Source organism: Vigna unguiculata, chromosome 6 (assembly GCF_004118075.2).
Source record: "Vigna unguiculata cultivar IT97K-499-35 chromosome 6, ASM411807v1, whole genome shotgun sequence".
NCBI lineage: Eukaryota > Viridiplantae > Streptophyta > Magnoliopsida > Fabales > Fabaceae > Vigna > Vigna unguiculata.
The window spans coordinates 15,827,984-15,900,072 of NC_040284.1; the positions used below are offsets into that span (position 1 = coordinate 15,827,984).

Consider the following 72,089-nt stretch of genomic DNA (forward strand, 5'->3'; position numbering starts at 1 on the left):
ACGTCAACTTAACGGCATAGACAAAATTGAACCTTTTTAAAGAATTAGAAGAGCAAATTGAACCAAAAAATAATAAGAGGACCAAAATAAACCAAACTAACAAATTAGGGGAGCAAAATGATAATTAAGCCTATAATTTATTATTGCTTACCACGACTCAAAACTAATTGGTCCACAAAAATATTTATTCATACAATTCTTCAAAGATATGATTTGACAATGCACAATAGTTATATTTAGTTTAGAGAGTATGTTAAGAAATGATTTTTAAATCTACTTTAATCTTACAAAATTGATTTATAAGATGTGGTTTATATCTACTTATGGACTTTGAGGTATATACATCTCAAGCGTGAGTGAAACTAAACATTGATGAGTAATATGATAGCTGGTGACACGACCCAACAAATAACAACTCTCTCAATAACAAGTCACATAATAGGTCCAATAAATAAAAAATCTGACTAGAACAAACTTTAATCCATAACTTTGATACCATGTTAAAAAATGAATTTTAAACCTAATTCAATATCATAACAACTTGTAAAATAAGATTTGTACTCATTTATATACTATAAAATCATTTCATTTTTAGTCATCGTAAAATCTCCTACACATAGTTCATGTAAAAAGAACCTAAAGATAGAGAATTTTAAAATGAATTAAGTAATGAAAATCTAACTAGTGTATATAAGCCTTAAAATTAGTATCCATTCAGACGTGTTTGGATTGGGTTATTTATTGTTGGTGCAGATAGAAGTGAAATGAAAGTATGAAAACAAAATAAAAAAAAAAAATATTTGTCAAAAAAATTTCCACGTCGTGTAATAATTACATGAAAAAAACAGATACACTATAAATGTTTTTGTTCAAGTTTAACAAAAGTGATTTTTTTTCTTTCCTTATCTCGTATTTTCTTATCAATGTATACATGTATCGGGAGTGTTATTTTGTATATTTAATTGATTTATGATTTTATTTAAATGATTTATGCCGTATAAAAATGATTATTAAAAGTGATAAAAATTATATGAATTTGTGATATTTATTTAAGATGATATGTGAAGAACTATTTTATTTGTGTATTAAGTGTTCGACACCAATATTGTAACATAAATCTCCTTATTTTACTAATGGTTTAAGTCACATAGACATCTTAGATAATAACGAGTTGGAGGAAAATTTTTTGTACATTTGATACATGTGTAGATATTTGATTTATATCATTGAACTTACCATATTTATTGTATTTGGATTTATTATTGTAAATCTAAATCTTCAATTAGATCAATATTAGTCTCTGCTGGAACATATTAAACATAAATCTTTGGTATTATTTGATATTCTATTTGTTAAATATATTTTATATATAAATTCATGTGTAATCTTTACTGTTGTTGTCTGCTGGTATTTTAATGAACTTAAATTGTTGTAATTTGCTAATTAAAATCTCCTCTTTTATATACAAATTTTTTATGATGAAAAATTGTTTTAATAGGTCACTCTTATATCTATTGTTACATTGCGACTTATCATGATTGTATTATCCACACACTATATATATATATATATATATATATATATATATATATATATATATATATATATATATATATATATATATATATATATAAATAAATAACTAAAATAAATTTTAAAAGAATTAAATTTACATATTTTTAAATTAAATTGAACAAAAATTTCAAAAAAAAAATCAATTTTAATTAAATTTTTTTAAAGAATTATAAATATATTTAATTTATATATATTATTTAATTTATATTTTTAAAAAGATTATATAGGCATTTTATTATTATTATTATTATTATTATTATTATTATTATTATTCATTTTCTTATCTTTTTACTCTTACATATTTAATCTTTATCCTTGTCAGAAATCGCTGTAAAATATGGATCTTACATTTTTCAATGAATTAAAAATATATTGAGTTGAGTTCTGAACATTCATCCAATTAGAACACAAATTAAAACTCAATTTCTGCTTGATAACTTCACAACTTTTGCTCAACAAAATCAAATTTAAAGATGTATAGATCAGCTTATCATTATTTTATTTTAAATTAGAAATTTCATTTCAAACTGAGAAAGTACTTTTGGTTTCTAAACATTAAATTTGGAAAATTAAAGTATATTTTCAGAATTATTTTAATCTCTAAACAATAAATTTAAAAGTCTAATATCATATTATTTTAATTTGTTTTGTTTTTCAAATTATATGATTAATTGGGAGATTAAATATTAACTAAACTTACTACTTTTCTATTTTTTTTTTCATTTTAAAAGTACAAAAAGAAAACAATCCGATCACAGCATATAAATATTGGGGAAACTTAGTACAAACAAAGATGCTGTGATGATTCTAGGATTGGTGAGGAACAGAGCGCGAGCACACACAGTGACACTGTAGACTTTCCTCTCACAAACCACTTTTCTTTTTGTTACATGTTTTCCGTAAAAAACATAATGATTGATAGCAACTCCAAACCCCAAGGTTCTTAGCTTAGCTTCCTTGGCATGTAAGGATTAACAATTCGTCAAATCACAGTTTCAAAGACTCGCTTTTCTCACAAAAGAACAAAAAAAAAAAAAACAATGAAATTGCAATCTGATGTGTGAAGTGTGAGCTTTTCTCTCTGGTTTGTTCCTTTGTTTATTTATCACCAAAAGAAAAAGCACTAGCAAAAAAGAGTAGCAGCTGCATCACCCTCTGTTCCCTTCTTTTTCTTTATTTTGATAATTATTTATTTATTGTTTCCCTCCTTTTCCCTTGCTACCAGAGCAATCCCAAAACCTCTCTCTCAATCAAAGTATCAATCTTTTTGGTTCCTTCTTGTACCCCAGTACAAAAGATGGCAACTTTACCTTCCCTCACTCTTCAATCAAACCCCAATACCTGTGGTGCTTTCTGGGTGGTGAAGGAGAGAAAGAAGAAGAAAATTGAGGAAGAAATCTCGAACCTTGTTGCATTGGGTGTAGTGGTGTTGGAGGCAGGACCATGGCCAGCACCAGTGGCACAAAGGGTCCTTTTGAGATTGGAAGGCAGCCATCAAAGAGGATGGTGAGGGCTCCTACCAGAAATGTGGACTTGGGAAATGAGGAGGGTGTGGTGGACAGTGAGATTGTGCCTTCTTCACTTGCTGTGCTTGTGCCTATTCTCAGAGCAGCCCTTGAGATTGAGGAGGAGAATCCCAGAGTTGCTTATCTTTGTGAGTATTTCTTCATTGGGTTGTTTTGATGATTTATTTATTTTTTTCAGTTTTCGCTTGTTGTGTGCAAACAGTGAGGTGTTGTGCAAACAGGGATGGTTGGTGTTGTGTATGGAAGTAGAAGTATATAAGGCTGTGTGGATTTCCTTGGATGTTTTGGGCAATATGTCTTTTTCTTTTCTTCCTTTCTTAGAATGAAAGAATAATTTTTATCATGGAAGAGAAGAGTGCAAAACTTAATAAGGCTTGGGTATTCTAATCAAGAGTTGCAAATTGCCAAATTTAACAATAAAATACTAAAAATATAAGATTTGTATCCCATGTTATTGCACCGTTTGTTGGAGGGGATGTTAAAAGTAGTGTAAAAGATATGATTTGAGATATGTACGGCTTATAATTATAGATATTCTCCATTATTAGGTTTCCCTATATTATAGTTTGAGTGATTATAAATAAAGGGTTTACATGTGTGTTGTTTATAAGGGGTGAGAAAAAATGAGAACAGAAAATTTACCAGTTCATACTGAGAGGCCACATCCAACACTCACCTCATATGAAATGATCAGCATAAGGAATTGTCTATAAACAAGAAAGTAAGTGGTAGATTGCGTCCATGTTAAACCACACCACTGGATTTCCAACAGAGCTTTAGTGCTTATCTTGTTGAGTACTGCTATCCAAATGAAATACCAAATTTTGGGATGAGCTTCGGATTGGACACAGTGTTCTGCTAAACAAGATCTAGATATACAAGCCTAAATTAAAATAATATGATGATGTATAAGGGAACTAACCACCCTTCCATGTATAGAAGTGGTTGGTAACTGAGATGTTACCAGTGCACTGAATATAAGAAAGTAAGAGTCCATCACAAAGAAATGAAAAATTAGTTAAGAGGATCACTGGTTACCACTAATTATGTTTTCCAAAATCTAAAACATTCCTGTCCCTCTACTTTTATATTCTTCTCTCAACTCTATATATCATAAAGGTTATGCAGAGTGGTGGAGAGCCCACATGTTTTTGAAATGAAAGGATGTTTAGCCGGAATGCATTGTTTCTGACTGACCCCAGAAGAATGTAGTAGTAACTAGTGATGGGATTTTATGAAAGACTGGAAATAAATCCTCTTTGGGAAAAGGAAATGAACAATTAAAGTGGCCAAATAATCACTCAATGAAAATAATTTAGTGGACAAAAGAAAGTAAACTGTTGGCACTTCAAATGTTCATGAACTTGACGCACAACAGTATTGGATTTCTATTAAGCAATAATTATCAAGCTAAAACAGTCATTTTCATTAAGAAAAGTGATATTTTGACAATTAAATTTTGACAATTTTCTCTTACAATCTTAAATGATATCTTTGAAGTGGTTTTGAAATATAAAAAAATGAGAAAATGTAAAAAGGGAAGCCACTTAAAAGATGTCACCTCAGGTTGTAAGAGAAAGTTGTTAAAATTTAATTGTTAAAATATCATTTTCCTTTCAATTAATTGATTGTTTGAAACCCCTTACAGTGGATACTTATCTTTAGCATTGAATTTCACCACCAATTTAGTCCTTATGACCGCAGACCTGTCAAACACGTGCTAATATTTCTCCCTTTTACAATTTGGCTTTATTGTTTAGAATTTTTTGTAGAAAAAGTTTATTATTGTGTGTTTAGCTCAACTTATTTTGAAGAAAAAATTGCTTGTTTTTACAACAGCTTTCTGAGAATTCTTGAAAAGCAAATGGTTATTTTCTCAAATTAAAATAAACCAAGCATGTTTGTGAACACCAAAGCCTCTAGTAATTCTTCTGCTTGTCGTATCTCTTGACATGCAGTATTTAATGAAGAAAAAAATTAAAGTTGTCTTTATATGGTTTATATTACTATCAGCATTTCTGATTTGTGATACCATTGATTTAGAGATATTTCCTGTAAAAATGTGCAGATAGATCTTCTGCTAAATTGACATCCTTTCTTTTCCTTTTTGCTTCTTGAATTGATAACTACTCTGTAAAAAGATTTCATATATGTTTACTTCAAACCATGTTCTGGATTTTATATGCTATAAAAGATTTTGTTTATGAAAAATGGTGACTGCAGTTGTCACAACTCATAGAAAGATTTCAAAGTCTATGGGCAATTTTGACGAACCTAAATTTTTTATCTGTTTAACATAATCCAAATAGAACTCAGAAGAGGAACTATTAAAAATAAATTTTAGTAAAAAATCCCTTATTAGTTATTGCAAAGTGTCACATTGAAGCCTGATTCTACTTTTCGAATTGTTACTATGATGGTGAACACAAATTCAAAGCCAACACCTAAAAGAAAAGTGAAACAATATATAGAATGGAAGCGTTCCTTCAGTATATCAAAGGTGTTTTACCCACTATTCAGAGAAGAGTACATGGTACTGATGTTTGCTTGTTAAATTAGGTCGCTTCCATGCATTTGAGAAGGCCCACACAATGGATCCAACATCAAGTGGGCGTGGTGTTCGTCAGTTCAAGACTTACCTATTGCACAAACTTGAAAAGGTACACTGGCTATTTTTATTTTCTTACAGATCTTTTAGTTATAGGAGGTTCTGTTTTGTTTCCTCTGGTGTCTATATGCTGGTAATGATGGGTGTCCTGTTGATTTATATTCTATATATTACTCTCAGCCTGATAGGTTTTTCTCTTTTCATTTCAATATCAGGAAAAACATTATACAATGATTATATTGGTTGATCATTTACAAATAATTTCTTAATTGGTACTTGGAAAATGAGATTCAAGTAGTTGATGTATTAGACATTTTTAAAATTTCCTGGTTGCAGGAAGGGGAGCTTACAGAAAGACTTGTTCAAAGAAGTGATGCCAGGGAGCTGCAGACCTACTACCAACAGTTCTATGAGAAGAAAATCCGAGATGGAGAATTTAGCCAAAGACCGTAAGGCTTGATCTAAATCTTGTGCTTTCAAGTTTTGTGAATTGTAATTTGGTGTTTTATTGTTCTGATGTTACTCTTGAAGTGAGGAGATGGCTAAGAATGTTCAGATTGCCACCGTATTGTATGAAGTGCTGAAGACTATGGTAGCTCCACAAAATATTGAGGAGAAGGTTTGTTTTGCTTGATTAGGCTACCATGACTAAAATTTTAGAATTCTAGTAAGAATAGCTCAGACCTGGACTGAGGATGTTGTATTATTGCCAGACAAAAAGGTATGCTGAGGATGTTGAGCATAAGAGGGGACAATATGAACACTATAACATCCTTCCATTATATGCTGTCGGTGTTAAGCCAGCAATCATGGAACTTCCTGAGGTTTGTGTGTCTGGGATATATGCATTGTTTCTTTTACTTCTGCTAACACTATAATTTCTCTGAAATTTTAAAGTTTTAATCTGCTTTTTTTTTCTTGAAAATTAAAGATCAAAGCAGCAATTTCTGCATTATGCAAAGTGGACAATCTTCCAATGCCCATAATTCGTGCAAGACCTGATGCATCTAATGAGGATTCTACAATGCCTACCGAGAGGCTTAAAAAAGTGAATGATATACTTGATTGGATTGCCTCAGTGTTTGGGTTTCAGGTAATGGATGTTCTCTCTCCCTCACTCTTGTATTTCCTAATTTCACTTTGATTGGAGATTGTCCTTCTTACAAATGTGGGTGAATAAGGAGCTACATTTATTATTACCATAGGATCAAGGTTCTTGGTTTAAGTTGGTGGTGGATGAAGAGATCTAGATTGGACTAATGATTGGGCTCTAGAAGTTGTATTCATACGAGATCTGGAGTCAATTTTTTAGTTTTTACTATTTGATAAAAGGATTCCATTTTTTTATCACATGGGGCTAGTTTCAAAAGGGTGGATTGAATGTTTTTTTCTATGTTCTGATAAGCATATTTAAGAGAACTAATGATTTCTGTATTTTACCAAATTATTGAGAGCCTTTGAAAAATATTTTGTTTCTCCTCAAAAGTGTTACCAAATATGCCCTCAGTTGAACTTGTGTTAACATATGGCTAATTTGGAAGAAATAGGGTAATGATTAACGTCTAGAAATAGAAATGTTTCATAGGTATGATGAACCATAGTTTCAACTTTGGTTGGAATTTGAGAAGGGTTCTCAAAATATATTTTTCATTGTTCTCTGGTATTGAAAATATGTCTGAACAATGCTTAGAGCATAAGCATTTGCATGTTTGTCTTTTATGGCTGAAGCTAATGTCAGTGCTTTTCAATGGAGATATTCTCCTTGAACCTTTTATGACATTAGTTTTTTTCACTACAAACATGGCAAATGAACAATTTGATGAACTTTTATTAATAAATTATAAAGAGATTGAAGAGCTCAATTTAGCCGATCCTTCCTTATTTCATTTTGAATCTATCCTTGGTATGAAAGTTATGCTTCTCAATTTTTATTGCAATTAGCCATTGACAAATACAGGTGGGTATATTTGTCATGCACATTTTTTGTGAATGATCTGATATTCGTTTTCTTTTGGTATGTGAAGAAAGGAAATGTGGCAAATCAAAGGGAGCACCTTATATTATTACTTGCCAACTTGAATATAAGGGATAGGGTTGAATCATCTTCTCAGGTGAACTATTATTTCCCACATAAAACTTTTGTTTTCCTATCTTTTTCGTATTAAATGTGCAGGGTGATGCTTAACTTCAGAGTTGTAACTACATTTCCAGTTCTCATAGTAAAAGCTAACACAAAGCTTACTGCAGCTTCATGTGGAAACTGTAGAAAAGTTGATGGGAACAATTTTCAAAAATTATGAGTCATGGTGTCATTATGTGCGTTGTGAATCCAATCTTAGGTAATTGAATGTTTTACTTTTGGATAATAAAACCCGTAGATTTGTACCCTAAGAGTATGTTTGGAATGAGTAGTTGGAAAGGGAAAGGAAGTTTAAGTTTTCAATTTGAATTAACATATTTTGAATGATTTTTTAAATGAAAGGAAAAAAGGTTGAAGTGTTATCAAGTAACCTTCCAATCATCTATTATTTTGTTTTATATAAATGTTTTATAGCTATTGATCTAAAACGGTAAACTAGCCCTCCTTTCCCTTTCTCTCCAAACCCTTTCAAAAGATACTCTAAACTGTGCTTTATGCAGTGTTTATATACTAAGAAGTGCTCATTGATTCATTTTGGTCTTAATTTCTTAACACTAGGTTTCTAGAAGATTATGACTTGCAACAGATAGAGCTGATATATATTGCCCTTTATCTTCTAATATGGGGAGAAGCTTCGAATATCCGTTTTATGCCTGAATGTATTTGCTATATTTTCCATCATGTAAGCTCTCTCTGACCTAACTTTCATTCTTCTTCTGTGCCTGCACTGTGAGTCCATCATCTTAATCTCATGCTCTAATTATTCGTAACAAGCTTATGATAGCAAAATGTTTTTGTTACCTCTTAAATTATCATTTAGCCATCATTCTCATCTCCATCAATAACATAACAAATGTTATAGCTTTCATCTATAACCATACTTCTTATCAATATGTTTAATGTCTTGAATTATTCTTCTTAGACAGAATGACGGCATTGAAATTAAGTAGAAGATATTTCATGATTGTAGATTCTATTTTCAGATTAAGGAATTAATATCATTCTAATTTTTTACCAAAAGGCATTCTAATTAGACAAAACCTTATTGTGTACACTAACAAGATTCACTTTCTTATCCATAAATTAATGTTCTAGCTGAATGCCTTTTGAAAGGAAAAAAATTTCGTCAGGTTATCACTTCTCTCACGAAGTTCTAATCATACAAATTTCAAAAAAATATCGTCATGTGAAACCGCAAATGAAATGCAACAAATTGCATATTTATCAGAAAGTTTGTGGAATGGAGACGTTTCCCGGTTAATTTCCAAAACACCGCATGTGCCAGAATTAACTCTATATACATGATTTGGGAAGCTATGCAACATTTTCAAACACAAAAGTGTTTATATCCTAGCACTCAAGCATAAATAAATAATAGCATATCTATTATTAATCAATATCCAACATTCAAACGACTTACAAAGCAAAAGCCATATCAATATCAGACCTATCCTGAGCATGCCTCAAATTTTCACCTAATGACAGACCTACTTCCAGCATCATTCTTTCTATTCTAGTAGTAGGATAGAAACTCTATTACCTTTAGCGCTGATCCTGACCCTATAGCAAACATAGCAAACATGGGCTAGATGGTTTAATGCTAAGTTAATAATTCTCTTTTTCTCCTTTCAAAGATGTGCCATGAAGTCTATAGAATATTAGACAAGAATCCCTCACGTGTGACTGGGAGCACTGAGATAGTAGAAGGACGTGATGATGAATATTTTCTGAGGGAAGTTATTAGTCCTATATATCAAGTTTTAATGAAGGTCAGTGTGATGTGCAGCCGTTTTCAAATGTTATCTGGAACTTGTTTTGCTGTGTGTGTTCAAATGTTGCCTGAAACTTGTTTCTGTATTTGTTGAAAAAGGAAGCAAAGAGAAACAACAAAGGCAAGGCAAGTCATTCCAATTGGAGAAACTATGATGATCTTAATGAATACTTTTGGTAAACATTTCATTAGACTTTTACTTATCAAATATTGAACACTCTTGAAACAATGACATTTTTGTATGCATTTGGATAACACAAAGCTCAAACTTGTCCTTTTCCAGGTCTAAAAAATGTTTCGATGATCTAAAATGGCCATGGGATCCCAAAGCTGATTTCTTTAGGCATTCAGATGAGACACAAACAAGACATCGGGTCTGCCTATCTTCTCTTTCTCTCTCCTTTACATTCTGCATACGTTTGCTGTTTTCCAATTGTCAAATTCTCTCATGTATTGGATGTAGTTAGAATAAAAGAATATTTATTTGAGTATATCATTTACTTTATATTCTATTTGTTTGAATAATTTCTCATCTTATGTCAAGTGCCATATTTTTAAACTCTATTACAATGAGCCTAATACTATCCTATTTTGCCCCTTTGTTGAAGAATGTTTTTATTTATTAAGACATTTTCATTCCTAAGATATAAGAGCCACAACAACTAAGCCTTTTTTCCACAAGCTGGGATTGGTTACATAGTTCAAAAGATGCCATTATGTTTTGAAAGTTATAGTGAAACAAAGGGCTGTAACAATAATAATCTTATAACTACAGATATGAAGTTCCAATTGTCATAGAACCCGCATGAAGGTTCCTGCATCAGATATTTGGATTAGGATACATTTTTTTGGGTAAATATTATATTTTTATAGATATTTGAAGGACCATCTCTCCTAAAAGCTAAGTTGCTTGTTGGACGCATTTGAATGTTTTTATATTTCCCAATGTGCTTTGTGCAGAAAATCCACGTGGAAGAATCTTAGATTTGTAGGTTTAGGCATTACTCAACCTTAAAAAAATGGCTAGTGAGACGAGAGAGTTGTCTCATTTATTTATATACATTAATTTGACATCATCTCTGATTAATGTAAGATTTGAGTTTTTCCTAACATAGCCTCTCATGTTTAGCATTATTGGATTTGGTGTGTAAATATTATTATAGTTGATATTATATCTAGGACATGTCTTAAAACAATCTTAGATTTGTTGGTTTGATCCTAGCTCAACCTCACAAAACTAGCTTGTGAGGTGAGACTGTCCCCTCACTTTATTTTCATACTTTGACCTTTTTTATAGTCAATGTGAAACTTTTAGTTTTTTTCCAAAAAAGAATAGATGTATCATTGAGGTGATATGGATATTTAAAATAGATAAATAACTGGTTCACATAACAATCAATTATCTCCAAATTCACCAAAATAAGATTTAATTGCAAATCAGTTCATGACAATTTGTTTTTATCCAAGATAAAAACTCCTATACTAGTGGCTCTCTTTATCATATAAATTCTCTTCTTTTGACCCAAAAATAAAAGAAAGTAAATGTTGCCAGCAACTGTGGGATCTCAGTTCCAGTATTGGTAGAGGTGTGAGAATGATGGAGTCTGTATTGTAGAATGACTCCACACTTAATATAGTTTATTGGGTTGGATAGGGCATGTCTGCCTTTCTTGAATTAGAGACATATGTGTCACGTATGTATATAAAATATTGCTCAGGCTGAAATGGTTTTTCATGTATAGCTATTTATTTGTATGTTGATTTTTGTACTTGTTCTACTTCTTTTTCCTTGCACTTAGTGTGTTCATTAGATATATAAATGTAGCCTACTTGTATGTCCTTGCATACTAATAAATTGTTGCATTGATTATACGCAAGTTTATGTAAATACTCACCTGGTTAGATGAACTTGCATTTCTTTTGAAAGAGACTTTAATTGATGTACAAATTTTAATGACAGCGCCGCAGCCAAGCCAACACTGGAGTTGGTAAGAGGAAGCCCAAAACAAATTTTGTTGAAGTTCGTACATTTTTGCATCTGTATAGGAGTTTTGATCGAATGTGGATATTCTTTATATTGGCTTTACAGGTAATTGTAGTGCTTGGACCTGTGGAATGTCCTTTATGTTGACTCTAAGTAAATGTCTAGAGCTATGGTTACGTGTGTAAACTTCACCATGCAAAATATGTTTCAAATATGAGAGTATTTGTTTCAGGCAATGATTATCATAGGATGGAGTTCCTTGGGACCTGTTGGGGTGTTTTTTGAAGAAGATGTCTTCAGAAATGTTATGACTATATTCATTACATACGCTTTTCTCAATTTTCTTCAAGGTACTTGATTCCTGTGTTATTATTATTACTATTCTGTTGTGTCATGACTTTATTAATTTAGAATGAGTATATTCTTTATGTTGTTTTAATAGCACTTACTGACATCATTTATTAACTTTTTTTCTCATAACTTTTATTTGCAGTAACTCTTGATATCATTCTGACATGGAATGCATTGAAGAACATGAAATTTACTCAGTTGCTTCGATATTTTTTGAAATTTGTGGTAGCAGCTGTTTGGGTTGTTGTTTTGCCAGTCTGTTATTCCAGTTCACTAGTGAATCCATCTGGGCTTATAAAATTTGTCACTAGTTGGGCTGGGGATTGGGGGAATCAGTCCCTTTATACCTATGTTGTTGTATTATATATGCTTCCAAACATAGCGGCTACAATACTCTTTTTCCTTCCTCCTCTGCGGAGAAAATTGGAGCGCTCAAACATGCGAATCCTTACCTTTTTGATGTGGTGGGCTCAGGTCTGCAATACATTCATTTATTTGTTTATTTTATTGTGGAAATACCTAATGGATGCTTCTTGTATTAATTTCTTTCTATTTTCTAATTGAAATATGGTTTTGGTGTGCTTTGTCTAACATTGACCATGCTGCAGCCAAAGTTGTACGTAGGAAGAGGCATGCATGAGAACATGTTCTCACTGCTCAAGTGAGTGAGAATTTATTATCAATTTTTATTATCCTTTTCCTTTTTGAATCCAGTTCTTTTTGTGGGATGGAGGGGGAGGATTTCAAGGTGAAACCTTCGTTTTACTCCAACCAAGTTTTTTTTTTTATAATTGGCTTAGTTTGTGTTCCGCAAATCTTTTAGAAAGATGATATTCATAAAAATGACTGTACTATTCCAATTGTATTTTGTTATGTTAAACACGATTTGATTTATTAAATGCTTTTTAAGATATTGTACTTAGCATACAGGGAACCCTTTTTTTCAATGAAAATTATATTCTTCTATTCCTTAAAGCTTTTTCAAGAAGCTAAGAACAAATATTTTTACCCCAAAAAGCATACAGGGAATCCTAGTTAAAGACATACTGATGAATATATCTGTCAACTTCCTTTTAGTGTTTTCATCATATGTTTTACAGGACTATTTTGGCCCATATAGGGACAACAGATCAATTTTTTTATATTGTCTTAAAATTTGATCAGACTAATGATTGGGTATTTAATTCAATCATATGCACATATTTTCTGCTTCTATTATTAAGTATATTTTCAAATCTTTTGGCTTTGAAATATATTTTATTATGGCAGGTACACCCTCTTCTGGATCATGCTACTGATTAGCAAGTTAGCATTCAGCTACTATGTGGAGGTATTATTTATGTAATTGATTTTTTATTTAAATTTCTTCTAATTTCCATGGCTTGTTGACGATTGTTGGAAGTCCCACATCGACTAGAGATAAGACAATTTCATAGTATATAAGTGAGGTGCAAACCTCATCTTACAAGGTGGTTTTGTGGGGTTAAGTTAGGCTTAAAGCCCACTTCTAACATGGTGTACTATCGAGATAAGACAATTTCATAATTTATAGAAGTGAGGTCTAACAACGACAAAACACATGTAAGGGATAAAAAGCATATCTTGAATAATTAGTTTTTGGTTCCTAAACCTTGTATGACTTTTAGTCTCGATAAATTATTTTTTGAAGCTTTTGTACTTATTATTTTATTTTGGTCCCTATAAATATCTATTTTTCGTTTTGGTCCCTATAATATTTTGTTCATTTTGAATTAGTCTCTTCGAAAATATTTGAGGGGCTAGAAGCAAATAATCTACATATAACAAGAACTAAATCATATTAATAGATATTTACAAGGAGTAAAATAAAATAACAAGGACCAAAATAAAAAAATTACACGGACATGATGTTAAGCAAAATTTTTATAAAGATAAAAAAGTACAATAAACTATACTTCAAGAACAAAAAAACATATTTAACCCTTCATGTTATTGTGAGTGTATTAAAATATGTACAAAATATTTTAGAGGACAAGAATTATGAGTAATAGATTTCTATAAATAGGGTTAGGAGTTTGGTAATTAATTCCTACCATAAATAGGGCTGTTAGTGCATTGTCTTTGGCATCACATTCAAAAACATACCACCCAATATGATTTAAACAACCATATTGGGTGGAGCAAACTCATATTTTGTTATTAATAATTTTTTTTTTTTTAAATTATACATCTGTGTTTAAGTTCTATTTTTGTAAAATTCAACATCGATGCTATCACAGTCTCACATATACTTCAAATAGGCAAGCTTAACGCTAACAATTTTGAGCTTTAATATTATGTGTTAACTAGAAACAATTCCTAAACATGGTATATAAATATAGACAATTGTCACCTTACAAGACAGTTTTGTAGGGTTGAATTAGGTTTAAATCACTTACTAAAATGGTACCAAAGTTTTATTTTTTCTTCGGCAGCAGCCTTAGCCTCTGAGCACTTTTACTCTCAAGCAGCTGCTGCGTTCTCTAAGTATTTTTTTACTTGAAGAATTGTCGCACTTTTTGTTCACTTTTTTGCTCTCCTGCTGTGGTGTTTGACCTCTAACACAAGCTTGCAACTGAAAATTTGCTTCTCTAGAAACAGCTATGCTACACCTGCACCAAATTGATGCGTGAAACCTTGTCATTGTTAGCTCTAGCAACCAACAGTGACATATGTCTCTCAAGGGGCTAATGTTGATGACATTTGTAGCAAGCTTGACTCATATCATACACATGCTCCAGCTTCAGGGAGAATGTTAAAAAATATGATTTGATTACATTATATAGGGAAATATATATATGACTCGTGTATGCATAACACACACCTACAAGCAATCCTTTTCAAGATGGTTTCAGAACCTATCACAGATCCATTACAAAGGCCACTCACCATGTTATATAAGTACCAAACCCAGTAGTACTAGATGTGAGGGGGTGTATTGGGGAAAGCCCAACTCAACTAGAGATAGTGGCAAATATAATTGGAGGTAATCCTCATTTTACAAGATGGTCATTTAGGATTGAGCTAAGCTTAAATCATTTACCAAATCATGTAACTGTTAATCAGGAAATTACATTGATGATAATAGCACACGGTGTCAACATCTCAGGACTCTCCTTTTTCTCTTGTTCTCATTTTCTCTTCAATTAGACATTTGTGCAAAACTTTATAAAAGTAATGAAATCAATTCCCAGTATATGAACTATCAAATTCTTGCAATCATGTTTCATGTATTTTCTTTATTCCTCTTTATATCCATGTCAGGATTGTACGAAACTCAACAAATATTTTAAACTGTAATTCACTAAATTTGTTTCTGTTTCATTCTGAATTTATCTTTCCACAGATATTGCCCCTTATTGGACCCACAAAATTAATCATGGGGATGTCCATTGATAACTACCAGTGGCATGAGTTCTTTCCAGAAAATGGTAAAGATTTTTTGTCCTTTTCACATCTAGCTATCTTTGCTACTTGTTCTGTTGTCATAGCTAGCTTCAACTCACATTTTGTAACTGCTACAGAGACTCACAATATTTGTATTGTCATTGCAATATGGGCTCCAATTATCCTGGTAAGTATAGTAGGAAAGGAATTTTGGACTAACGAACTTCAATTTATTCTATTACTCTCCCTTCACATTGGTACATTAATTCATTCCATTGTAATATTTTATTAATATATAGGTTTATTTTATGGATACTCAAATATGGTATGCTATTTATGCCACACTGTTTGGTGGCATTATTGGAGCTTTCAGCCATTTGGGAGAGGTTAGTGGCATGCTTATTGCAAAATTTTATATTTGACCTTTGTGATCCCCCCTTATTATTTGAATTATTCTTTAATCCCACGAGAAAATGCATTATTTGTAAACTACAATTGTTTATAATTTTTTATTTATTTATTTGAAAATTTGCTTGGTATATATTAGTGATGTTATACTTTTCTGGTTATGATGCACATATACTTCAAATTTGGTGATGTAGACAAGTCAGATGCTGATATATGTTATACTGCTGCTTCTGTACCAAAAGCATGAATGCCTCGTCTTCAAACGAAATTGTTTTTGGATAACAATAATGATTCTATGTAAATTTGATTGCAGATATACTTTTTATAATGTTTTTCAAGATATTAAAGACAAACAATAATAGGATGGTGATGGAAAACCAATATAAATATCATATTATATATTTAAGAAAAATAAAGAAATCAAGAAAAATAAATCAATAACATATACACAATTTATAATCATTATATTTTAATATATAATGTACTTGTATCCTATGTTTTAAATTGTCATATTTATGTATTCTCTTATTTTAGCCAGTACTTGTACCCATTCCATGCAACATAGTTTGCTTTTTGTAATTTTCTCCTAATGTTTTGCATCCCTTAGATAAGGACGCTTGGAATGCTACGGTCTAGATTTCAGTCTGTTCCAGTAGCTTTCAGTCAGCGCTTTTGGACAGGAAGAGATAGAAAGACTAAACAGGAGGAATCGGTATTGCAGTTCATGTTTCAAACTTTAGTATTTATGTACAATAAAATTATATAACTACATAAAACTTGAATAAGTATCTGGTGTCTTATGAATGAATTTTCGGTGCCAGGATGAGACCTATGAACGGAATAATATTGCATACTTCTCTCAGGTTTGGAATGAGTTTATAAATTCTATGAGAGAGGAAGACCTCATCAGTAATAGGTTCTAACTACTGGCCTTATACATCTTGTATCGCATGCCTGGTCCTGAATTTCAAGCTTCTGATATATTTTTAATTCTGATTTCCAGGGATAGAGATTTGCTTCTTGTCCCATACAGTGCAAGTTATGTTTCTGTAATTCAGTGGCCTCCATTCTTGCTTGCTAGTAAGGTGTGTCATACGAGTGGTTCCCTATGGCAAGAAGTTTATTATGATTGAATGAATGTGTCTTTTGCTTCGTTCTAAATTTTTTCAATTTGATAGATTCCTATTGCTGTTGACATGGCAAAAGATTATAAGAAGGAGACTGATGATGATTTGTTCAGAAAGATAAAGAATGATGGGTATATGTATTCAGCAGTTGTTGAATGCTATGAGACTCTCAAGGACATCATATTGAACCTTCTGCTTGAAGAAGAAGATAGGCTGTAAGAGAGAAATACTTGTATAGCCTCTGTTCACCCATTTAATTTTCCTCTTATTGGAATCCTCATGAGTATTGGGTTTCTTCCATCTATGTACAGGGTTGTGAGCAGTATATGTGGTAAAGTAGAACAGTGTATACTTGATGAAACATTTGTCAAGGAATTCAATATGAGTGGCCTACCTTCTCTCAGTGAGAAGTTAGAGAAGTTCTTAACTCTACTGGTAGGTTTTCCCACTCATGCTACCTTTTCTTTCTCAGTATATTTCAGTTCCTTTTCGTAGACTTATTCATATATTGAAAATATTATTTTTCACCTATTGGCAGCGATCTGAAGATGGCAAACTTGAATCCCAAATAGTCAATGTCCTGCAAGATATTGTAGAAATTATCATACAGGATGTCATGGTTGATGGCCATTTGTATGTTTGAAACAGTGACTGGGACATTGGTTTATGACTTCTTTTTTTTTTTTTCCCTTAAACCCTATAGTAAGTACTGCTTTACAATATTGGTACTGTTCTGCCTTCTCCAGGTTTCTGCAAACTCCTCAGCAATATCATTTAGAGAGAGGGCAGAGGTTTGTCAGCATTGACACATCATTTACACACAATAGAGCAGTGATGGAGAAGGTACTCTTAATTATAGTTTAGGGAATCTATTACATTATTCTTTTTGAATGTGCTATTGCTTACAAGTTTCTCTTTTCTCTCTGTAGGTTATTAGGCTTCATTTGCTTTTAACAGTCAAGGAATCAGCCATAAATGTTCCCCAAAATATAGAAGCTCGCCGCCGAATTACATTCTTTGCAAACTCCTTATTTATGAATATGCCAAAGGCTCCCAAAGTTCGGGACATGTTGTCCTTCAGGTCAGTCATTGTGATACAATAATACATTGAAAAAAAGGGAAAAAAATAGAATGAGTATTGATTAAATTGAAGTACAAGCTCGTGAATGATTTTACATGTCCACCACCTCAAACAAGAGTGCTTTGAGATTAAAGCATGGACAAACACATTGGTATACTCTATTTTTTGTTGAAATTTATTGGATTAATGAGGGAAATAAAGATCAAACTTCTTAAGAAGTGGATTTTAAGCCTAACTCAATCTTAAAAAATCGGTTCATAAGGTAATGTTTGCATCTATTTATATATTATAAATTCTCCTTATTTTCACCAAGGTATATACATCTAGAATATGAGGCTAGACACTAATGGGTGGTAGGATAGGCCTAACAAACAACAAATTTCACTATGATAACCCATTTATATACTTAAATTTGTCTTATCTCCAGTCAATATGAGATTTCCAACAAAACTCTTGAAGACTTGGTTATGTAAACTCTTATACCATCTTATGAACAATTTTATATCAAACAAATAAATTTTGAAATGGACGGTTGGATTTTCCTTTGTGCACAATGTCTACCGAACCAATTTTTTTATTGGCTCAAAAGAGAAGAATGATTTAGATACTAATCAGATGTCCTTTTTCGTCACGATTTTCACTTTATTGTTTCTTTTTAAATCAAGATAAAAATGCTATTGCATCACTATACATGCTATAATCCTAATTAGGTTAGCAATATACGTTGACACCAAATTAATTGTGGCTGCATCCATGTATCTACGTGTTAACTTTATCAAATATATGGATTATTGTTTACTTTTTGCTGAGAGAATTATTGGGAGAAGTTTGTCACTAAACCTAACATGCTCTGTTATTTATTGGTTATTTTACCATTAATTATAGTGTACTATGGTGGCAAATTCACTAATATCTGGCCAAACTATCTGCAATTGATATTTCTAACGTAAAACATAATTACACTTCACAGCATATTGGAATAATGCTAAATTTTTAATATTAGTGTTAAGTTAAATTCCTAACAATTTTCCGAAACTACTACTGTGAAATGTAACTTATCTGAATATTGCTTCAGTGTTCTGACTCCCTATTTCAAAGAAGATGTTCTATATTCTGATGAAGAACTCAATAAGGAAAATGAAGATGGGATATCAATTTTGTTCTACCTAACCAAGATATATCCTGGCGAGTACTTTTATATGCTTACTTATATTTCTGTCCCTCTTGTCTATGTGCCCTCATTTACTAACTGAAACTGATGTACTGTAGATGAATGGGCCAATTTCCATGAGCGACTAAAAAGTGAAGATATTGAAGAAGACAAGGAGGAGTTAATGCGCCAGTGGGCATCTTACCGAGGGCAGACACTCTATAGAACAGGTCTTGATTGTAATGAACGGTATTTTCATTGCTATATTTTAGTATCCATTCCAATTTTAATGTTATTTTTCAACTTCTTGTTTTTGTTAGTGAGAGGAATGATGTACTATTGGCAAGCTTTGATCCTTCAGTGCTTCATAGAATCTGCTGGAGACAATGGTTATTTCTCTATTTGCACACTGTGTGCAAGTTAAAATTTGAGATATGCATTAGCGTTTCATTTATAAATGAAATATACGTCTTTTCTCTTGCAGCTCTATCTGAAGGTTTCCGGACAATGTATTCCTATGACACAAATAAGAAGCTTCTTGAAGATGCACAAGCTATGGCTGATTTAAAGTTCACCTATGTTGTTTCTTGTCAAGTGTATGGTTCTCAGAAGAAGTCCAAAAATACTAGAGACAGAAGCTGTTATAATAACATTCTCAATCTGATGTTAATGTGAGTCAATACAACCAGCGCTGAACTTTATTAGTTCTTGTATTTGTAAAACAGCAATGAGATTGAATGGAAAAATGGAACATTCCGTGCAGGTATTCAGCCCTTCGTGTTGCTTACATAGATGAAACAGAAGAAACAAAGGATGGAAAATCTCAGAAAGTATATTATTCTGTTCTTGTCAAGGGAGGGGACAAGTATGATGAGGTATGGACAAAACATCCTTGTTTTATGCTTTATTCCGAGTTGTGTTTTTTTTTTCATTTTTAACGGAATTTAGTTTCTATTGTCTACCAGTGCAATATTTTTTTTATGCTCAACCAATAAATAATTATGCTAGGTATGTGGTAGATACTGAAATTATGATAAGAATAATACAAAGAAATTCAGAGAACAAGCTGATTACATTGAAAATATCATGAGTTATAAACTGAAAAGAAAAATATAAAAGAAGCTGTGCTTTTCTGCCCTGTGACCCTAGCCACTACCAAAACTACCTCCTCTGCATTCCTTCTAATATGTCCTTGACTATAACTCTCTGTACCCTCCTCTCCACTATCCTGTTGCCAGGTGTCCTGTCTGTCATACAATCATAACAGAATTCTATATCCATTTCCCGAACTACCCTTATTTCTTCTTTCTGTTCTGTTGTTGACTTTAATCGTGTTATGGTATCCTTATATCAGTTAGTGTAATCCACAAATAGTTTCTGTAGAGGGTGATCCTAATCTCTGTAACTATATCTCAGTTAGTTACAACAGTTTCTCATGTTACAACTGTTTTGTTAACTGTCACATCAGTGCTGTGTCAGCATAGTAGCCCTAGCTTTCAAATAACTCTTCTTAGAGTGTCTATTAATATGTATTGCTGAATATTTCAAAATTGATAAAATCTTTCTTTCTCTTTATTTTACTGAATATTAGGTTGTGATATACTGGAGGTCCATTGTGTTGAGTTGAGGCTCATTAATATGGCTTTTAAGTTAATTGTTGTAAAAATAAGCAAATTTACCGTACATGACAGTTTGTGATTGGATTGTACTGCAAAAACCCCTTACACAGTCAGTGCTAGAATTTTTTTTATATCAAATATATTGCTGGTAGCATCGTGTGCTTCTAGAGTAAGGATGCACTAAAAACCAAGATAAAAAGGAAAAAGAATTACATCAAACCCATGTAGAAGCAGGCAGACCTAAAAAACGGTTTGTGGAAAAAAGTACAGCCTGATACAATCAAGCATCCAATCATACCAATAAAAATCACATTGAGTTTCTATTCCTAAATTTGAACCAAGGTTCAGCTGTCACATGAGCAGACCCAAATAGCCCCAAGTTTAATAATTTAAAAGACCCATAATATTCTAAACTAAGCACCATCATTGTTTCTTGGTCTCAGGTGGCCTTCCAGGCTTTTTCTTTCCTAGAATATTTATATTTAGATAGAAAAGGTTGAAATGCTGGAAAAAGTCGCTAGCTGGGTGAGATGATAGACTCAATAGGCCTTGCTTGAATAAGCTTTGATATTACATTAGGAAGCATATTTTAAGCCTAACTCAACCTCACAAAATCGATTTTTTAGACGAGGTTTGCTTCTATTTATATACTATAATTTGGTCGAATCTTTAGCTGATATGGGATCTGCAATGCAACAAGCCAAAAATTAAAAAGGTTGTTAGTGCACAGAATATTTACTCTTAATAAAACGTTGTAAATTAAAATTTTGTTTTGTAAACTTGTTCTTTTGTAAACTTACTCTTAAATTTTTCATTCTTCTTGATTTCCCCTCTGTCCTCTATACATAAAACCACATATGTTAAAAGTTATAATTCTAATATATGGAGAATGGAATGCATGACTTTCTCATTCTGTGCTATTTTTAATTATATATTTCTATTGTTGAAAATAAAAGATTGAAAGTAGACAGAAATTCAACTAAAAGGAGCAATTTACGTTGTTTTTATCCAACAGTAAATAACCACTTCTTTATCAATGGAAAAACCAATATGGAGCAGATACTTTATAGTTGAAGCAAATGGAAAGATATGCTTACAGTTACAATAATTCTAGAGTAAAATACGATTAGGGTGACAAACTAAAGGATGGTATGTACTACTATTTGCATGGTATAAAGGATAAACTGAAGGGGTTTTCTATTGTAACTGTTGTGCCTAAATATATGATGAAAGAGTTTGATATTGTGCACATTGCTCAATTCATGTCAAGTTGGTTTTCTGATTTGAACAGCCTTTAATTTAGTTCAAATTATTCTGTATTGCATTTCTAGGAAATATATCGCATCAAGCTTCCTGGTCCTCCAACAGAAATTGGTGAAGGGAAACCTGAAAACCAAAATCATGCCATTATATTTACTCGTGGAGAAGCCTTGCAGACTATAGACATGAATCAGGTAACTTTTCCTTAGACTTCAATTTAATACAAATTAAGCAGCACTTTTTGTATAACTCAATGCTTCTAACTCATGTTTCTTCTGTTAAGGATAACTACTATGAAGAAGCTTTCAAAATGAGAAATGTGTTGGAAGAATTCCGAAAAAGACGTAGTGGGAGACGGAAACCCACCATATTGGGTATAAGGGAGCATATATTTACTGGAAGGTCTGCCTTGAGACAATAATAATATTAAGTTTTATTTGAATTAAATTTTTCGCGATCAAGAAAATATATACTTCTATATCATCAAACATGTATTGGCACAAGTTATCCATGCTTATGTGTTTCTTATTCTGCAGTGTTTCTTCACTTGCTTGGTTTATGTCAAACCAGGAGACAAGTTTTGTAACCATTGGCCAAAGAATTTTGGCAAATCCATTAAGGTTAGTCCTAATTTTTTTGTCCTGTGATACTGACTGCAAGTATGATAATCCACTGGGATTTTCATATTGTTTTCACATCTTTTACCTTATTCTCTATTTTGTTTCCTCCGCTTAGTTAATGTACAAGAAAGGGTACAATTTATTATTTATGGACTTTCCCACCTAAAATTCCTTTAGGCTTCAAACATGAACAGAGCACAGACAGGTCACTACTCTGTGCTGCAACTGAACTTAATACAAGAATAGGACAGTCTTGCGTTATATGAACTAACCTTTTTTCTTTACTTCAGTTAAGTAATCCACATTTCTAAATTTGTAGGGTCCGGTTTCATTATGGTCATCCTGATATATTTGACCGAATCTTCCACATAACAAGAGGTGGCATAAGCAAAGCATCAAAAGTTATAAACTTAAGTGAAGATATATTTGCAGGTAATAATAATAAATGATATCCTACCAATCAATTTTCTTCTAATTGCACTTTCAATTCAAATCCATATTGGTAATTTATATGGGTGTGCAATTTTTGACTAATTATGTTTTACATTCATAGGGTTCAATTCAACTCTACGTCAAGGATTTATCACACATCATGAATACATACAAGTAGGTAAGGGGCGTGATGTGGGCATGAATCAGATATCACTCTTTGAGGCTAAGGTAGCAAATGGAAATGGAGAACAATCACTTAGTCGGGATGTTTACAGACTTGGACGACGATTTGACTTTTACAGAATGTTGTCATTCTACTTCACAACAGTTGGTTTCTACTTCAGTAGCATGGTAACTAATCAAATCAAATATTGGGGATCTTATCTAGATAGTTTAAGATATATCGATAGTAATCTATCTGCAATTTTTCGTGAAATGAGTGATTTCTTAAGGCTCAATTTAAGCACTTGGTGTCTAGACACGTGTACAACATAAAAGAAGGAGTGTAGACATTTCTTAATAAGTATTTAATATGTGTGGTTCATTTAGTTTAGAGAAGCCTTATGTTGGCCATATATAGTCTTCAAAAAATTGGTGACTAAATATTAGAGTTTGCCTTGCTCTAATGTTTAGTCTTTCAAAAATTTATTATGTTTAGTCTTCCACATGGACTTATATGGTAACATTTTAGATCTTTGTGGAAATAATTGGGTGACACAATATATAGAGGACTACTAAGGTGACAATTTAAATCATCGAAAGAATGATTCGGTAACCAACACTTTTGAAGGACATATCATCATGTAACTTTGAAGGAAGAAATGAAGGTTTTCTTTTTAGTTTAATTCAGACTACTTTGAGATTGTGTTCACCTTTTGAAAGTGGAAGATGAAAGGTATTTATCAAAATCACATTTCACATGCCTAAATTTTAAAGAAATCTACGGCAATCAACTTAATTTTTAAGTTTACATGTCTTGTTGACTGTTTAGTGAAATATTGCAAAACTAGAACTACAATACAATTAAAGATATTACTAGAAAACTAAATACAGAAGCACATGATTCTATTCTTGATGTTTAAAATGAACTTATGCTAACGCCTGTATTTGGACGTTGTGAATTTTTCAGATTACTGTGTTGACTGTGTATGTGTTCCTATACGGACGTTTATATATGGTTTTGAGTGGTGTTGAGAGAGAAATTCTCCAAAGTCCAAACATACATCAGAGCAAAGCCCTTGAAGAGGCTTTGGCAACTCAGTCTGTTGTTCAGTTAGGCTTACTACTTGTGCTGCCCATGGTTATGGAAATTGGCTTGGAGAAGGGATTTCGGACTGCCTTGGGTGATTTTATCATCATGCAGCTGCAGCTAGCCTCTGTGTTCTTTACTTTTCAGCTTGGAACAAAAGCTCACTATTATGGAAGGACACTCTTACATGGAGGCTCTAAATATAGACCAACTGGTCGCGGATTTGTTGTCTTCCATGCAAAGTTTGCCGAGAACTACCGGATGTACTCACGAAGTCATTTTGTGAAGGGCCTTGAGATACTCATACTATTGATTGTTTATGAAGTCTATGGGGAGTCATATCGCAGTTCACATCTTTATTTGTTCATCACAATCTCAATGTGGTTTCTGGCCACTTCCTGGTTGTTTGCTCCTTTCTTGTTTAATCCTTCTGGCTTTGATTGGCAAAAAACTGTGGATGATTGGACAGATTGGAAGCGGTGGATGGGAAATCGTGGTGGCATTGGTATTTCAGCTGATAAAAGCTGGGAATCTTGGTGGGATGAAGAAAATGAACATATGAAACACTCAAATATCAGGGGGAAAATACTAGAGATAATTCTTGCATTTCGTTTCTTCATGTACCAATATGGTATTGTCTACCATATGGATATTACTCATCATCACAAGGAGTTGCTGGTAGAGTAACTCTTTATGTGCATTCTCCTATCCTATTAACAGTTTCAAGTTTTATTGGCATCATCCTACTTCAACCTTTGGTTTTTCCCTGCAGGTATTTGGACTTTCTTGGGCAGTTCTAATAATAATACTTATTGTACTGAAGGTATGTACAAATTCTATCTGGGGATCAAGAGTTATTTCCTATAAGACTACTATTGCTTCAATTTAAGCCTATTCATTTGTTTGATACAAAATATTATTAACTAAAGTGAGTTTTCACTCCTAGTTTAAATTTTAGACATAAAACATTTATTTTCATAAAATAAAGGGAGCTTTTAGATCAATTTAGTCACTGTACAGTTAAAATTAGTTCACATTTCTGCAGTACTAATTCATTTGTCTTCTGCTATCTGTATATATATCAGATGGTATCAATGGGAAGACGAAGATTTGGCACCGACTTTCAGCTCATGTTTCGTATTCTGAAGGCCCTTCTCTTCCTTGGCTTTTTGTCAGTCATGACTGTATTATTTGTGGTGTGTGGACTCACCATATCAGATTTGTTTGCTGCCATTATTGCCTTCATGCCCTCTGGATGGGCCATTATTCTGGTAAGTTAAAACTTCTGCACCTTAGAGAAGCATTAATTAAGAACAACCTTTTGCCTTTTTGTCAAATTGACCCTATTTGAATAAAGTTTTCAATAAGCACTTACATGTCAAGAAAGTAAGAGAATAAAATGAATTGAATTTACATGAAAAGAAACTCTCGTTTAACTTTCCAAAATCCAAAATACATAAGTTGATTTTAGCTTGTGAGAGAAACTAAATTCATTTTACCTTTCATATTTTATTTTCCCATAAGTACTTATGACAGAATCAACTCAAATAAAACCATTATCTAACATGTCTGAGACAGATTGAAGAAATATTGCTATTTACTTGCACTCCATCCTAGACATTTTTCTAAGAGTTTCATTCATCAAATAAAACTGATGTTCCCTTCTTTTTTTTCATTCAAGATTGCACAAGCATGCAAGGTATGCTTGAAAGGAGCTAAACTATGGGACTCGGTAAAAGAGCTATCCAGAGCTTATGAATATGTAATGGGATTAATAATATTCTTGCCAACAGCTATTTTGTCATGGTTCCCATTTGTGTCAGAGTTTCAAACTCGGTTGCTATTTAATCAAGCATTTAGTAGAGGGCTCCAAATTTCAATGATTCTTGCTGGAAAGAAGGACACTTATAAATCTGATTGACATATTACTGAATTGGTAAGGTAATCTTGCATTCATCAAAGTTGTTTCTGTACCATGCATGAAAAAAAGTGATACTTGTTTACTTTACTCACTGGTTTCATATGTTTCCACATATTGGCAGGAATTTGAAGTTTTTCAGAATGGAGAGAAATTGATCTCCAACATACTAGAATTTTTGGGAGTTCATAGGATTCCCTTTTCCTTTTCATACTATATTTTACTGACAGAATAGGAATGACAAATGACAGAAGCAGGACTTTGACATTTTGAAATTGCACAATTGTATCAGCAATGTATATGTATGAGCTAAAAGAAGAGAGCTTTATTTTATTTATTTGTTACATACAATATAAAGAGGATTCAGAGGTCAACATCATTGTTACTCATTACAGTATAATTTAATTACAAATACTTATGTATTATTTCAAGTTAGTCTACATTCAGATGGGATTTTAAAAGGGATAAGAATGTTGTATCTTAAATAAATCTTGCTATATTTTCTCCTTGTGCGTCTTGTTTGTTTCATTCAGTATTTGGAAGTAAAGAATCACTGCAAAAAGATAACAAACTTATACTTGTAAGAGACAAATTCTAAAGCTAATGAACCAACCAAATTTTGTTTTAAATATTTTCAGTATCTGACATATATTTCGATATTTTAGGATTTTATCAATATTTATTATTAAATATTTAATCTATAATATGTATATACCATATATAATATTTTATTATTCTTAAAATAAATGTAACGGATAGTGTTGTATTCGATGCATATATCCTAAATGCATATATTTTATTGTTTTCGAAATAAACATATCATCAACACTTCGGGTATTGTTGTATTCGATGCACGAATCAATATCATTTTGATTTAACTCTTTATCTCCTTTACTTTGTGTTTATGCCAAAGCTTATTTTTAATATTAAAAAAATTGAGTTACTGTATTGAATATTATTATTAATATTAAATTATAACCATATAATCGGTAAATACTTCAATTTATATATATATATATATATATATATATATATATATCCATTTTAAAATAAATTATATATTTCTGAATGAATATTTGTATTAGTCATGTAATTATCTTTTAAAAAACTATCATACTTTAAATTAACTTTTTAATAAATAATTAAGTATTTTGAATTTTGATAAAAAAAAGCATAAACTTAATTTATTCTATGAAAAGTTTTAGTTCAATAACTAAATTATTAATTATTAAATTAGATTATATACATATATGAATTAATTATATCAAAATTTAGTCTTAAAAAAATTCAGTTTTCAATAATGTTAATAAAGAAAAAATCTTTTTTTTCTTTGTATTCATGACAATAACCCTAATGGTGAGATCATTATGGTAAATTCCTTGGCCTATATAGAATTGACACAACGTCTCACACCAGTTCAGTTTAAGCTTCAGACGCCGATGCATAACACAAGTTGAAACTAAATAAATAGCAGACACGCACGCTACTCTGATCAATTGTTCTTAATATCAGGTAATAATTCGCAAAACCCTCAATCTCTTCTTCTTCCTAGTCGCTTCAAAATGCAATTTTTTTTACCTCGTAATACAAAATCTTAAGATTTCTGCTTCTGGGCGTTTCTTCGGAATTCTTTTTTCTTTGAAAAATGTTTCAGTTACATATTCCGACAATCCCTTTCATCAAGTTTTGTTTTTTTCTTCTTTGTAATTGAATTTATAATTTTTATAACAGCTAAAAAGAACGTAATTACCAAACCTGTTAGGAAGAACCCACAAAATTTACCTCTTTGGTATCTGACTTTTATTTTTCTTTTAGTTTTTTCTAGTGGTAATCGTTACGCAATCTTCCAAAATTTTGGCATGTTGAGCAACAAAAGGTGAAATAGGAATTGAAGCAACAATGTGCTGAGAATCTAGAAATCTGGAATTAAAATTTGAAAATTTTAAGTCAGAAAAACAGTTTATCAGATGAAATTTTGGGTGAAAAATATTTCTTTTATAGGGTAGGGAGGTGTGAATAATTGAAAAAAGCATGGGTTAGTTTATCTTAGAAACGCTCAGATAGATCATAAAGAAATAAGAAAATAAAGAATATGCTTTGCTATAATTTTTTTTTTCTTTCTGGCCAAGGACAACAAATTTTGTAGGGAAGCTACTTAGGTTTAGATTGAGTTCTTGTCGTATTTTATCACTTCTGAACAGATAATTTACATCACACTATCTGTTCATTGTTTTCACTATTCACTCCTGGTTATGATGTTAGTGTTACTTTTTCTTTTTTTACCTCAACAGCTTAACTAAGAATATGTAATAGTTTTGGTACTTGGTCATGTGTTCGTACATAGGAACTTTGATATATTGCTTATGTCCTTAGACAAGCTTCTGGAAACAGTCACATGCTGTGGTTTTGACAAATTTGATTTAGTGTTTTATGAGTATCATTTTAATTTTATGTAGGTGGGGTTTAAAGTGTGGTGTTACAGGGCCCTGTGACAATGGTTTTGATTAGTGGCAACAAGAGGTAAGTTTTCAAGTCTAGTAAAGTTTATTCATTGCCATTAGTTTTGACTATTCTTTTGAAACAACATACTTGAGATGCATATACCAATTAAGCTCCATATTAGCTAGACTGTCTTCTGAAAAGTGTATCAACAGTTCGTTGTCATGTGCATGTGCAACCATCTTCTTGTAGTACTTAGTGAGGTGGCTCTTGGGACATGTGGTTCCTCTGTATTTCTCAGAGTCTGACACCTTGAATTTGGAGTGAATCAATACATCTAGCACCAGGCATAGTCCTGTACAATCCTCAAAACCATAACTTACATCATCTTCAATGGCCCTGAGCCTTTCCTCTAAAATTTCCGGCTTGCCTTGGCCTTGTCAACATCAACTTCTTGGATAGTAGTGTAAGATGGAGCTTTTGTTTGGGATTCCCCACCACCCATTACATATGGAGCTATTGGGCTAGGGTTTCAGGAGGATAAGCCTAGTGTTAGGACAATCTGCTCTCTGGGCACACTTCAACGAATGCTATTGAAGCTTGAGCAAACACATTAGTGAGGAGGGTGAATGAAATTAGAAGCTCCATTATGTTTATTATGGGAGCATTCCTTGAAGTTGGATTGCCGAGGTGTGAGTACAACCAATGACAAATGTGGTCTCCACCCAAGTGTCGAACATTCCATTGACGAGTGCACCGAATTCAAGCACTATGTGCAAATTCATACCTATCTTGTGCATCCATTGGCAACACTAATAAAATGAGGAAATGAAGAAATGTTACTAGAGACATGGTTTGAGGCACTTGAATCTAGAATCCTGTTTGAGAAATGCATGTTGCCGATACATTTGGCCTTGAAAAGGATTGACCAAGATTGGTAGATTTTTCAAACATATAATCCAAAAGTTCTTGGTACTCTTGATCATAAACTCTAGATTGTTAATAATCAGATAATGAGCATCTTTGTCTAGAAACTGTGCAATGAATACCATTTTTCTTGGATATGACCCATTCTCCTATAATATGAACATTCAGGATGCCCATTTCGGCCACCATTTCCTTTTGGGTTGCTATGACCTCTTCCTCGTGCCACTATCATTAAATTTATCAAAGCATTAATGTGTGTGAGCTTATATATTCTTTCTAGGTTCCATGAATATGTTTGGTCTAGGTAGTGGTGTGGTCAAAATCAATGATTTAAACTATGCTATTTGGTATAAAAAAATCCAGTTTCATTTAGGTGTGTTTGATTTAGATTTAGCTATAGATATGGATGAGATGCCCCGAGTTAGGGATGGCAACGAGTTGGGTTGGGGACGGATAATGCCTACTCACAAGCCGATCTGCAACAAAAAAAATCCACCCGTACCCATCGGGTACTCGTTTGAAACATAAACATACATGCGGGTTTTTTAAAGCTCGTGGATACCCGTGAATATTTAAAAAAGATATTTTATAAAATTTTAAAATAAAATTACAGAAACATATAAAATAAAATATAAGTAAATTGAATATAAATTAAATTTTAATTTTAATTAAATTTAATCTAATAAAATTTAAATTAAATTTCAATTTTTTGCGGGTAATGGATACTGTAGGTACGGGTAGTATAATACTCACACCCGACCTATTTATAAACCGGTATTAAATACCCGCTACCCATTACTTGGGTGTAATAAATACCTGCGGATACCAACTATCCGTGTGGATTTTATCCGCAGATACTCACGAGCACCAGTATTTTTCCATCCCTGATCCCAGTCATCAATAAGACCAGTACAACAAATAAAAAGTCTCTTTATAAGGCTTGACAAAGGTTTAACATGCTGTCTTTAAACTGGATGCGCATGACCATGGCAGAAAATGTGAAGCCATTTATGCCCAAGATTGAAAATGCAAAGGGATTCTTAAGGTTGATCAAGGAGTATTCACAACTGGACATTATTGATAAGTCCATTGTGGGAATTCTCACGAGTGAGCTGACAACCAAGAAATTTGAATGGTCACAGCGCATTCGTGATCATGTAACAAGAATGGTAAATATAGTTGCAAAGTTGCAGTTTATGGGAATGGAGGTGAATGAATCTTTTTTGGTATAGTTTATTATGAACTCTCTTCCTTCTGAGTTTGGTCAATTCCAGGTGAATTATAACACCCTTAAGGATAAATGGAACTTTCAAGAGATTAAAGTATTGTTAGTTCAAGAGGAAGAAAAACTCAAGAAAATGAAGGATCATTCAATTGATCTCATGACTCATGATGGTGCTAGCTCCAGTAAAGCGAATCCAAGAAAGAAGGATGAAGCCCCAATGAAAGTTAATGAGGGTAGAATCAAGAAAGACCACAAATGCTTCTTTTGCAAGAAGGTGGATCACTTCAAGAAGGATTGTGTGTACAAAAAATCTTGGTTTGAAAAGAAAGGTACATTTTATGTTTATGTAAGTTTTGAAACAAATATTATTGAAGTATCTAATAATACTTAGTGGTTGGAATCTAGAGCTACAACTCATGTTTCTAATATTATGCAGAGACTTCTCTCAATCTAGCCTATAAAAGGAACTAAAGGTATATTTATATATGGGAAAAAGAATGAAGGCACGAATAGAAGGAATAGGATAAATTGATTCTAGATATTGGCTATTGTCTAGATCTCAAAAAGTGTCTCTATGTTCTTGGTTGTGCTAGGAATATTGCAGAGTTTGATTATTTAGGTTTTAATTTTAAGATGGGAAAGGGTGTTTTTCATTTGTATAAACATATGTACTATTATGGTTCTGGTACTTTATGTGATGGTTTATACCATTTGAATCTTAATTTTAATTTTAGAGATTCCTTGCTTAATTAGTGAATTCGTCTTTGTTTAAGTGTTCCCTTGGTTATGGCTTCATCTTCGTTTCCTTTAAACATGTTTGTTTATCTTCGTTAGACAATCCACACACGCATCCCGGTCACCAAAATCCAATTAAGGTAAGATATCATTTTTCACCGACCTCATCATCATTTTTGGATACATGACCTAATCTTTGATGCCATAAGAAAGCAAAATTTTCATTTTGTACATTACACTTGCTACTAGAAACATGTTCAACATTTAAATAGGGAATGAATAAAACTAACATTAAGATTCAAATGGTATAAACCATCACATAAAGTACCATAACCATATTAGTATTTATGTTTATACAAATGAAATACACTATTTCCAATCTTAAAATTAAAACCTAAACAATCCAACTTTGCAACAAAAATCAAATTCCTAGCACAACCAAGAACATAGAGACACTTTTCAAGATCTAGACAATAGCCCGTCTTTAGAAACAATATATAAGTCCTTATTCCTTCTATTTGTGCCTTCATTTTGTTCCCTATATATAAATACTTTTTAGTTCCTTTTATGGGCTGAACTGAAAGAATTCCCTGCATAATATTAGAAACATGAGTGGTAGCTCCTAAATCCAACCACCGAGTATTATTAGGTACTTCAATAATATTTGTTTCAAAACTTACGTGAACATAAAATGTACATTTCTTTTCAAGCAAAAATTTTCTTTTCAGACAATCCTTTTTGAAGTGATCCACCTTCTTGCAAAAGAAGCATTTATGGTCCTTCTTGATAACTTTCAATGGGGCTTTGTCCTTCTTTCCTGGATTGGTTTTACAGGAGCTAGTATCATCATGAGATGAATTGAATGATCTTTCATTTTCTTGAGCCTTCATTCCTCTTGAACTAGCATGGCTTTAATTTTTGAAAGTTCCATTTATCCTTAAGTATTTTATAATCACTTGGAGCTGACCAAACTCAAGGGGTAGAGAATGCATAATAAACTGGACCAGAAAAGATTCATTCACCTTCATTCCCATAGATTCAGCTTTCCAGCTATATTTGTCATTCCTATTACATGATCATGAATGGACTGTGACCATAAACCAATTTATCTGTTGTTAGCTTGAGAGTTCTCACAATCAATAATGTCCGGTTGTGAATACTCCTTGATCAACTTTAAAAATCCCTTTGCATTTTCGGTCTTGGGCCTAGATAGCTTCACATTTTCTGCCATGGTCATGCACATCAAGTTCAAAGACAACATGTTAGACCTTTGCCAAGCCTTATAAAGAAACTTTTCATCTATTGTACTGGTCTCAATGATGGTTGGGGACATCTCATCCATAACTAAATCTAAATCAAACACACCAAATTGAAACTGGATTTGTTCATACCAATCAACATAGTTTAAACCATTGAACTTGATCACACCACTGTCCAAACCAAACATATTCATGGAAGCTGGAAAAAATATATAAGCTCACACACATTAATGTTTTGATAAATTTAATGGATTCAGACTCATAACTACACTAGTCATGCATTTAAATTCACCCTTGCGTGACGCTTAAACTGACATATAACCATACAAATCATTTATTTAAGTTCACCTTTGGGAGATGCTTAAATTGACAAATTTCCATACAATTAAGAGGCTAAAATAAACATACTTTAATAGGCAATCAATCATACTTAAGTCTACATGCATGCTATCTTTGAATATACAAACATATTTACTAAGTAAGTCTTACTTTAATGTCATTAATTATAAGCAATGGTCCCCTTTTGGGTGACACAAATATTCCTTATTAATTAATGAGCAAGCAACTGTAAATTTATAGCATCTAAACATACATAATTCGCAAGATTTTAATGTCTCTCGACCAGCGAGACATGATTCTCGACCAGCTAAACAAACTTTCGGCCAAATTTCACTTCTATGCAAAAGGTTTGTTCGCCCAGCGGAAAACATTTTGACGAGCGAATTAATGAAACTGTATGCAGATTCGCGCCAGATCATACTCAACCCTACATTCTCTATCTACAAACAGCCCCCATCTGGTTATGCAACATTCGTCCATAATTTGGTCCCGAGTGATTCATTGGGTAAACAACCACCATCCATTGTGATAAGCTCATATTTCAATAATAATTTTACAGAGTTACACTTCCATACTCATTTGATTCCTCTTTTCTCACACACACATAGCAGTTTGTTTGTTTCTTTGAACCAATTGCCATTTTTTTACACCAACTTTGAATAGTAGACTTCTTTGGTACTTTTGGTAAATGTTGGATTTGTCGGAGTACTTTTTTTGGTTGTCTACGAAGTTATAAATGGATTAAAGAAGCCATGCTTGCTTTTTCTAATGTGCCGTTTATGCTGGTGTCAAATGTCTAACACCTCTTGGTTGGAGAATAATCTTAAAATCTGTTCGGTTATTTCTTGCGGTTGCCAATTTGGTGACCTAAAGTACTCTTGTAGGATTCTTTTTGGTTCTCAGTTCAGTTGATGGTAATTTTGGAGTGCTGTCAATGTTGCTCAAGTAAGAGAACATAGAAAGTTTTTGCTAATCTTATTTCTTTTCTTGCCTACCATTTTTGACGGCAGTGTTTTTCAACAAACAAATGATGAGAGGGCCAAAGCACAAGGTATTACACTGCTTCAGAATTCGCCGCAGCAAGGAAACAAGAATGTGGAAAGTGCACGGACGCAGAATGTGGCTAATGCTGGCTTGAACAAAGCAATGACAACAATGGATGAATTCAAGTCTGGATTTCCGTCAGAAGGCTTATCAGCCACTTCAAATAAATGGTGGGGTAATAGGGACCGTGATGATTGTGCAGGAAGTAGTGCCAATGGAGCCAAGACTCTACTACCTGAGGAGAAAGCAGGGGAAGAGAAGATGGTACATGAAACACCAAAAACTGGAAACAGTGAAACTCCTCATGGTTCTTCTTTATTGACCGCTGTGAGGAAAAGGGCTGTGGAAGAAGGAAGAGAAGCATTGAAATTAGGAGTTTTTCGAGGCTATGGCATAAACAAGCTAAGCAAAAGGGAGAAAATACTGCTCCACCAAGTATTCGGATCTTCACTGCCAAAGCCATGGATGGAAACATGATTTTAGTAGTTTTAGAGACACTGTCATTCTGCACAGCTCAATACTATTTCTGATTTACTGACACAACTTAGTGAGAGTTCCTTTTCTTTCCCTGGTTTTTCTGGTTTTTCCATTGGTAGTTCAATGGAATGAATGGTACGTTATACTAACTATGATGATCATGTGACACTTTTATCAGATGTTGAAATAGCTAAATGAGAGGAACAAGAGGACCAAGTAGTGAAACATGACCAGAGTCAGGTTTAGAACTAGTTTTCTACGACTATGGACAGACTTTTATTGTAAATGAATTGTTTAACATTGTGTTGAAGATGTTGTAAAAGAACATTATGTTGAAGATTGAAATGAACATTGTGCCTGCTAAATTGTTCGAGTTGAACCATGAGGACTTCTACTATTTGGCAATCAAGAAGTGAAAACAATTATAAGACTGTTGTTGGACATTATCATAAATATGTTACAGAGAAGATTATTTAGTTGATGATAATGTATAATAGGGATTTTAGAGATGACATTAGTTGATAGTTGCCAAAATTTATATATATATTTTTTTCGTAATGTTGAGAATTCAAGTAACTAATATTATTAATTTCAACAATGAATTAATGAATTAAAAATCGAACTGAGGTCTCTTAATATAATTTAATTTTCTTATTAATAATATTAATTATGTCTGAGATTATTATTTTTATATGGAATATAGTTGAGATCAATGTAGTGATACTGAATGTAATAGGGAATCATACTTAATAAAATAACGAACACAGAAAACGATGAGAGGGAAACATGCTAACCTATGAGCTGCTGAAATTATATGAACCTAATATCAAAGGAGGATTCTAAACATACTAATTATATCAATTATCTGACTGCTATGAAACGATTAGTAAAGTTATTAGTAGTAATGTAATAATACCAATAGTAGGGTATTACACAATCAACATAAGAAAAAAATCTTAATAAATTATTGACAAAGAATAATATTTATTTTGTTGATAAAAAAAAAACCATTGTAGATATCAATGAAAAAACTACAATAAACGTCAATCAAGAAAATCTATTTCACATCTTCCAAAAAATAATCTCCTTAACAATGGTTGAGAAAAATCTAAATAATAATGATCTACATAAGAAAATAATCCTAACAACGAATATAAAAATATTTCTATTAACATCAAGAAGAAAAAAAACCCATAGTCAATGTCAATTACAGAGAAATCTTCTCAACGTTGGCCAGCAAAATCCTAACGAACATTGTTCAAGAAATAATAATGAATTATGCCCAAAAAATAACTATAATTGATATTGGTTTAAACCTTAACTCGATTCACATAAATTAGTCCGAGTTCACATAAATTAGGAAAAGAAAGTGTCTAACACTAGTCAAAGAACATTGTTAATGTTGATTAAGAAAATATTGTCTAATGTTTGTTGGGAAATAAACTCGACCTAACACCAACAATAAAATAAATTTGATGATGTTGGCTGAAAAATAAATAGGCTTGGCTTTTGTTTGAAAGAATCCTTTGTCGATATTTATAAAAAAAAAAATGTTGAGATTATAACACTTAGATCTTAGCCAAGTTAATTATGTCTTGTTCTTATTCAAGTTAATTAACCTTGACCAAGATCAAGTTAAGAAGAAAATACAAAGAGAAAAGACAGGGATTTTATAATATGAAAATTTTCTTACCAAAACAACATATTTTATCATAAAATTTTAATTTTTCTATGAATGAATTATACTTTTACATTTTCTTATTTAAACACACTGTAAAAGTGTGGGGGTATATGATAATATTACTTGATCCCAAAAAAAATAGGTTCTAAAACTTTTAATAACATGTTCTTAGGATAAACATAGTAGTTTGTAGGTTTTTTATTCTTAAGTGATGTACTGAAAATATTGAGTCTTTGAGAATATATTCCATTTAAAGGTTAATAATATAATAGTGAAGTCATGTGTGGGGACTGGAAAGTAAAAGAAAAAAATAAAATTTCTTTTGGGAATGATTTTTACACTTACCTAACTAAAAACAATCTAATAAGCTTTTTAGAATTCACTAGTGCTTTTAATGCAAAAACTTTTGGATAAGACTGTTGGACTTAAATTGATTATATAAAGAAAAATAATAGGTAGACTTTAGTAGATTTGTCCAAAGAATCAAAGTTCATTGGTTCTATGGAGATATTTAAGAAAAAGAGTATTATGGTATTTATAGAAAAAAATAATATATATATATATATATATATATATAAAGGTGAGGTTAGTAGCAAAATGTTTTACATGAAAAAACCAACATATATTACTTGAATACGTTTATTCCAAATATCAAAATTTCCTTTAGCTTAGTTTTTTGGTTCTAATGATTATTCATAAATTAGTTATTCATCAATGGGTGTAGGATGGTCTTTTGAATGAACTACACAAAGAGATTTAAATAATTCATTCTAAGAGAACAAACCTACTGAACTACTTTTTTACTAATGATGCTAATAAATGCTTATTCACTAAATTTTGAAAAATATAAGTGTTTATGCTATAACATGTTATTTGGTACATGAAATTATATAGTTTAAAAGAAATTATAAAATCTAATTTAGAAGGAAAATCATGGACGACACAAATATAATTTTGGTAAGAAGATAATATATTACTATCTCATGAAACTTTTTAAGAAATTTTACTATTATGAATTTAAGTTGATAACTCTAAATTAAAAAAAATAAAGGAACAACAATTTTTCTACAATATTAAAATATCTTACTTAAAAAAATTCACCCTTTGAAATGCAACCCCTAATCTAATAATACTTTACCCAAACCAAAAACAAAAGGTGAATAGAAAATGCAGTATAGAAAAACCATCCAATGCACTGTCAAATTGCAGAATTTTCAATTTGGAGTGTGATATTCTATCTTGAATGATGTGTTGTCTTTTGCCAATTTTTTTATTAAATTAATCATAAATAAAATAAATATAGTTAGTATCTGAAAATGTAAAAAGTACTTTCTTAATTTAATATTATAAAAAAATAAAATATTTCTCTTTGCATTCTCAAGAAATAAAATACAAACTAGTTATTCTCCCAAACAGAACTCAGAGGGATATGGACAATTGTTGTCGAGCTGTTATATCTGAAGCATAATCTTACAACATCTAATAATTTACACGAATAATACTAGCTAGGGTTAATAATATTTTATTTTATAAAATATTAAGTATTTTATCACTAATTTTTTGTTTATTTTAACTTCTTCGTTTTTTTTTAAAATTAAAAGATTTAGAAGTACATAAGAAAAAAAATGTTAAATGGGAGAATAAAAATATATTTAAACATTTACCTCTAAATAATAAGTTCTCACTTTCAAGAACAATATATTATGATCTTTTTCACCGTTTTTTTTAATTTCGTAATATGTTCGTTCTAATTTTATACAAAACAAATTACTATTTTTGCAATTTTTTGCAAAAGAAAAAATCAATAAGGGGTAATTTTGGTGTGTTTTCTTCAATCATTATTTTGATTCACATTGAACATAAAAACTATTTACAGATCAGCACCATAATAATATTCCATCAATAAAAAATTTCATTATAAATTTTCTCAAAATCAAGTATTTTAACCTTTGATAATTCTACACATTTTTTTATATTTAAAAAAAATACCCATATAAATCCCAAAAATACATGTACGTATATGCAATTATACACGTGTATGATACATAGTATTAGGGTTTATCCTTATTACTTAGAAAACACATATACATAGATAAAAGAAGACCCATGAAAGTCAAAGAATAGATATAGTAAATAGGTATGTTATGGAGAGATATTAATATTAAATATGAAAGAATGTGAGGTGCATGTGCATGTTGTGAACAACTTATCCATATTAGAGAGAGACAATGAAAATGATGCAATGGTGATATTGATGTATGTGTAGTAATACATTTTTGCAACTTCAAGGTGCCATAGCATGTGGAATTTCATAGAGAACTGAAAAGAGAATATGCCTACTTTTTCATACCAATTTTACATTATTTTATGTAATAATAATATTAACTTTATTTATTTCTGACATTGTGGGAAGCAAGGAGACATTAATACACTATCTAATGCACAAAGCATTTTTTTATTAATTGCTAATAAAAGTAACTGAAAAAGATGTTATGTATTGGTAAGGAATCAAAAGTTGCAAAATGTTTGTGTATTGGCCATAAATTAATGAATGAGAAGCCAAGTGGGAAAAGGTTGCACAGTCACGTGATGTGCACATGATGCATGTGAAGTGCACTGCTATGTAAGTTTCTAAAGATGTTTGGAATTAATTTTCAGAACTTTGGTATTTAGGTTAGGTTTGAACTTTTATGTGTGTGTATATGTATATGCATGTGTTTTGTTTGCATAGTTAGGACACAAATGATAGTAAAAAAGGCACATTGACAAAGAAAATTAGCATTAGAAGTAAACAACATGCATGTGTTGTTTTAGGACTCTAACCAAGAATTAGGGTTATCTTGAAAGAATATTCTAATTAACATAAATAGAGAAGAGTCTTTTTTTTTTTTAATATAAACCTACTTGTTTTTTCAGTCAAGATATGCTAGCAAGTTATACTATATATGTGTTGTTTTAATATAATTTATTTGTTGAATGATATCGACATGAAACTTTAATTATTGAGAAAAAAATTGTTAATATAAAAACATTTTTATTAGTTATAAGAGGGTACTATCTCTATTTCGGGGATTTAACTTACACTTTTTTTTTCGGTGCAAAATTACCAAAAGAAAATTTTGAATATTTTACAAAAGCAAAGAAGGAGAGATGTGGTGAGAAAAAGCAATAACTCATTTAATAATTATCTAAACATAAAAGATGAATAGCTCACAACAAACACAATCACAAATCAATCAGAGTGTGTGTAGTTAAATTCGGAAAATATTTAAAGATAAAAAAATAAACTTTTTTCTTAAAGTCATGTTACAAATAGGTGTTACTATCTAATTAGAAGATTTATTCTATGAAATTTTCCTTGACAACTTAACGAAACATATCTAGGAATTATAGGTTTTGATAATATGATAAAATGCATAGACATTTCTTGAGCATGTTAACCCATGCTTTATACAGTTGAACTGTAACAAGCTCATAAATATTTCATAGATAAACAATAATGAATCGTCTAATGACTATAAATGAAGCAAACATGACTAAATTGATAAATCTCTAGTTACTAAGAAAAGTTAAGACCCTAAGCTTAAATAAACGAGGAAGTGATATGGGATAATGAAAAAGATGATTCAAGACAAATTAGAAGTGTTAAATCGTCTGATGATATTGTCTATTAAGTTATCGTCTGATGAAGTCATTTATTGAGACTTGTCCAATAATATCGTTTGATGGAATTGTCTACTATATATTGTCTGATGATTTCGTCTAATATGTATAATCTAGAAGACCTTGTCTAGTACATATCATCTGATGCATTGGGGTCCATTGAATCATGTACTAAGTTGAACTTTTTGCAAAATAAAGTTGTTGCTAAGGTTATTATTTTGCACAGGATTTAGGAGACTTTTTGACACCAAAAAATATTGTTTATTTAACTTAGTATTCTATGAACTTAAACTAATTTTTATCCCAATCTCTACACAAAGTCTAAACAAATTTTGTCAACTTAAAGCTTTGTTGTGTGTTCTCAAGTCCTACAACTAAAGTGGTTATTATGAATCTCCAACATATCTGAGCAACAAAAATCCATCCAAAATTACTACAAAAGGCAATAAACATCGAGCATTTGGAGTTATCACCCAATCCATATTCCATCATCCACCTCATCACTTTATGTTTTAGGTGGTCTTCCACATGGAAGACTAAACCATATTAGATGATTCTTTTTAAATTTCATAGTTAATTATGAAGTTATATGCAATAATTTTTTTTAATTTTCTTCAAAACAAAGTATATTATTCTATATTTTTTTAAATTTTGATTAAGATTGTTTTAGAACAATTGTTTATAATTCAATCTTATTTCTTTAGTTAGAATTCTTGCCAGTTTTTTTATAACCTTTGGTTGGTAACATAATAAGATTTAATATGTAAACGATGAAACATGTGAAGTTTAAGTTGCACTTTATTCATAGACGAAGAAAATGGTGAAGTGTAATAGAATCTTATTCGTAGACGATGAAATGGGTGAGAGATTAAATGAATTAATTAATTAGTTAACTAACCATATATACTTGTTTACTTGATTTAAAGGGTAAAAGGATAAATAAGACTTCACATGTAGATGATAAAACATGTAAAATCTAAATAGAGTCTCACTTGTAGACAATGTAGTAAGTGAGAGTCTTAACAAATTAATTTATGCTTATTTAATTAATTTGGGATCTTTATAAATTAAATGAATAATAATTAAATGATAGTTGATGAAGAATTCAACCATATCAACATGTATTCTATATTGTTTTATTTCTTTATATCATTTATTGCTTTAACACCCCCCTCTCCCATCTCCCACAATTTCTTTATAGTTTTTAGGATTCTAACATTTCTACATATTTTTATAGGTACTCTTTTAAGTGAGTTTTTAATAGAATACATTGGGAATGATTTTGGGTAGTTTAACCCTATTTATACTCTTTTGTATAAATTTTTTGTACGGTAAACACCCTGGTTCTATGCATGCTTTAGGGATGCTTATTATTATTAGTAGTAGTGAAATAAAATTTTGAAAGGATTTTAAAAAATGTTATAGCAAGTGATGCTAAAGCACTGAGTTACCATTGTATGTATCACTCAATGTCGCTCAAGCAACAACATGAATGCTCTAGAGACAAAGATTATAGCTAAATGAGGGAGTGAAAGAGAGTCCAAGACAATTTTCTCTTCTTTATAATAAGGGATGCTCGAGTGACACGAGGTCATTTTAGCGTTGAAGTGGAGGGCGGTACCATGCTACTATGTGCTCATACTCAAGTGTTGGTGAAGAATTGTGATTCCAGAACTTGTAGGATTATACAACAAATGATATCGCTTAAGCATTGGAATGATGCTTAAGAAATGGTTGCTCAAACATTGTATGAGTGTTAAAGTTGGAGGCAAACACTGGCGTTCTTTTGTTATGACTAAAGGGGGCCATGGTCCCCCAAATTCTTTTACATTTATATAATTTAATATATAATTTTAAATATATTTTTAAAATTTTAATATTTTTAATATATTTTATGTATTTGATATTTTAAAATTTGTTTATACAAATATATCTATCTATATAAAGAAAAGTTTTTTTTTTCACATCTATTTTTCAATTTTACCTTTTAAATATTTTTTAAATAATATTAATTATTTTATTAATATCAACTTTTAAGTGATCATTTGTTTAATTTAACCTTTTTTTTTATTTCATTATTCTTTTAAACTTAATCACTATAAATGAAAATTAATTATAGTAAAATTATAAAAATTATTTATATTTAATTTTATAATTATAATAATAAAAATAATTATAATTTTATTATTTTTATTATCATAAAAAATTAAGGTTAAATTACTCTTTTGTTCTCTCTATTTGTCAAGAAATTTCAGTTTGATCCTCAAGTTTTTCGTTGTCTCAATTTGGTCCTCATTTTCTTAAAAATTAATCAATTTAGTCCTCACCGTTAATTTTGACCAAATGGTGTTAAAGTCAACGTCACGTGTCAATTTTCAATTTTTTTTATTTTTTTGAATTTTTTTTTATTTTTTACATATGTCACTTCACAATTGTGTCACGTGTTAAAATGACTCAATTGTTTTTAGTTTCAATTTAGTCCTAATTTTTGTAAAAATGAAGCAATATTGTCTCTCCTTAGATTGACACTCAATTTAATCTTTGTATACAACTTATGATGATATTCTTAATAAAATTGACATTTTTATTAAATATTTGTAGAAATATTTTTAAACAAGTTTTTTTTTAGTTTTATTATTAAACAAAGTTAAACCCCAAACTTAATTTCAAAACTTAACAATTTTGTCATCATATATAAAGGCATCAAGTGTATCATATTATACAAACTTAGTGAGGATTAAAAATCAAATAACTTGTCACATATAAATTTAGGAACTAAATTTAAAGTTCAAAACAAAACGAAAGTCTAATGTTTTGTATAGAATTTAAAGTTAATTTAAAATATTTATAGAAATATTTAATAAAACCGTTAATTTTAGTAAGAATATCACCATAAGATTTATAAAAAAGTAAATTTAGTGTCAATTTAAGAAAGGACAATATTACTTCATTTTTTCAAAAATTGAGACTAAATTGAATCTAAAAATAAATATAGGGACCAAATTGAGTTATTTTGACACGTAGCACAAATATAAAGTGACATGTGTAAAAAATTAAAAATTTAAAAAAAATTCAAAAACAGATTCAAAAATCAAAAAAACCAGAAATTTACACATGACGTTGACTTTAACACCGTTTGGTCAAACTAACAGTAAGGACCAAATTGAATAATTTTTAAGAAAATGGGGATCAAATTGAGACAACGAAAAACGTGATGACCAAACTGAAATTTTTTGACAAATACAGGGACCAAAAGAGTAATTTAACCAAAAATTAAATACAATGGTTTACTAGTTTATATAAAAATTATGGGATTACGTTTTTTGTTTTTATTTTTGTTCAAAAATATCAAGTTAGTCCTCCAATTACTTTTAGTCTCAATTTTTGAAAAAATGATACAATTTGGTCTTTTTTTTGTAAAATTTCTTGAATCGAATTAAGATTTTTTCATCAACATTGAAGTTGTAAATAAGGATGGTTTCCTTTTTTGGTGTAATTGACATAATCTTAATGTCAATTTTGATGAAAAATCCTTGCCGCTTCAAGAAATTTAACAAAAATAATCAAATTACATCAATTTTTAAAAAATAGAGACTAAATTGAGACTAAAAAATTAGAGGACCAACTTGACATTTTTGGACGAAAAAATATATCAAAAGAGTAATTCAACCAAATTTTAGCACCTCCAAATAATTAGTCGAAGATTCACCACTGGAGGCAAAACTATTCTTCCTTTGAAATTGGTACAACTTGAGTTATATGTGTGATGAATACTTGAAATGATATTGTAGTCCCTAGGTTTGTAATATTAAACATGAAACTCATTAAGGAAAAGATATATCCTATGTTTCATTGATGATTTGATAACAAAGATTAAATTATCAAAAAGTAGATCGTAGAAGAAAATTTATGTATTAGACCGTTACAAAGTGAGTGTATAAATTATTCAAACATAAGAAAAGTTGATGATGAATTTTCTAATGTGCTTTTAAAGGTGATTAGTGTTAGAAATTTTATTTTTAATGTGGGCTTTACATATTATTTATAGCATTATATTACTTATTTACATTTAGTTAGACTCAATAGAAGTGATCTAATTTTAGTGGGTCCAGTGGTGAAATTGATATGGGCTTAAATAAGTGAAAACCAAATTTGGCCCGTTAGGGGTTAATGGGAACCTTAACGACATGTTTACAATCATAAGGATGATCATGGTCCCTAAGATGCCAAATTAGAAACATATATCTCCCCATCAGACTATCCTATTAAGAAATATGGTAATTTGGTCGAGAAAGATCATCGCACAAAAAAACTATTCCGCTACAACCTTTAGTCAAAACAAAGTGAAAATATATATCTTTTAGAACACAAAAGATATTATTTAGTCAAAACAAGATGGAAACATATATGTTTTAGAATACACAAGATATTATTGATAATTTGATATAATGATTGTTTTTTCTTTTATTGACAATTAATCAAGATTAGAAAGATTATTCCAAAATAAGTTGTGTACAAAATAAAATTGCATACAAAATCATAAAGTTTATTCCAAAAATTACATGTTGGTAATGAGACATACTTTATATACATCTTCAAGGAAAAAATATATGAGATATTACATTGTTTCGTTAACATACAACTAAATATTTATGTCTTTTTAAATAAAAGTGATTCAAGTATAACTTGATAAATTTAATCTATATTAAAAATGAACATAATTATATATGTATCCATAAATTATATATATATAGAGAGAAAGAGAGAGAGAGCCGACTTAAAGGTGAAGCAAGTCAAGCACTCGCTTTAGACATCAATTTTTCTTTTTACTACTAATATATTAATGAGTTAAAACCTTTATTTAGTAAATTGTTTACAAAAAAAGACAATGATTGTAATCGTCATTCTAATATAATTAATCTGAATTCTATTTTCTTCTTTTATCTTTTTGTCTCTATGTGACTTCTCTTGTCTCTTTTTACTCTCTTATCTCCTAAGAGTAATTTTTCTATGATTTTGACAGATTACATTCCTTGAATCCCACATTGTTCATGTATACCAATTTTTTCATCATCATCCATGGTTAGTCTATTTTTCTTTGTATTTGTGTTTTGGTTGTATTAGAATTAGAAATGTGATTCTTTTACCCAATTTTATTTTTGGGTATTTTTCAATTTACGAGTTTCAAGAGTCTTTTTGCATATATATCGAAAAAAGCAGTATTTTTCTACAAAACTATTAATTAGATCAAGATTTAGTCTTTTGGTTGATAATAGATTAGTTGAAGCATAATTCAAAGTTGGATTTTCTATAGAAAGATAATGTTTAAAAAGAAAAAAACTTACCATCAACTTGAGAAGAACAAATATTTTTTTAATTATTTTTATTAATGATTAATCTTAAAATAAACTCTACAAGTTTACGAAGAAGTTGAGACATAAGGAGAAAGAGACTTGAGACTTCAAGATACTATAAGTCTACCATCGAGTTTATTTTATTGACAATAAAAACCAGATTTTATTGTTTTAATTCATTCATTTTATATATTTATCTTTAGTAATGTTTTATATATTATAATTTTTTATTTTATATTAAAATATATAGATACGTCAATTAGAAAATTTGAATGAAGCTATTCAAAAATTAAAAAGAAGAGAAGAATTGAAACTTTAATTGCATCCTCAAAGAATGAAACTATAAATAGATTTATAAAAGTAGATAAGAAAAATGATTTGAAAAATGTAGGTGGCTTAACAATATCTTAAAAAAGATTAAATGAATTAACCTTATTATCGATTGAAATTTTTTTTTAATAAAATTAATTATGACAATTTATTAAATAATTTGTTCATAAAAAAACAAAAAAATAAATTTAAAATAAAAGACCTGATGTTTTTAATTTTACTTTAGACCATCTCAAACTCTTGATATATATATATATATATATATATATATATATATATATATATATATATATATATATATATATATATATATATATATATATATATATATATATATATATATATATAAAATCAATTATAGTTGTAATTTGTACAAATGATAAGTAATAGTTAGAACACTAAAGAATATTTTAATTTACATGGTAGTTTGGTGATGGGTCACCTATATGACTTTTATATTTATGATTTGTATATTAATTATGTATTAGTGGATATATGGGTTGTAGTTATTTATATTCAACTAGTGTAGTTTATTAAAGTTTGTATAAATAAATTTTTGAATATATAGTACATATTACAATTAAAAGTTAAAACAAATAAATATTTATAATGTATAACTTCTATTTTAAATTTATAATAATTATTTTATACTGTAATATAATGTTATTTTTAATTATTAATAATGTATTTTAAGTATTATTAAAAATGATCAAACAAAGAGACAAATAAATATTAAAAAATTCTTAAAATACTCTATCTGAACGAAAATTCTTCAAAACACTGCGGATAAAAAATGACAATTACATATAACATTTTCATTTAAGATAAAATAAATTGATATCTAAATCTTTAATTAATATTTTTTAACCCAAACTTAAAATCCAACCTGGTTTAATAAGTACATTAATGCTAAAATAATAAAATAAATTATCCTTTTGTAAAATTAGTGTGGCCAACTAAGTCTTTGAATGAATTGCATTAAACCATAATTTAATTAGGCTTAAAATTTTGAAGCTTAGACTGACTTTGTAGCAAGTTAAACAATTTGACTAATTAGACTTGACTCATTTTCAAATTCCTAATTACAAATCTAAAAGCAAATCAATGTCACTCACCAAATTTCACCATTTTTGTTTTATTATGGCAGAAAATAGTTGCACCTAACCTTTGACATTAATACTGATTTAAGTGTTTTATTTTTATTTAGACAGTGTGAGATGAAAATGAGGTAAAAGGCTCTTATCACCTTAAAGTGACAACATGAAATATCAATTAAATTTAAGAACCATTTAATCATTTTTTTAAGAGAATATCAACTTAATTGGTGAGTATATTTTTATGTAAATGTAATTCATTTTTTTTCCTCTACAATGAGTTTATCTTGTCTTTTAATTTTAGATCAGATACAAATCTTACTTACCATGTTCATTATTAATTTGATAAGTTTTTGTATAAATAAGATTGAATATATACTTCCTATCACATTTGTTTTGTTGTCTCGTAGCATTTGGGTAACTATTTTTAAATTCCTTTAAGAAAAATAATAATTTGTAAATTAAAATTAGTTTATAAAAAATCGATTTTTTTTTAAATTAAGTAATTTTAATATTTATAAAAAATAGTTTTATAAATAAACTACTTTGAAAAATGTTAGGTACGAATCAATAAGAAACTAAAGGAGAATTTTTGTTACGGAACATGGAGAAATTCATTTGTTTTAATAATAAACATTTTTTTTTAAGTTTTTAACTAGTATAATTAGAACATTGACCAACTAATTTTAATTTGTAAGAGAAATTGACCTCTATTTTTATTTTTATTCTTATAAATTTTGATTAGATAAACTTGTCCAAACATGCATAAAGAAATTAAGCAGAATTCAATAATTTGTGTCGTTTGGGGACAAAATTAAGGTTTAAAGAAAGTTTTTATTAGTGTGATATGATCATAAAGATTATTAAGATATATTAATCTAAAAAGAGTGGCTAATTAATTTTGGAAAGAAAGAAAAGTTGCAATGGTTTTGTGTGGGTCACACTTTAATAAAAAGTTATGCTTAAAATGAAAGTTTGTGTTTCTTCCTCTATTGGTGGCTTTTTCAGCCTCCAAAGCCATGATTATACTCAGAAAAAAGCTTCAATTGTTTAATCCAATGTTGCAATTATTTGAGTAAGAAAAAATTAGGTTTAGTCAAACCACATTGACAAAATTACCCCTCTCAGACCATTGGAATTTAAAACTCTGATTTCACAGTCAAAACATTCTGGCACATTGTACTATTTTTTTTTATAATAAAAGAATAGCACCTAGTCCCTTTCTAATTATATATATATATATATATATATATATGTATATATATATATATATATATATATATATATATATATATGTATATGTGTGTATTTATATGTTTGTGTGATTTTTCTATAAGATAGTATTTTCTCCAGTCCTTTGTTTTGGGATTTATATGAAATCATATAAAGTAATTATATGAACATTTTTTTTTCTGAAATAATAATAAAATTTAATGTAAAAAAGTCAAAGTAATAATTACAATATGAATTTAAGTTAACTTTAATTATTATGATAAATTAAATATGTGAAAAGAGACAAATATTCCTGTATATTTAATGCATAAATTAAAAACGTATTAAATATACATTAAACTTCAAATCACATTAAAATTAATTAATATCTTTTATTTAAATATCATAAATATTTCTCAATAAAAACTCATGTTTTTGTTTCTTTAACGTGCACACATTATGTAAAAGGACAAAAAAATATTAATAAATGTTATCTATATGTTAAAAGCAGATATTACTTATTATAGTAGAATTTTAAAATTAAACATAATATGAAATACTGGCTTTTAAGTTAATTATAATTGTAAATTGTTGTAATATCTTCTTATTATACTTATAAATATGTATTGAAAATATTCTCTTAAAGCTGGATTTTCGATCATAATTTGATAGACATACAATAGGTAATGCATACTATACCTTAATTCCCATTTACTAACTAATTAATAAAAGTACATAAATGGACTTAATTACAATTAAGGGTCGTGATATTTTAAAATATTTATAAGACATAAATGGCAAAGACATTTTCTCAATAAAAAGCATATTCTTTGTCTTTGGTTTTAATAACTTTTAGTGTTAATGTTTTAATTGGTAACAAATTATTCTTCAATTAATGTATTATTACACAGCCCTACTAAATTCCAATAATTGAAACTAAAAACCACTTGTTTTAACAATAAAATTTCCATTAGAACAATGAAATCTGTGGGTACAAACTTAATTTGGAGTTGTGTTAAAAAATCGATTTCATAGACGCAGAAACTGATATTTATAATTTCTTTCGAAAGTGAAGTTTTTTATTTTAAATTGATTTTGAAATTAAACAAACTTAAATTTTGTGTTAAAAATTTATAATCACATCGGTATAATGCTAAACCAAACACACTTTAAATCAATTTTACTCTTTTAAATTTGAAATAACACAAAAAAACTATTTTACTACTTAATATTTAAAGGGTTAAATATGTTTTTGGTTCCTTAACTTTCAGTGAATTTTGGAATTAGTCCATTTTGAAACTTTGGACCAATTTAGTCCTCCATCTTTTGAAATGCGTGAATTTAGTCCTTTTAATCAAATTTTGTTAAGTTTATTTGACATTTCAAGCGCGTTTCATAATAGTATTTGACTTAACATTAAAGCAAAAATGTGTCAAACAGTATAAACAACTCAAATACAATTCTGAAATGCGTACGAAACATCCAATAAACCTACCAAAATTTGATTAAAAGGACTAAATCCACGTATTTCGAAAGATCAAGGACTAAATTGGTCCAAAATTTTAAAATGGACTAATTCCAAAATTTACTAAAAGTTAAGGGACCAAAAACATATTTAACCCATATTTAAATAACTATATGTCCAATCTCTAGACACTACATTTAAAAGAAAAAAAATTGTTTTACAAATTATTCTTAGTTTCTGAATAATAAACTAAATTTAAGAAAATGAAATATATTTCAAAGTTTGAAAAAAAAACATAATTAACTTTTATTTATTTATTTATTTATATTGCATGTGCAATTGAATCATCATGAACCTAGGTAATGGCTAAGCCTGCAAAGTTGCAGAGGCATCACATTGATGAGTATAAGGAAACAATCTAAAAATGTTCCCACTACTACAATTTGCGATCTGCAAGAACCAAAACAAAAGGTCAGAATATAAATTTTAATGCCAGCTACACTTTCAAAAAATGTCAAAATTTTCTGTGATCCCTTCACCATTATGTATCCAAAATCCAAATTCCACAGTCAATTGCATCACCATTATTGTGCAGGGACAGATATGGCATTAAGGTACTCAAATATTTTTCATCTATTCTCTTTCCATTCCTATTTCTTTATTAGATCATTTGTTTTCAGTATTTTTTAACTAATAAAGTAAACATTTATCAGTATTACTCAAAATAACACCAAGAGATTGATCCAATATTGTAAAAAATAGTTTCCTTTATGATAAAGTGTAAGCATTAAGTTTATTCATTTCTTTAGATAAGATGAAATGAAACTTTATAAAAAATAGTCTTTAAATCTTACTTTAGACACCAATATGCTATGAAACAATTCACTAATCCTTTCACATGTGTTTAAAAAGTACATGTTGAAAGATGTTACATTCTTAAAATAAGTTTAATACCTCAAAGAATTTATCTTTAATTTTAATAATATATATGTTTTCAATACTTAAATTTTGACATAAAATTTAAATTTATAATTTGAATCTTAAAATTTAAAAATTAATAGATATAATTATTTAAATTTAATTATCATAAATTTATTTTAGCGTGTTAAACAGATTTTATATTAATATTTTATGTTATTTATATTATTTGATACATTTAGATTTTAATGTTAGTTTGCAAACAAATTAATTAATTGGATTAAAGAATATATCAATTTATCTTTTAAATTTAAAGAAAAATATATCAAAATTTTGAATAAAAATTAATATATATATATATATATATATATATATATATATAATGTGATGGGAAATAATAAAGAAAAAAGTATTGAAGGAGTGTTTGCAAAAAATGAGAAATCTGAAAATCAAACTCCTATCACCATAAAATTAAAGGGAAAATGTAAGCATTTTATTAAAAAAAAAAAAATTCTGTTCATACAAATAGGACAGTTTGGTAAGTATACCTCAGAAGAAGCTAGATTTGGTTTGGAGTTCAACCCTGTTGGATTGAGGTTGACTCTCTCTCTCTCATCAACCCACTTCTTATTTCTCTCTCCTTTTTTCTCTCTTAACTCTACTTTTTGTTAGCTTATTCAATACACTTTTTGCTTCCAGCTATAAATGCTTCACCTGTTTATTACATTTTTGCTTTCCCTTTACTGTTTCTCTCTCTCTCTCTCTCTCTTCTCTCTGGTTTCCTCCATTACAAACCAGGTTTCCTTTCCAGCTAGTTAGGTCCCGCTCTCATCCTGAAGCACAGTGCCCACCAACCGTTTTCCCCACCACCATTGCTTTTTCCTACACCAAAATCTAGTCATTTTCACTCTTTCTCTCTTTCTCCTTGCATTTTCTTTTTCTTCATAAAAATTATACTTTTGTCTGGCATTCCAATCAATTTTTTATTTTCTGTTATCTTGGTCTTGCCTTGGGTTTACTTGTGACCCACTTGAGGTCACAATCCACTATAGCTAACTGCATATCAGACTCTGCATCTTTTTGCAGCATCTGGGTTTTGCAGGGCTTGTTGTGTTTTTTTCTGGTATTGTTCTGCCATTGCTGCGCCTATCTATGCTCATTAGGTCTGTTTGGGTTCAGAGAGAAGGCCCTTTGTTGCCCCTGTGGGTGCTCGAGATAGAGGATCAAGGAGGGTGATATAGATCAACACAAAGGTGAGTGCTTTGTGTCTTTTAGAGCCACTTTTTTGTTTTTGTTTTTTTTTTGGGAAAAATTGGCATTTGGGTTTGCCTTTTGTTCGCTTTCATTATAAGTGATGCTTCACAAGTTTACTTTTTTAGTCTTGTTGGATATTTTGTTGCGATTAGAATTGCTTGAGATAGTGGAGAGCTCCTTATTTTCCTTATAAATTGTACGCTTTTCTGATTGGAGTGATGTGATCGCTAATGGGTTTCTGATTTGTTCAACTGTCGCAATAATTTTTCGTTCAGAATACCTGAATTCCCGCAAATGAGTTTATAAATGCTGCTGCCAGATTATGTTTGATTTTGATAAAGGTGGAATTAGTGATTAGATGAGTTGCTGTGCTGATTTTGTTCTTTTTGGTTTATGTGGATTCACTGCATGAACTTGAACATTGGCTGTGAATTAAAATGTTGAATACTTAACCATGTTCTTGTATTCAGGTGGGAATGTCTTGATTGTACTCTGAAAAGTTTGGTGGACATATTTGATTGACGACTTGTGGGATCCAACTATGTCAGCAAACAATTCTTTGCATGTGGAATTATCGAAGAAGACTTCGTTTCTGGGATTGAAATTATGGGTTTTGATTGGGATTGGTGTTGGCGCTTTTATAGTTCTGATTCTTTGTGCATTATCCGTATGGGTGATGTTCCGGAGAAAGTCTAGGAGATCTCTGGACAAGTTCTCTTTGTCACAAATACCGCGTGTCTCAAAAGACATCAGTGTTGACAAGGTTGGGGTGCAGAATTCTTATGATCAAGCAGAAAATGTAGCAATTCCTGTTCATGACAAAGCAAGTGAGAACAATTCTGACAAGTTCTTAGTTCATTTGCGCAAAAGCAAATCCAGCGATGCTGATAATATCAGTCAGTGCAGCTCAGTTTATCATCATGAGAGGGGATTTAGTTCAATGTCAGGGGAAGAAGGAAGCTCTGGCACTGTTAAGAAGCAATCTGCATTGGCATTTGGAGGTGTGGTAACTGCCTCTCCTCTAGTTGGCTTACCAGAAATTTCTCATCTTGGGTGGGGTCACTGGTTCACTCTAAGAGATCTGGAACTTGCAACTAATCGATTCTCTCCGGAGAATGTGATTGGTGAGGGTGGATATGGGGTTGTATACAGGGGAAGATTGATCAATGGATCCGAGGTGGCGGTTAAGAAAATTCTTAACAACTTGTAAGGACACGATGGTTTATCCTGTGACTTTCATCTATTGCTGCTATTTCTTGATTGAGCAAATGACCTTTGAACTTGCTCCATAATTGCATAATATGTTGAATTCACAGGGGACAAGCAGAGAAAGAGTTCAGGGTGGAAGTGGAAGCTATTGGCCATGTCAGACATAAAAATCTTGTGCGCTTACTTGGTTATTGCGTAGAAGGAGTTCACAGGTAAACTTGGTGTTCTTGATGTATGAAAATATCACAAATGCAAATATTCTCTTATATACTCGATCACATTACTAACTTTATTTTTGTGATGGCATTAGTCTTACTTTTTTGTTGAAAATTTGAACTGAAGCTCTTTTCTTTGTCTTTTTTTATTAAGTGTGGTTGCCATCTGATTTGCAGGTTACTGGTGTATGAATATGTGAACAATGGTAACTTAGAACAATGGCTACATGGGGCTATGAGCCAACAAGGAATACTTACCTGGGAAGCTCGGATGAAAGTTATAACTGGCACAGCCAAAGCGTAAGTTCTATTTGAAAACTTCAAACATAGGACATTATGAATTATTTCTGTTGACTTGTGTAAAATTGCAGTGGAAGTATTTTGTGATAACTGTTTTAAAATTCATATTTAGGGTGATCTCTAAATGGTTGGCCATGTTAAACTTTTTACACTGTTAGTGTATCAAAATTAAACACTCAGTTTTTAATGTGTACTAAAGATTGTCATTAATGTAAGTTGAGAGTGAATATTGATATTGCTACTTTGTAGGATATATAGTCACGTCTTTTGCAATTTATTTGCTCCATTAGGATTCTGGACAACACAGCTATGTGCTCTCTGCTAATCTGCTTCACTGGTCCATTGTTAAATCCTTGACATAGAGAACAAGGAACCTGTTGCCAAGATTATTATGTTTTCCATAGTTTTATGTTGGTGCTTGCTCCATTGGATACTTAACTTAATGATATAGCAGTTTCAACATTAGGCTTAGTTCCACTGATTAAGCCCCCTATTTCCTGTTACTGGTTGCAGACTGGCTTATTTACATGAAGCAATAGAACCGAAAGTCGTTCACCGGGATATCAAGTCTAGCAACATATTGATCGATACCGAGTTCAATGCAAAAGTTTCTGACTTTGGTTTGGCCAAACTTTTGGACTCAGGAGAAAGTCACATTACTACTAGAGTAATGGGAACATTTGGGTATGTTAAATGTTTTGGGATCCACTTTACAGATATTTTTAAAGGATTGCATGGATGGAAACTTACTCTTGTTTCCAATTTCAGCTATGTGGCACCAGAATATGCCAATACGGGTTTGTTAAATGAGAGGAGTGACATTTACAGCTTTGGTGTTCTCCTGCTAGAAGCAGTTACTGGAAGGGATCCTGTGGACTACTCACGTCCTGCTAATGAGGTATGAATCACTTAAGCAGTGCCTAATTTACTGCTTCTAACTTTCTTTTGCACGAGAAGTGATAATATTTTGATTATCCTCATTACAGGTGAATCTTGTTGAATGGCTCAAGATGATGGTGGGGACAAGAAGGGCTGAGGAAGTTGTGGATTCAAGGCTTGAAGTGAAACCATCAACACGCGCTTTAAAGCGTTCTCTTCTGGTTGCACTTAAGTGTGTTGATCCTGAAGCAGAAAAGAGGCCTAAAATGAGTCAGGTTGTGAGAATGCTTGAAGCCGATGAATATCCATTCCGAGAGGTTTGTTCTCTTTATTGTCTTACCCTCTCATATTTAACTTTTGCTACAGAATCTGAATTTTTATCACAATTTGGAACTTTGGATGTTTGTTTTGCTCCTTGCTACCTGACACATCATTCGGAGTACACACGAACTCAATAGCCTTTTTGCAATTCAATTGTGTTAAGCTTCTTCTCTGAGTGGAATTATCTATTGAACTTGACATTTTTGAATGACTAGTAATCAATAACATGTTCCCAAATTTATTCTCAGAATTCATCTGTCCGTATGCATGTCCCTTTCATGATTAGTTACCGGTTACTAAATGTTGAATGCCATGGATCCTCTCTGGTTTGTGTATGTGCATGTTTGAATTGAATGTATGAGGTCCTGGATATTACATGAACTCTTCATCAGTCACTTCTATTGGATTTGTTAATTTAAGCCAAACATCTATTGTAAATCACTTCCAGGATCGAAGAAATAGAAAGAGCCGCACAATCAGCATGGAAATTGAGTCTCTGAAGGATATTTCTGGTCCATCTGGTGCTGAAAAGGTGAAGGGTTCTGAAAGCCATGCACCAGAAACAACTCAAGGGTAGGATTGACAGCCACACTTGACTTAACCAGCATGTACAATCGGCATTGTTTTGATTTCTGTAACCAATCAAATACCATATATGTTCAAAGCTTGTCTTGAGATTTTTCTTTTGCCGCAAATCCGAGCAGAAAATGAGTTCTGAGAAGAGAATCAAGTCGGAGATAGCTCATTTGAACAATGAAGCATTTTCTTGTTCAAGATGGTTATTGAAGAATATATGATACACAAATTTTTTAGGAGGATGAAGTCAGGGTGAGTGAACCAGTTCATGTTGTACATGTACAGATGTCATCTGAACCACTCTCTCTTCCTTACATGACTGCTAATTTGCAGCCATTTTTGTCTGCTTGAGAGTTCAGATGATGAAAACTGACTTGGCTTCACTGTAGTTGCCATTTTGCTTTAAGTTAATCATTATGTATAAACTCCAAAAAGCATTATATGAAGTGATAATATCTCTTTCTTTTGAAGTAGTCATGAATCGTGTACACGTGTTTACTATTTATCTGTGTTTCTATCACATTTCAAACTGTTGTACATATAGAGGAATTAATGTTCTCTGATTCAATTTGCCACCTATACAAATGATTATTGATCAACCAGAAAATGGATTAACTGCACCGAATGACACCAGCAGATATATGCTTATATTATTGGCCTGTTAAAACACTTCTTTGTTTTAATGTTTTTGATTTCGACTAAGCATGTGATCTCTACCAGAATTAGAGTTTCACTCGTATAATTTATACAAATTTTTACTACGCAAATGATTGGAAGTACTTAAAAACTTCTGTTATTTTGTTCTTTGTGTAGATAGTAGATAAAAGTCATTTATGAGCAGATTGAGGGAGTTTTCATTGTTGAACAGTGGAATCTTGTTGAAATGATTGGTGTCAATAAACAAACTAGTAAGCTTTTTGCCACCTTTTTTCCCCTCATCCACTCATACTCCACTTGTTGTCCTTATATGTTAGTGATATTGAAGTGACGTGTTCTTATCAGTTCACCAAGTACTTTCTGTGTGGTAGGAAACGAATTCAAATTTTCTGAGTACCAAACTTCAGTCACAAAATCTTGTTCTTACATACATTCGACACTCACCTGTCAAGTTAAGAAAATCTCCGGAACTTACTTTAAATCAACAGAACCATTCCAATTACTATCAACATAACTTTCAAGATTTCCATTTCCATTACAGTACCAAATACTAAAATTAATAATTCCTTTTAAATGTCTCAACACTCTTTTATCTATATGAAAATGTGTCAAACTTGATGAGAAAACATGGACTCTGGTATAGTAGCAGTCAAGTGAAACAAACAGCCAACTAACTTTCATACTGAGTTACATCAGTTTTCCCATCACCATCATTCTCGAAAACTTTTCATTTACTATAAAAGGAGTTTAAACAAGATTACAACTCTCCAATATGAACTTTTTTTTTTCAACTTTGTGTTCTTCCTGGCGAGAAAGATTCCTTCTTCAGGGTAATGCATTTCCATTCCCAAAAATACCTCACTCCAAGATTGATCATTTCAAAAACCTGCAACATGCTCAATTAAAAATAGTAAACATAATTGTAAATATTTAAGTTTTGACTATGATACTCCTCGTTTTTCTTTGTAACTTGATTAATCTAAAATGTTTTAATTTAAACTAATGAGGCAAAAAGGTCTTAATGAGTGCCCTAGTCACACAACAACTTCATGCCTATCATACTTAACTATTTAAAACAACATTACGTTACCAGCATTTCTACATATATAAATCATAAAACATGCCATAATCAACATATTGTATGTAAATCATGGCATCAAAATATGAAATTAGCCAAATTGAGCTCAAAATCTCAAGGATTGCTGAGACATTTAAAAGTTCTAAACTATATGTATCCATGACTTCACATAACGGTATGCGATATGCACTACCAAGATATAGTGACAATTTCAAGTTCAATGGAATCAAAAGCTAGGGCTTTTAAGACAACTAAACAGAAATCATTTAATAAAAAACTGTAAAAGTACCACAACTAAATGCAATTTGATTTGATTGAAATTGTAAAACAGATTCACAATCAAGAAATTAAATTGAATATCACAAAGTATGTATATTTATATAGTTAATTTTAAAATCAGGATGCGGTAATTATGACCAAACTCAGTCACTTCAGCATTGAAACAGAGGAGTCAAAAGTTAGGACAACAGCCTTCAAAGACTACATTCAAAAAAATTTCAAAGACTACATAACATCATCATGATGAATTAATCCTTTGTAGACATCTGGTAATAAAGGCAAATGTTCCTGGAAACCAATGACAAATTTCTTCAAAAATATTTCCTCGGTAGAGCCCATATAGGAACCAAAACTCAAATTACTCTTAAGCAAACCTTTTGATTTCAAAATTTTAATTACTGAGAGTCTAGGGATAATCCTCTTCTCCAAGCTGTAGGCCAGAACAGGAGGATATGCAGCAATATCTAATGATGACAAACCCATATCCTTCACTAGGAAAGTCATTTTTTTGTTAACTGTCTCCTCCGACAACTTCATAAAATTGGGAAACTTCAGAAACGCTTGAAGAGCCAATTCGCAGTTCCAGCCCCACCTCTCATACATCTGAATTCTCGATTCCCATCCCCCTTTACTTATCGCTAAAAGCACATCAATAGCCATGACAAAAGTTGTTTTCTTAGGATCAAACCCTAATTTCTTAATTCTCTCGACAACTTCCACAAATCTTGAATGCTTCACCATTGCTGAAGAGGTGGCGTTGACCATCATCAGAGAGATTGAACCCTGAGGAACCCCAGACTGCCTCAGGATCTCGATGTTTGGAACCAAGCATTTCTTTAGGTCACAATTTGTGAAACCAAGTGGGACATTTCTCAAAACACTAACAACCTTCCGATCATCACGAACTATACTCCTGATAATCTCGTATCGTGGCACAAGGCATTTTTCCAGACTCCTCTGCAAGATGACAGGGTCTTCAAGCGCAATCCTATGGATGATACTGTTGGAAACACCAATAGAGTTGAAGAACTTGAGTTTGGGCAAGAGGGTCTTCTCCGCACTGGCTGCAAGCAACCTGGGATTCTTCTCGACGACTTTTGCAACCTGAGTTTTGGAGAATCCATAGTTCTTGAGAGTGTCAAGAACAGCATTTGGACCATCTGGGGTTTTCAAATTCACCCTCTTGGAGAGTTTCCTGGCCAATTCCAGGGACAACCCACACGAGTTGCTGAGGTAAGACACTGTAAAGGTGTCACCTTTGTGGCTGTCCCCACCAGAAGTGAATGTGTTGAACATAAAAAGAGAAGCATCGTGTTTGTGTTGCAGCAGAGAACCCCATTGGAATTGGGTGCTTCTGCAGTTTGTGAAGGACGCAAATAGTCTAGTAACGAGAATACGAGGCACCATTTACTTACTCAGATTTCGATTTTCCACCAATGTACGCTTTTGAACGTTTCAACCTTCAATGCAAACCCTTAAGCTGACTTCGGAACAGGGTGGTTGAACCTCCAACGGGGCCAATGAAGATAATGAACTTGATTATGGAGACAAACAATTCGGATTTCGATTATTCCCGGGAGGACATTGCTTCCTGCACCTCCATGTATTCTTCCTGCACCTCCATGATTTTTAAAAATTCAGTTGTACCCTTGTCGAAAGAGGGGTGGCGACGGGGTCGAGATGCATGATGGTGGGAAGGACGACGAAGTGGCAGAGGAAATGGATGGGTTGAAGTTATTGTATTAAGAAGTAGGAATCCGGTTCTCCATGGCCTTCCATTTTCAAGGATATGCGCACACAAATGGAGATGTAAGAGATGAGGTGAAATGGAGGTAATGTATGGGTTTGAAGGGATGAAATGAGATTGAATGAAGGAAAGGGATGGGTTGAATGGATGAAGAGGACCGAAATCCATTTATGCCTTTAGAATTCACTTAAGAAAATTTTCAATTAGATCTTGTTCTTCTAGAAATTTTTATGGACTGCTTCAACCATTTGATCCCGTTAATTGATATGCTAACTCAACTTTTATTCATTTAATTTGTTTTTGCCACCTTTTTTCCCTCATTCACTCAAATGTTTCTTTTAGTTATCTTGATCAAGCATTAAGAGGCATGCATTATGTTAGAAAGGCACATTAGAATGTTTACGTTGGACAAAAATAAAAGGGATGAATCGATTTGTTAATAAAAAATTTACTTTTAAAAGTTTTTCTCCTTTTTAATATTAAAATTCAATTAAAAAACTTTTTTTATCTAACAACAAATAATTGAAGAAAGTACAGAAATGGGAGATTGATACAAGATATTTTATACCGATTTGGATCAAAAGACTTATAATTACTAGAATAAACCCAACTTACAATTACATAAGAAAGAGTTTAAGGTTTAAAAAACATTTTTTTTAAGACACAAGACATGAAAGACACATTCTTTGATTCACTCAAGAAATAACCATCTCCTTTGAGACAAATAAAGAATGAACAACTTTCCTAGCAATAATAGCAATACTCGATCTCCGAAGAACCCATTTGGTGAAAGTTATTGATCTATCCATACTATTTTTTTTAAAGTCCCTTTTCACAAACACATAGAGTTTCTCTAGCAGTCATAACTCTAAACCTCTAAATGAAAAAGTTATTTTGAAATAGGTTTATCCAAACATATATAAATTTTTTCTTTTGAAAATTAGGTCAAGAACATGAAGAGTTTAATCACAAATGCCCCTAATAATCAATTATTTCAAGAGATAATAAATTATCACAAAATCTTTTTTAAAAACATTCTCTCACTATGATAATCCATTATCAGGAGTGGATAATTGATTATTACATTATCATTTCTAAAAATCTTAAATTCATTTGGATAATCAATTATCATTAGTGCTAATCAATTGTCCGAGAGCTTTTGTGAAAAATAAAAATCTTCCTAAGTTGATCTTTGTGCATCTTGCTTTTTGACTCTCTATGTTAAGTACTACACACAAATTTTCGCTAATATGAAACTTATTACAAAGGCCTAATATAAAATACAATTCTTCCAATATTTATTGTCATCACATGAAATCTTTGGACTTGCTTTTATCATCATCAAAATTTTCTCTAGAAGAATGATCACCTTTATCTTTTACTTTTACGATCAAAATTTGTTTTCAAAGCCTTTTAATAATAACCTGTAAATACATAGCTTCACAAACTTGTCTCCCTCTTTTTGATAATAAACAAAAAATGAATTCATGAGATAGCTCCCCGTAAATCAAATAACATCATAAAATTGAAATCCCCCTCAATTTGACAACCCATATAATACAAAATAATAAGAAAATATTTTATTTGATTTAGAATTCATCACTCATATCATCTTCTTCATCACCAAAATAACTATCAAATTTCTCTTCCAATGGTGTCTAAATTTCTTAGTAAATTACACACTTCTTCATGCCTAGAACCTTAAACAGTGTGAATTTCTTCTATACTCCTACACATATTAGCAATATTTTCTTTCATGGAGGAGAAAGACCCAACAATAGTACTGGAAGAACCAACAACAAGAGTAGCCTCCGGCCTTTCTTGATCATCCTCAAACTCTTCAATTGACACATCTCTTTTGGGAATGTAACTATCTTCATAAGGAATAAATCTCATTTATTTGAGAACACTTTTTCCAATTTTGTTGGAGTCAAGATTGTGTTGAACAAGTTCTGCAATAGTACGCATACCTTTGTATTCACAGATTCTTGAAATAAGAAGTGAATAGGAAAAGGATATGCATGATACCTTTTTGCTTTAAGCATTGTATGATATGATTTAGCAATCCATAAATAATTAAAAGATCTGCTTCAGTTCACTGAACATGATTTGAGGCTCTTGGACATAAAATCCAGATAATTAAGTAATGAATAAGTCTCTCATCTATTTTTAATCCACCCGCCAAGAGTTGTTTTCCAACTTTCTATTGAGGAATCTTTAGGAATGATCGAAATGTTAGTTGCCTGTTAAAACCTTCAACTTCTGTGAGCACATTCACAACATCTTCAGGAATGGGAAGCTTTGCAACGTTTTCCAAAATATCACTGTCAAGAATGATGTATATGCCCTTGACTTTGGTGAAGGCCACACCATATCTATATTTGTAATTGGAATAAAACACCCTTACCAAGTCAAGATAGTAGGTACCTTGCATTTCCACAAAGAATTTGAGCCCTTGATTTGTCATCAATTAAGGAAAGTTGAATCCAGATGCACTGAACTATTCAAATTTGATAAACTTGGGTGCAATCCATTTTTTTGTCTTCCTAAAAAGAAATGAACTCAATCCTTCTTTCTTCATAAAAAGATCCATACTTCAATGGAGACAGTTCTTGTATCTTGTTGATTAACCATGTGAGAACTTCTTCTTTTTTCTAGTAGGAAACTTCCTTCTTGAAGATTCTACGGTTTTGGATACAAAGGTTGTCACGAAAACAAGATTTAAAAGGTGAGAGATAGAAAGGATAATAGTCGTGAAGAGGGAGACAAGAAATGTTAAAGGTTTCAAAAAGAGGGAAACTCTAAAGATGAAGAAGCTTGAGATAATAATCGATTTCTGAGATTTCTTTTATAGCCTAGTGCTCCAACGGTTAGAATTTGAATGATTAATGTGAAACTAGTCGTTGCCAACAACTATATTTTGTAGTTTGTAACTCTGTAACTCGTGATAATCGTTTATTAATTTTTGTTTCATATCAAAGACTAGAAATTTCCAAAAATGGTGATAATCGATTATCAGCTTAGGATAATCGATTATTCCAGAGCTAAAGTTTAAAATTTTTGCTATGTTGCGATAATTGATTATCGATAATTAATTATCTCAACGGAGTTTTTTTTGTAAATCACTAAAATGCATGAATTTAACCATTTAAGACACATTCAATATTCCTAAATCCCTTCTAAGTTCATAAAATATGTCTTTAGTTAGGGTTTAGTAAAAATATCAGCTAAGGGATGCTTAGTGTCTACATATTCAATTATGCAATTTCTTTATTTATGTGATCTCTTAAAAAATAATGTCTAATCTCAATATGCTTAGTTTTGGAATGAATTATTGGATTTTTAGTGAGATTTGTTGCACTAATATTATTACATTTTAGTGGAATATGATTAAGAAATATATCAAAATCTTCTAACTGTTGCTCCATCTATAAAATTTATGCACAAAAATTTCCTACAACAATATATTCAGCCTTAGTGATTGACAAAACTAAATAGGCTTGTTTCTTAGAATGCTAAGATACTAAAGAACATCCTAATAAATGACATGTTCCACTAGTGTTTTTCGTATCAATCTTATATCCCCCATAATCAACATTAGAATAATCTATTAAGCTAGGGGAGGCCCATGAAGGATGCCATAAGCCAAAGGAGACAATTCCCTTAAGATATTTCAAAATTCTTTTAATTGCTACAAGATGGGTTTCTCTAGGACTAGATTGAAACCTAGCACATACATAGGGATGACAATGGGTCGAGTCAGGCACGAATAATGCCTACCCGCAATCCGACCTGCAACAAAAGAATTCACCCGCTACCCGCCTATTTACCCGTCGGGTACCCATTTAAGAAATACCTACGGGGTTTTAAAACCTGCAGATACCTATGGATACTCGCGAATATTTAAAAAAAGATATTTTATATTTTTTAAAATAAAATTACAAAAAATATAAAATAAAATAAAATATTAATTTAATTTAAATTTAATCTTATGAAATATAAAATAAATTTTAATTTTAATTAAATTTTACTTAATAAAACATAAATTTAAGTTTAATTTTTTCTAGGTAACGAGTACGACGGGTACAAATAGTATGATATCCACACCCAACCCATTTATAAATGGGTATTAAAATACTCGGTACCCGCAAGTAACAAATACTTGTGGATATTAACTATCTGTCACAGATTTTATCCACAAATACTCGCGAACACATGTATTTTGTAGACATATGCATATGCTTTGCATAATATCTGGCCTACTAGTAGTGAGATACAATAAGGATCTTATCATGCCTCTAAGCATAGTTTGATTAACATCCGTACCTCTCTCTTCCTTATCCAAGTAGCATGATGTTGCCATAGGAGTGGCTACTTCCTTAGCTGTATCCATACCAAATTTCTTTAAAACTTCCTTATAGTACTTGGATTGTGATATAGGTTCAATCTTCCTTTTGCTTAATTTGCAATCCAAGAAAGAATGTCAATTCTCCCATCATTGACATTTCAAATTCTCACTGCCAGTGGCGGAACTTGACCAAAAATTTTAGGGGGGCCAAATTATATTTGTTATATATAATTTTTTTTAATTAAAAAAATTAATTTTTTACATCATTTTTTATTCAAAATAAGTACTCATGACAATATAATCCAAACAACATAACAATAATATATGTGAAAGAGTAACATAAAGTTTATCATCAACAATAATATATAAAAACAAAAACAAAAGTTACTTTTAGTCAAAATGGTTATCCAACTTTTAAAACCTATAAAAAAACATTCAAAAAGTTAAAACATGTTAATGACAATCAACTTATTGCAAATTAGAATTCAATGAAAATAAACTCAATTACATGTAAGAATGAAAACATCTGAGTCAAGTCCTTCCCTTGATTTTTTACTAAAAAGATAGCACGGTAAGCCATACGTAGCATCTCTTAATGGCAATCATCTTTACCAGACAACGGATAATTTTCTATATGCATTTGATATGGACCCCATTTTAGATAAGCCCTTCGTACCTCATCAATTTCATTTGGTGGGTATTGTTAGATTTGAAGACGCTTCCTCGGATCACGTTCTAAAGTATTTTCAAATTCATTATATGTAACTTTAGGAACCTTAGAGAGTTGTTTTTTGTTTTCTTCAATATTTGGATTATCATGAAGTTTCTCAATTTTAGATGACGTAAATGCGTTTTTTTCATCTTCATCACAAGTCTTCCTCTTGAAAAAAGAATAAATTCTTTTACTCTTTATCATAATTTTTCTAATATAAAATTGTCAATTCTTTTACAAAAAAATAAAATTATGAACACCCTAAATTAAATCTTAAAAGCAAGACTCGATATTTTAAGAAAACTAATAACTTCTAAATGATTAGCTTCTCTTACCTTTCCTTTACACAACTTCAAAGCCTAAAATAGTTCTATCTACACAAAGAATAGTTTGATCAACAATTAAAGCATGATTTTATGATCTCTAACAGATAGAGATATGCCTAGAACATAGAAAAGCCACATACAAGAGAAAAACAAATTGCTTTAAAAAAAAGAAGGGAAAAAAATGAACTTACTCAAAAGAAGAAATTGTTCCGTCCAAAATATTTATTAACTGTTCAATTTTGTCGTAATGCAATTTGATTTTGAAAATAATAAGGAAACGATGGTGAAAATTGAGATGAAAATAAAATGAGAGAAAAAGATGGAAGCACAGAAGAGAAAAACTAAATAAAAAAATATAAGAAATTATAATAGAAAAAAAGCATGATTTTTAAATTTAAGAAAAATAATTCAAATTAAATTAATATAAATAAGGTAATAATATATAAATAAAGTAATAATATATAAATATATATTTTTAAAATATATAAAAAATAAAATAAAATAAAAATCAATTAATATAAATAAAATAATAATATATAAATATTATTTTTTAAATAAATAAAAAAAAGGAAAAAAAAAATGGTTGGAGGTGCCACAGCTCTCCTCTGTCCTAACCTTATTCCACCCCTGCTCCCTGCATAATATTTGCAAATCCTTCACAAAAATAGTTATCATTTGATCCAAAATTATATCATCCACATACACTTGAATAATTAAAATATGTTCACCTATTTCTTAATGAATAAAGTTAAATCAACCTTTCCTCCAATAAAATCATTTTATAATAGAAATGTACTAAGTCTTTCATACCAAAATATATCTAGGAGCTTGTGTTAATCCATATAGTGTTTTTTCAATCTATAGATGTGATTTGTAATCCTCAAAACTAGGAAGTTGTTCTTCATACACATTTGTCTTGATAAACCCACTAAGAAAAACATTCTTAACATCCATTTGATACATTTTAAATTTCATTCTTGAAGCATAAGTAAAAAGTAAGCATATAACCTCTAACCTCGTAACCAGAACATATGTCTCATCATAATCTATACATTATTCTTAACTATATTCTTTTGCAACAATCCTAACTTTATTTTTGGTTATGTTTTCATTTTCATCCAACTTGTTTCTAAACATCCACCTTGTTCAAATGATTAAATACATAACACGAAACTGCATTTTGTCCTTAGTCAATCTAATTGCTTGGTATGTTGGTGATATTACACTGACATGTTCTTATCAGTTCACCAAGTATTCAAATTTTCTAAGTACCAGAAGATCAATCACAAAATCTTGTTCTTACATCCATTCCACACTCAACTGTCAAGTTAAGAGAATTCCCAGCAGTCTTCTTTAGATCAATAGAACCATTCCAATCACTATCGACAGAACTTCCAAGATTTCCATTTCCATTACAGTACCAAATACTCTAAAACTAATAATTCCTTTTAAATGTCTCAACACTCTTTTATCTATACCAAAGTGTCAAACTTGACGAGTACATGAACTCTGGTATAGTAGCAGTCAAGTGAAACAAACAGCCAACTAACTTTCATACTGAGTTACATTAGTTTTCCCATCACCATCATTCTCGAAAACTTTTCATTTACTACAAAAGGAGTACAAACAGGATTACAACTCTCCAATATGAACATTTTCTTTTCAACTCTGTGTTCTTCCTGGCGAGAAAGATTCCTTCTTCAGGGTAATGCATTTCCATTCCCAAAATACCTCATCACTCCAATACCGATAATTTCAGAAACCTGCAACATGCTCAATTAAAAATAGTATACATAATCGTAAATATTTAAGTTTTGTCTATGATACTCCTCGTTTTTCTGTGACTTGTTTAATCTCAAATGTTTTAATTTAAACTAATGAAGCAAAAAAGGTCTTAATGGGTGCCCTAGTCACAACACAACATCAAGCCTATCATATTTAACTATTTATAACATTACGTTACCAGCATTTCTTCATATATAAATCATAAAACATGCCATAATCAACATATTGTATAAACCATGGCATCAAAATATGAAATTAGCAAAATTGAGCTCAAAATCTCAAGGAGTAATCCCCTTGCATATGCATGCCATTAGTCGGAAAAATAGATACGGTCTTAATCAAGTCTGAAATTTCATCAACATTTACACAAAATTTGTTGAGATTATAACACTCAAACATCAACCAATCCAATCATGTCCTGGTCTTAGTCAAGTCGACAAGAGCTCAATCAAAAATCGCATTGAAGAGAAAATACGAAAAAGAATGACATAAATTAGAAGATATAAAGAATTTCAGATTCTTAACTTCTAAGTAGAATTTGAAATTCTCTAATCTTGAGTATCCCAATTACTCATAATATTCTAAAATTTCAATTTCTTTACTAACAAATATGATGTTATAAAAAAATTTAAATTCTCTAAAAAATGAATCAACCTCCTAAATTTCTTTATCCAAACACATTATTAAGAAAACAAAGTTGTACCCTAAAAATCTGCTATATCTTTTGGCTGTAAGGACAATGTTCAATTCAATGCGAGAAAGCACAAAACCTAGTCTTTCCTAACAATATTCAATGCTACTCAACCCATGAGAACATCATTATTAGATATCTTCATTAAAGAAACAATACTTTGACTACTAACATCATTTTGTAATTTGCCATAACTTATAATCCTTAAAAGCAAAGATAAACAGAAGATGAGAAAAGTTCAAAACTATATGAATCCATGACTTCATATAACGGTATGCAATATGCACTAACAAGATATAGTGACAATTTCAAGTTCAATGGAATCAAAAGCTAGGGCTTTTAAGACAACTAAACAGAAATCATTTATTAAAAGAACTGTAAAAGTACCACAACTAAATGCAATTTGATTTGATTGAAATTGAAAAACAGATTCACAATCAAGAAATTAAATTGAATATCACAAAGTATGTAGATTTATATATTTGATTATAAAATCTATATGCTGTAAATATGACCAAAACCCTACAGTTAAGTGAAAATAAATTCACAATAATATCGACTCAAAAAGCAAAAGCAGACAGAGCATAAGTTCACTCCAGCGTTGAAATAGAGGAGTCAAAAGTTAGGAAAACAGCCTGCATAAACCTTCAAAGATTACTTAACATCATCATGATGAATTAATCCGTTGTAGACATCTGGTAATAAAGGCAAATGTTCCTGGAAATCAATGACAAATTTCTTCAAAAAGATTTCCTCGGTAAAGCCCATATAGGAACTGAAACTCATATTGCTCTTAAGCAAATTTTTTGATTTCAAAATTTTAATTACCGAGAATCTAGGGATAATCCTCTTCTCCAAGTTGTAGGCCAGAACAGGAGGACATGCAGCAATATCTAATGATGACAAACCCATATCCTTCACTAGGAAAGTCATTTTCTTCGTAATGGTTTCCTCCGACAACTTCATAAAATTCGGAAACTTCACAAACGCTTGAAGAGTCATTTCCCAGTTCCAGCCCCACTTCTCATAAATCTCAAATCTGGATTCCCATGCCCCTTTACGCATCGTTAAAAGCACTTGGATAGCCATGACAAAAGTTGTTTTCTTATGATCAAACCCAAATTTCTTAACTCTCTCGACAACTTCCACAAATCTTGAATGCTTCACCATTGCTGCAGAGGGGAAGTTGACCATCAGCAGAGAGATTGAGCCCTGAGGCACACCATACTGCCTCAGGATCCCGATGTTAGGTACCAAGTCATTCAATAGGTCACAATATGTGAAACCAAGTGGGGCATTTTTCAAAACTCTAACAACTTCCAGATCATCACGAACTACACTCCTGATAATCTCGTACCGTGGCACAAGGCATTTTCCCAGGCTCCTTAGCAAGATTAAGGGGTTTTCATGCGCTATCTTATGGATGACAGTGTTGGAAACACCAATAGAGTTGAAGAACTTGAGTTTGGGCAAGAGGGTCTTCTCCACACTTGCTACAAGCAACCTGGGATTTTTCTCAACAAGTTTTGCAACCTGATACTTGGAGAATCCATAGTTCTTGAGAGTGTCAAGAACAGCATTTGGACCATTTGGGGTTTTCAAATTCACCCTCTTGGAGAGTTTCCTGGCCAATTCCAGGGACAACCCACACGAGTTGCTGAGGTAAGACACAGTAAAGGTGTCACCTTTGTGGCTGTCCTCAGCAGAAGTGAATGTGTTGAACATAAAAAGAGAAGCATGGTGTTTGTGTTGCTGCAGAGAACCCAATTGGAATTGGGTGCTTCTGCAGTGTGTGAAGGACGCAAATACTCTAGTTATAATGAGAATACGAGGCACCATTTACTTACTCAGATTTCAATGTTCTACTAATGTATTCTTTTGAACGCTGCAACCTTCGATGCAAACTCTTAAGCTGACTTCAGAGCAGGGTGGTCGAAGCTCCAATGGGGGCAATGAAGATAATGAACTTGATCATGGGGACAAACAAATGGGCTTTTGATTGAAGAATGCGTAGTTTTAAAATTGAGAGGAATGAACGAGAATTGCTCGGCGTAATTTGGTGCTATGTAGCGGCTAGTTTTCTAGGTAGAATTGTTATGCCATGGGGTTTGGCATGAACTTTTTTCGTATTAAACCAAAGAAAATTGGGATCGAAATATTCCGTTTTTTATCAATTTAAACTAAACCCCCTTTTTTCTTTTTTTCATAGTGAGAATTTGGGACCAAAGTTTTGAACTTTTTTACGGCAAACTAGTCGGATTTCGACTATTCCCGGGACTGGCTCGATTTTTTTATTTATTTATTTTAAAAGGTTTTAAACAATTGAACTAAAAATTTTATAATTGTAAAATTAAATATTTTAGATGCGATTTTTTAAATGATTATTGATTAAAATTCCAATTTAAAAGATAATTTACTTAAGTTATTTTCAATACCAAATTTATTAGTATATTATTATTAATGGGATAATTATTTTTAATCTAATAAATACTAACAAAAATTAAAATTATTACTCTTAGCTTAAGAATTTGATTAGTATTATTAATAAATTGTACTGTGAATTATTTATGGATAATTTTTTATTTAAGTTAAGTTAGTTGGTCAATTACCCAAATTGTTTGTATTTGTTTAAAAGTTTGGCTCACTCAATTTTTTAAAACTATAGTTGTTTGGAATGTGTGTATATATGATTGAAGCTAATGATAGCATTTTGGATTATTTTTCTTTTCATAAACTTGTAATAATTTATCAAAACTGGAAATAATAAAATTTATAGGAAAAGTTTTCAGTTAAGTAAATTATGAAGCTCTTTTCAAGAGTAAATTTGTTTTATAATTAGTTGTTTCATGTATTTATGCAAAGACTAAAGAGTATATGAAAATTGAAAAAAAAAAATTGTTTAGGTAATTTCTTTTATCTATTTTATAATATAAGAAAGCTAATATGTTTCAGCAGCTTCAGTCCTTGGAGCATCCATCTAGATTGGCTTCAACCATTCTGGAATATGCTGTCCAGTGAAGTCTTCAATATGCAACTTTTTGACCACTGTTAATGTGTCAAGGAGTTCTTCTTCATTTTTTACTTCGTTAAAAACTGATGAAAGAAACAACAGCTTTAGAAAACAAAAAATGGCAATAAATTAAAGAAGGCTTAAATATACATTTGGTTCCTATTTTTGTTGATTTTATTCAATTTGGTCCCTATTTTTGTTTTATGTTCAATTAGGTCCTCATTTTCGCTAAATTGTTGTCAATTTGGTCATTTTCACTAACGGTGTTTAAATAGTTAACGTTTTTGAACAGTATATGCCACGTGTCAGTTTCTGGTTTTTTTAATTTTTTTTTAATTTTTAAATTTTTTTAAAATTTTTTTTAAAATTTTTATTTTTTTTTAATTTGAAAAAAATGGTCCACGTGTCAAGTCACAGTTGTGCCACGTGTCAATGTTAGTGCCACATGTCAGTTTGTGATAGTATTATTTTTTTTGTTCAATTTAGTCCCTATATTCGTTATTTTTATTCAATTTAGTCCCTATATTCGTTATTTTTATTCAATTTAGTCCCAATTTTTGTTCAAATAAGTCAATTTTGTCCCTTTCAAATTGACACTAAATTTAATATCTATTATACAAATTATATTAATATCTTTTATAAAATTGACCTTTGAATTTATTATTTTTTAAATTCAATTATAAATTATTAAATTTAATTATAAATTGAATAAATTCTTATATTTAATTGCTAAATAGAATATAATTATTTAAAATATTATAAGAATATAATTATTAATTTTTTTTCTAATATTTATATTCTAAAATATTTTTAAAATTGATATATAAAAATATTTTAGAAAAATAAACTAATATTTGTAAAATTAACATTTACATATAAAATATTTTAGATTTTAATATCTAAAATGCAATAAAAATATTAAATATTTTAAATTTAAATGTGAATTTTATAAATGTTAATATATATTTTTAAAATTTTAATAGTTATATTTTAAATGATATTTAAATAATTATATTTTGTTTAACAATTGAATCTAAGAATTATATTCAATTAATAATTAAATATTATAATTTATAATTAAATTTAAAAAATAACTAATAATAATGTCAATTTAAAAAATTGAGTGGTTTTATTTTAACAAAATTTGGGACTAAATTAAACAAAAATAACGAATATAGGGACTAAATTGAATAAAAATAACAAATATAGGTACTAAATTGAACAAAAAAATAATACTACTACAAACTGACACGTGGCACTAACATTGACACGTGGCACAACTGTGACTTGACACGTGGATCATTTTTTTCAAATTTAAAAAATTCAAAAAAAATTTAATAAAAATTTAAAAAAAAATTAAAAAAAATTTAAAAAAAAATCAAAAAAACCAAGAGTTGACACGTGGCATGTACTGTTAAAAAACGTTAACTATTTAAATACCGTTAGTGAAAATGACCAAATTGACCACAATTTGACGAAAATGAGGATCTAATTGAACATAAAACAAAAATATGGACAAAAATAGGGACCAAATTGAATAAAATGAACAAAAATAGGGACCAAATATATATTTAAGTCATTAAAGAATGTTGCGTGGAGCAAAATGGAAAAAGTTCAAAGTCCTTCTTTTCTTTACAAGGACTTTAATGTAGCTTTGTCTTCACTCCATGCATGTTAAAATTGAAGTTGAACATTCTTGGAAAGGTTGCTTACATTACATGATAATATTTCAACTACAACTTATAATTTGAATTAGCTTTCAGAATTACAATTTTTTTTTAAACATATATTTATAATAGAATTAAGCATGAATGTCTATATCTATTTATAAAATTCATTGCCAGTTCAGTTGAAATTTTTAGTCTAAGGCAGATAAAAATAAATAAAGGTTTTAGAGAGAAAAAAGTTAAATGTTTATGATTTAAAATCTATAAACAACATTTCGAGCAAAAATATCTTTTATAGAAAGTTCATAATTGTAGAAAACAAAAAATGTTATTCAACTAGAATCACTAAAAGCCTAAGGCAATGATTAAGAATACCTTTTGCTTCAGCAAATGATGAAATGGAACCTTTGTTTGGTTTAACTTATGCAAGGAATTGTCCCAGCATATATTCTTCCCATGAAAATTTCCACATTAGTCAATCCTTTCTTTCTAGAAATAATGTTATTATTCCAGTAACTATAACAAACAGATAGAAATAAATAACCAGTTTGGCATAATCTTTTTCCCATAAAACTATTACCAAATTTTTCAGCTAGCTAATTTTGAATTATTACCAAGTCCTGCACTCCAATAAATATGAAAATTTCAG

At 30.6% G+C, this 72,089-nt stretch overlaps 5 protein-coding genes across 11 annotated transcripts; 3 read left to right on the forward strand and 2 right to left on the reverse strand.

Annotated features, from left to right (window-relative positions):
• Positions 1 to 2,406: 2,406 nt before the first annotated feature.
• On the forward strand, positions 2,407 to 26,649 carry LOC114187800 (callose synthase 7-like). 2 transcript variants are annotated; one of them, XM_028076174.1, is made up of 43 exons: positions 2,407 to 3,229; positions 5,661 to 5,761; positions 6,046 to 6,158; positions 6,241 to 6,328; positions 6,423 to 6,533; positions 6,641 to 6,802; positions 7,734 to 7,820; positions 7,957 to 8,048; positions 8,408 to 8,531; positions 9,484 to 9,618; positions 9,720 to 9,796; positions 9,904 to 9,994; positions 11,581 to 11,709; positions 11,837 to 11,954; positions 12,098 to 12,429; positions 12,564 to 12,616; positions 13,225 to 13,285; positions 15,320 to 15,404; positions 15,498 to 15,547; positions 15,660 to 15,746; positions 16,376 to 16,480; positions 16,590 to 16,684; positions 16,772 to 16,853; positions 16,947 to 17,110; positions 17,207 to 17,330; positions 17,434 to 17,528; positions 17,642 to 17,738; positions 17,825 to 17,976; positions 19,052 to 19,161; positions 19,246 to 19,356; positions 19,447 to 19,515; positions 19,611 to 19,797; positions 19,890 to 20,001; positions 22,077 to 22,199; positions 22,289 to 22,407; positions 22,542 to 22,625; positions 22,945 to 23,057; positions 23,179 to 23,408; positions 24,187 to 24,984; positions 25,079 to 25,129; positions 25,392 to 25,577; positions 25,988 to 26,247; positions 26,349 to 26,649. In XM_028076174.1, exons 1-42 carry the CDS (start codon positions 3,019 to 3,021, stop codon positions 26,225 to 26,227), a joined length of 5,754 nt encoding a protein of 1,917 aa, XP_027931975.1. In that variant the 5' UTR covers positions 2,407 to 3,018; the 3' UTR covers positions 26,228 to 26,247; positions 26,349 to 26,649. The 2 variants fall into 2 exon arrangements, with proteins under 2 accessions (XP_027931975.1, XP_027931974.1); XM_028076173.1 differs by having other exon boundaries at positions 2,408 to 3,229; positions 25,988 to 26,242.
• Positions 26,650 to 27,599: 950 nt separating this feature from the next.
• On the forward strand, positions 27,600 to 35,048 carry LOC114188906. 2 transcript variants are annotated; one of them, XR_003605468.1, is made up of 4 exons: positions 27,600 to 27,736; positions 28,681 to 28,744; positions 34,159 to 34,739; positions 34,848 to 35,048. XR_003605468.1 is itself a non-coding variant. In XM_028077574.1 (3 exons), exons 2-3 carry the CDS (start codon positions 28,719 to 28,721, stop codon positions 34,667 to 34,669), a joined length of 537 nt encoding a protein of 178 aa, XP_027933375.1. In that variant the 5' UTR covers positions 27,600 to 27,736; positions 28,681 to 28,718; the 3' UTR covers positions 34,670 to 35,048. The 2 variants fall into 2 exon arrangements, 1 of the variants encoding a protein (XP_027933375.1); XM_028077574.1 differs by having other exon boundaries at positions 34,159 to 35,048.
• A 15,950-nt stretch (positions 35,049 to 50,998) lies between these two features.
• On the forward strand, positions 50,999 to 55,617 carry LOC114188333 (probable receptor-like protein kinase At2g42960). Its single transcript, XM_028076927.1, has 8 exons — positions 50,999 to 51,639; positions 52,111 to 52,846; positions 52,957 to 53,061; positions 53,242 to 53,364; positions 53,878 to 54,048; positions 54,133 to 54,262; positions 54,351 to 54,560; positions 55,013 to 55,617. The coding sequence occupies exons 2-8, from the start codon at positions 52,182 to 52,184 to the stop codon at positions 55,139 to 55,141; spliced, it is 1,533 nt and encodes a 510-aa protein (XP_027932728.1). The 5' UTR covers positions 50,999 to 51,639; positions 52,111 to 52,181; the 3' UTR covers positions 55,142 to 55,617.
• A 544-nt stretch (positions 55,618 to 56,161) lies between these two features.
• LOC114187167 (transcription termination factor MTERF2, chloroplastic-like) lies at positions 56,162 to 59,098 on the reverse strand. 2 transcript variants are annotated; one of them, XM_028075323.1, is made up of 2 exons: positions 57,529 to 59,098; positions 56,162 to 56,683 (listed from the first exon to the last, which is right to left on the reverse strand). In XM_028075323.1, the coding sequence occupies exons 1-2, from the start codon at positions 58,559 to 58,561 to the stop codon at positions 56,676 to 56,678; spliced, it is 1,041 nt and encodes a 346-aa protein (XP_027931124.1). In that variant the 5' UTR covers positions 58,562 to 59,098; the 3' UTR covers positions 56,162 to 56,675. The 2 variants fall into 2 exon arrangements, with proteins under 2 accessions (XP_027931124.1, XP_027931123.1); XM_028075322.1 differs by lacking the exon at positions 56,162 to 56,683 and having other exon boundaries at positions 57,228 to 59,098.
• Positions 59,099 to 65,539: 6,441 nt separating this feature from the next.
• Positions 65,540 to 68,924, reverse strand: LOC114186870 (transcription termination factor MTERF2, chloroplastic-like). Of its 4 annotated transcripts, XM_028074916.1 has the most exons (3): positions 67,592 to 68,922; positions 67,409 to 67,480; positions 65,540 to 66,050 (listed from the first exon to the last, which is right to left on the reverse strand). In XM_028074916.1, exons 1-2 carry the CDS (start codon positions 68,600 to 68,602, stop codon positions 67,418 to 67,420), a joined length of 1,074 nt encoding a protein of 357 aa, XP_027930717.1. In that variant the 5' UTR covers positions 68,603 to 68,922; the 3' UTR covers positions 65,540 to 66,050; positions 67,409 to 67,417. The 4 variants fall into 4 exon arrangements, with proteins under 4 accessions (XP_027930717.1, XP_027930714.1, XP_027930716.1 ...); XM_028074913.1 differs by having other exon boundaries at positions 67,409 to 68,924; XM_028074915.1 differs by having other exon boundaries at positions 65,540 to 67,480.
• Between the last annotated feature and the right edge of the window lie 3,165 nt (positions 68,925 to 72,089).

Coding starts and splice junctions, on each gene's coding strand:
- LOC114186870 (XM_028074913.1), bottom strand. CDS start 68,602: ATGGTGCCTCGTATTCTCATTATAACTAGAGTATTTGCGTCCTTCACA.
- LOC114188333 (XM_028076927.1), top strand. CDS start 52,182: ATGTCAGCAAACAATTCTTTGCATGTGGAATTATCGAAGAAGACTTCG. Junction 53,365..53,877: donor ATAACTGGCACAGCCAAAGC/GTAAGTTCTATT, acceptor TACTGGTTGCAG/ACTGGCTTATTTACATGAAG. Junction 54,049..54,132: donor AGAGTAATGGGAACATTTGG/GTATGTTAAATG, acceptor TTCCAATTTCAG/CTATGTGGCACCAGAATATG.
- LOC114188906 (XM_028077574.1), top strand. CDS start 28,719: ATGGTTTTGATTAGTGGCAACAAGAG. Junction 28,745..34,158: donor TTGATTAGTGGCAACAAGAG/GTAAGTTTTCAA, acceptor TTTTGACGGCAG/TGTTTTTCAACAAACAAATG.
- LOC114187167 (XM_028075322.1), bottom strand. CDS start 58,561: ATGGTGCCTCGTATTCTCGTTACTAGACTATTTGCGTCCTTCACAAAC.
- LOC114187800 (XM_028076174.1), top strand. CDS start 3,019: ATGGCCAGCACCAGTGGCACAAAGGGTCCTTTTGAGATTGGAAGGCAG. Junction 7,821..7,956: donor GGGTTGAATCATCTTCTCAG/GTGAACTATTAT, acceptor AGCTTACTGCAG/CTTCATGTGGAAACTGTAGA. Junction 11,955..12,097: donor TTTTCTCAATTTTCTTCAAG/GTACTTGATTCC, acceptor TTTTATTTGCAG/TAACTCTTGATATCATTCTG.